The 67,444-nt window shown below is 40.8% G+C and overlaps 1 long non-coding RNA gene across 2 annotated transcripts; it reads left to right on the forward strand.

Annotated features, from left to right (window-relative positions):
- Nucleotides 1-17,179: 17,179 nt before the first annotated feature.
- Nucleotides 17,180-21,480, forward strand: LOC111224742. 2 transcript variants are annotated; one of them, XR_002665239.1, is made up of 7 exons: nucleotides 17,180-17,275; nucleotides 17,655-17,739; nucleotides 18,043-18,144; nucleotides 18,942-19,075; nucleotides 19,737-19,914; nucleotides 20,507-20,622; nucleotides 20,879-21,480. It is a non-coding gene; the product is annotated as an uncharacterized LOC111224742 (long non-coding RNA). The 2 variants fall into 2 exon arrangements; XR_002665240.1 differs by lacking the exon at nucleotides 17,655-17,739.
- The last annotated feature ends 45,964 nt before the right edge of the window (nucleotides 21,481-67,444 follow it).

Here is a 67,444-nt window from a genome sequence, read left to right on the forward strand (position 1 = left end):
CCCTTAATCCTATCCTTCACTCTTAGTTTAAAGACAATAGTTATAGTTGATGGTTGATGTTAACTATCGTTAGAAAAACAATCAACCAACACACACACAATTATTTGAAACAAGTTCAGCCTGTAAAAAGGGTGGATTGTCCCCTTTAAAGGATTATCAGAATGACAAAACTGCACAACCCCCAGACAAAGAATGTCACCTTTAATAAATCACAACCATGACACAGCAGGTGGTTCCTTTTAGTAATGCACTGGCTTGTGCGTTTCTTTCTGCGAGTTGTTAGTTTAGTTTTTTCATTTTCAGATGTAAGGTCTACAGGATATACGTAATTAGCATAAAAAAAACGCAGGCTGTCGAGTTAGAATCCCTGAATTGGGGGATGGTGGTTATTTTTGACCCCAGAGCACATGGAGCCAGCTAACAGCGCTGCATATAATTACTGGAGCAATGGAGAATGTAGGCAGGTCGACGTGTTTAGGGCACGGAGTAAATCGTGACAGTAGTGTCTTCAATGCTCTCGAGGCATGAAAAAAACAAACAGCTCAGCTCACATCAGTTAATGTCAGTTGTTCTTGCCTGAAACTGTGTTGCTTTATTGATGCTCAACATGTTGCTTATGGTTATCCAGGCTTCACAATTAATTTGAGAATATATACATAGATCACTGTGAGCACCTTTAACAGTTATCTATCCGACACATTTAGATCGCATGCCTGTTTGAAATGATCCAGTTTCACAAAGGACAAATACAAATAATAAATATAGTAGTAAAAACACTGACATGCTACATCTGATCACAGATCTTCAGAAACAAGCACCAAAGAGGAGAATATGATTAATTATGTGGATAGCAGACTGCATGCGGCTGAAACAGAAGAAATGAGGAAAAACAAAGAAGGACAAGATCAGATGATAACACAACTGGAAGAGGACATCGGACTCCTCCATGGCTGCTGTAAACTACCTCTCCACGGGACAAGTGGGTTCAAAACAGATAAAGGGAGAGAGGGAAGTTGTAGGGGATGAGAGAGAGCTGCAGTGAGGGAATAGAGGGGGAGGAGAAAGATGAGACGCTGGTGTCTGTGACCTGCTTTCATGTCACAATCCATCACAAATCAAATATGACGCAGAGACAAACAGGTGCAAGTCATTTCAGTCTCCGTGTACCCACCATACAGCTTTAACAAGTCTGTGATCATTCTGAGAAAATAGTCATGGATTCACCTTAAATCCATTACATCTATCAACAGGAAAAAAAAAAAAATAAGTCTGTCCGCTTCAACTTCTCAGTGGCTCAGTCTTCGTTTATCCCCTCTTTCTTATATATCGAAGCTGGTTTGTATATTGAGAAGGCTTCTCGGCGCCTCGATCTTCACCTTTGCGTGGATGTCTCGGTAGGCGGGGTTACTGTAAGGTCAGGTTGCTCACTCCCGGGTCATGCGAACTTTGACTTTTTATGTCTGTTGATGCAAAATCAGCAAACGTGGTTTACGCTTGAACTATTTCCCTGTGATATTGAATGGAAGTCTGTTCGGGGTCTGGTAAGAATCGTGGGGGTAAGAACAATGGAAAAGTGTCAGCAGACTGCCTGTAAATGGATCAAAAGCACGGCTGATGAGGATCAGAATAGCCAGATCGGATCAGAACTCCACCGGTCAGTAGCTGTGATATGAGGCCTTCACCCTGCGGAGATAGCAACAGATATTAAAGAGCGCCGTGCGGTTTACAGAGGCAAATCAGGGTGGCTCCTACCGGCACCTTACAGTCTGATCTTCTTGTCTGAAAGATTTATCAGTGTTCATCAACGAAACTCAAGATGATTGCTGCAGGTCTCCACTACTGTTCTCCTCAACACCTCCAACATGGATGAACTTTCTCAATCTCTGAAGTAACCAGTTTAATGCACTGCAGAGTTGGTCGTGTGAGGGTTAACAGTACTCCCATTTGTAAAGAAAAACATCAAAATAACAGCTTTTTTTTTATCGAAATTATTTTGTCTTGCCATATAGTTTTACCCTGTTTTCAAAACTTCTCTTATTATGAGGTGCAAACTTATGAGGCCTGTGTTTTATTGAAATGGCCTAGAGTAAACAAAGTTTTAATATTATATCTATTTCATCGGTCCAGTTTGAAATTTAATCACCTTGGTGCATGGAGTTTGGTGACTTCAGCACCCATATTTTGTTTTGCTTTATTTCAGGTACTTCCATGTTATTTTTTGCAAAGTCAGACATGTCGAGCTTTCCAGAAAAAAAAAACACTTTCCCCAGTCATAATTGCTTGGTGGTTGATGTGAATGATGTTTACAAGTTGGAAGAGTCAGTAATTACTTGTATACCTCCCACATGACGATAAAAACATCATTCTTGTAACGCCTCCAAAGCTGTTATGTATCGTTACTCTAGCAAGCTAGTACCAATCAGCTACAAACCGATTTATCACCTAAAACCCACATGGTGTTCTCAACTTTTATATGTTTGTGTTGCTTTTAATAAAAAAAAATAAAAAACTTTCCATAGAACCAGGGCTAACAGTCTCCCTCTTGCTTCCAGGTCTTTGAGGCTAAGCTAGGCTAAACAGACTGCTTCCACCTATATTCTGTACTTGGACACATGATAGCAAATGAATACATGGATTTTTTCTTTTTAGCTGTAGGTAAAGATTGTAAAGTGTCCAATTCCCGTAGATGAATTGTCAGATTTTTCCATGCAGTGTGATGAGAACTGTTTTGTATAGCTGACCATAGAGAGGGCCGTCACACTCCTTGCTCGAGCAGCCTTCTTGACACTCAGGTTGCTTGATCAAGTGCAGCTGAACAAAAAAAAAAAAAGACAGAAATGCAACAGACTGTAATCGTTAGGAGACTCTCTTAATATTAGCTGGAAAGCGCATATTAAGTCAAAAACCATTCTATAGTTTATGCCTGAAGATAACGCTCTGCAAGGCTTTTTGGGAAGAGTGTGTAAGTTGGTAGTATCCATTGCCGGCTGAAAAAGCCTCATTGTGTTCTTGTGTAAGGATGAACAGACATAATTAGTTCTCAGTGGAGTGAGAAAACCTCCAACCTCTTTAGGACTATGAAATAATTCAATGTTATATATTTGATACAAGGAACAAGCAAACTTCACTCTCCAATTACGTCTCACAAGGTAATGATGCTTCACAAATATGTCGATACTACTAAAAGAGTGACGGAAATCTGGAAACATCTCGTTCATCTTGTTCCTCAGAAAGCAACTGATCACTTTGAAACGGAGGCTTTTCCTGTTTAAACAAATATTCAAATGGACAAACGGACGTACTTGACCAGTGAGGGTCCTCCTGTGCGGAGCGTCTGTTTGGAGCTTTAGGGATCTTGTTGGGGAAAGGATGGCCTGCTGGTTCCTTTTGGCAGAAGAGACGGTAGGGAATGTAACCTGAAAGCTGATAAAACACAAACAGTTGGTCACTTATACATGTTACTTCGTCATGTCTATATCTTTTTTTTGTTTTTAACGGTGGCCAAGAATAAGTCCACTATGAACATTTCAAATTGCCCAATCCAATGACAGGATTTGTTCCTTATGGTCGAAACCATGAAAAACACAACTGTACAATCATCGGTGGTCTCTCACTGGTGGAGCAGGGTCGCTCGTCTGGTTCATCGGGCAGGCACACACAAAACTGTTGGGCTTTTGCGAAGCAGAGGTGAGTGCAGCCGCCATTTTCACGGCCGACAGAGGTTTGGTCCCTGATGATGACGAAGGGAACCATTCCCAACTGGCAGCAAGAGAGTCTGAATTTAATTTAAGGTGCATTTTTGAGGATGTAGTTTGTGGTGTTTTTTATTGGAATTATCCTTTTAAGAATCGCAAAAACTTTTTCATTACAGAAGCTGAAAAAAAAAAGAAAAAAGAGTCCAGTTCTCTAACCGTCAAAGTTGGTTAGTAACTGGCTTAGCGCAATGAGACTGAATGATTCGAACATTTTAGAACGACAACACAACACAACTAAAGGCTATAAAAATTCAGAATTTAATCACTGAGGATTGGCAGATGATCTTTTTGTGTTTTATTATTGATAGGTATCTTGTGTCTCTCATATGTGATGGCAGGTGCCAGGAGAAAAGCCTCCTTACCCGTCTGTCTGTGAGGCATACCAACTATAATGTCATGAGCGCCTCCAGTTGGCAGCACCGTTTCTTTGTACGGCGGTGTGTTTGTCCACCCCGCATTGGATGGACATTAGTCTGGCCAGTCCGTCCAGTAGATCCACGGTCTTGCTGCGAGATCGGGAGAAAGGGGTTAGATGAGGGAGGACACCGGCTTTCAACTGGGGAAACGACGGGAGAAGAAGAGAGGAGAGGAAAAAACACAAGCATAGGAGCCGGTCGGCACGGAGGAAAAATAGAGGGAGAAGGGAGGAGTGGAGGTGTGGGTAAGAGGAGGAAGAAAAAATTGAGGAGTCAGAAGTGGAAAGCAAGTAGAAGAAATGGTTAGTTCGAATGAGTTCAGTATGAGCTGGAGGACGGAGAGACGACCAGGTGAGAGTCACACGGTGGAGCGAGAGTGAAAGAGAGCAGGTGAGGGAGGAAGGAGGGTCAGCCACAGCGGAGGTGTGGAGGGTTGGGGGTGGGGGTACAAACACATGGGGACGCCGCAAAACCAAAACAGTACGTGAGGCGACGGGTGGGAACAGCCAGGGCTGACAAGACCTCGACGCAGTTTTCCCGTTTAGGTCCGAACTCTCGATCCTTGATCCAGTCTGCGGTTCAACCCAGAAGATCCTGCAAGAAAAACTCATGGATGTCATAAACACCTTGTATCTGGTGTCTGGAAGTGTCTGTGAACACACTCTGACTGCACTGAGGCTGTTACTATTACATACACACATGTGTATAACACACGTGTTAATGGTAGCTTGGAGTGGACCAATAACAACTAAGACACAGACAGAATAAATCCATTCGGTACACAATAGCTTTGTAATTTCATGCTGTCAATGTCCAAAACGTTTTTAATAGTCTTTTGCATTAGACTGTTTGATTCATAATGTTGTTGATGCATTCAATTACATTATCTTAGAATGTTTAGTGTATTCAACCTCTATTGCATGTGCTGGCGAATCAATGCATAATAATCCTTTCTATAATGTGTACCAAAAATGGAAAAGTTAAACAATGGGCGTTTTATACGCAGCCAGTTTGTCAAATACTGCAAATTCCTTTCATGAACTGCAGTTTAAATCTCAGTAGGTTCAGGTTCCACATAATTGGCTGTTGTATTAAATCAGGACTCTCCTCTCGTCTCGGAGATTAAATTGCTGATACCCACCAGGATTATACATCATGAACTTTCATTATTAGTAATCTCATTATTCTTCAGGCTCCTTTGTGGGAAAAAAAAATCCATACAGGTATTTCCCCCGAGGATTGCTTCTCTTCTGACCTTCGTGTGTCAGTAGATCTAGCGTGGACCATTGGGCCGCCTAGGTCCGAATTGATCAGGACCTTTCGGTTGCGAGCCGTCCAAGTGAGATCGTTCATCTCTTGCGATGTGACCCCAGGTCGGTCCAGACAGGAACTCAGGGACCAAAGGCCGAGCTGTGAGGAGACTGGCTATTGTCAAAAACAAACTGCAAAATCCCTTCAGTATCATTCATCTGGCTTTTAGACAGCCCCAATTACAGATAACAACGACTTCAGAATGTCTTTAACAGCTTTAACAGCTCGAGTCAAACCCAAATTTAATTTGTGGGTGAAAGCCTTCTCTCTCCCCCCCCATCACCCTTTGCTCCGGGAACACTCGATGGCTCTGGGTTCATCCAAACTGTTGTTCACCAAGACCATTGCGGGCTCGTTCCATCCCAGGCGGGCCACCTCGATGGTGTTGCGTTCCCGTGCGCCAGTACATTGTTTCTGGCCACCCAGTCTACAGCAGCCCATCCGTGGTCTTCAGGCCCTGACTGATTCAGCCGTCTTCCATGTCGGGTGCTCGTCTAGGTTTGCACGCCTATGTAAGAAGGATGGACATTAGATGCACTAGGGCGACGTGATTAGAGAAATAAAACTATGAATAATTAAATATGTGTATTCTGTGTCTTTTAATGTGGTTTAGTGGTTAAAGTACTTTTTTTTCTGATTTGTGTCTATTCGGTGGTATGTAACTATAATATACCATTTAAAATGTTTCACTCTGAAGGGAAGTCTTTTTTTTTTTCTCTGCACTCTCAAATAACATATGACACTTATTTCAACTATTATCCAGAATCTGTTATATACAGATATTACGCTTCCCAGACTTTTACTTACCGTATCTCAGACCTCCCTTAAATTACACTGTTCTTTGTTATTTGAATTTGCAGAGAAAAAAAAAAGACATTCCCTCAGAGTGACACATTTTAGGAATGTATATTATATTAAGTACAGAATACAAAACAAATCAGAAAAAAAGTACTTTAACCCTAACTCACATTAAGACAAACAGAATAAAAGTATTTAATTTATTCATATGTTTTATTTGCATCTTATCACTCGCCCTATGTATCTTGTATTCCTTTACATAGGCGTGCCAAACCTAGACGGCACCGACATGGAACGTGATCAGTCAGGGCCTGAAGACCATCGGATGGGTGGCTTGTGACTGGGTGGCCAGAACAGTGTCTGGACCGACACGGGGACGCAACCATCGAGGTGGCCCGCCTGGGATTGGAACCGAGGCCGCAATGTCCTGGTGAACAACAGTTTGGATGAACCAGACCATCGCAGTGTTGCCCGAGCAAGGGTGAGGGGGGGGAGAGAGAAGGCTTCCCACAAATTAAAATTTGGGTTTTTGATCGAGCTGTTAAAGCTGTTAAAAGACATTTCTTGAAGCGTTGTTATCTGTAATGGGGGTGTTAAAAGCCAGGATAATGAACTGAAGGATTTGCAGTTGTTTTGACCATAGCCAGTCTCTCACCAGCTCGGCCTCTGTCCTGCAGGTTCCTTGTTCTGGACCGACTGGGGTCACATCGAAAGATTGATAAACGATCTCACTTGGACGGCTCGGACCGAAGTCCTGATCAATACTGACCTAGGCTGGGCCAAGGTCTCACGCCTAGACTACGACACACGAAGGTTCAGAGAGAGAAGCACATCTCTCGGGAAATACCTGTATGGAGATTTTTTTTCCACAAAGGAGCCCTTGAAAAATTAAATGAGATTAGCTATAATGAAAGTTCATGAATGTAATAATTCCTGTGGCGGTATCAGCAATTTATCTCCGAGACGAGAGGAGAAGTCCTGATATATTTACAACAGCCAAGTTATTGTGGAACTACTGAAACATACTGAAGTAAGCAGTTCATGAAGGAATTTGCATATTTGACAGAACCTGGCCTTGTATAACTGCACAATGTTAACTTTTCATACTTTTAGGTACAATATAGAAAGGTATATGATGATTCGCCAGCAGCATGCAATAGCAGGTTGAAATACACTAAACAGTCTAAGATAATGTAAATTGATGCATCAACACATTATTGACATCAACAGTCTAACTCAAAAATGACTATTAAAAACTTTACTGACAAACAGTGACAGCTAATGAATTACAAAGCTATTGTACTAGAATGGATTTTCATTGTCTGTGTCTGTAGGTGTTATTGTCCACCTCCATAGCTCCATTAACACGCTTGTGTATTAATACACATGTGTGTACTTGTAATAGTAACAGGCCCTCACAAGTGCAGGGTCAGAGTGTGTTCACAGACACTTTCCAGACACCAGATACAAGTTGTTTATGAAGTCCATGAGTTTTCATGGCAGGATCTTCTGGGTTGACGCCCACATTGGACAGGATCGAGAGTTCGGAACCTAAACCGGGAAACTGCGTAGACGGGGTCCTGTCAGCCGGTGTCCCACCCGTTCGCCCTTCACGCAGGCTACCCCCACGACCCCCAACCTCCTCACCCTCTCGCTGTGGGCTGACCTCCTTCCTCCACTCACCTGCTCTCTTTCACTCATCGGCTCACCGTGTAGAACTCTCACTGGTCGTCTGCTCGATCCTCCAGCTCATACTGACTTTCATTCGACCTTACCATCATTCTTCTACTTCGCTTCCACTCTGACCCTCATTTTCTTCCTCCTCTCTCCCTCCCCTTCTCCCTTCCCTTTTTCTTCCTCCCGTCCTCGCTCCTTGTCTGGTTTTTTCTCTCCTCTCTTCTTCTCCCTCGTTCTCCCAGTTGAAGCGGTCTGTCCTGCCCCTCTAACCCCCTTTCTTCCCGACTCTCGCAAACAAGACCGACTGGAATCTACTGGGACGGACCGTTGCAGACTGAAGTCCATCCAGCGGGTGGACAAACACACCGGCCCGTAACAAGGAAACGGTTGCTGGCCAACGTGAGGGCCTCATGGAACATGTGATCAGTGGTTCGCCTCACCAGGACAGCGGGTAAGGAGGCTTTTCTCCTGGCACCTCCATCACCATATGAAAGGGACACCAAAGAATACCTTAATCAATATAGAACACAAGTGAAAAAGATCTTGCAATCTCAGCTGATAACATTCGAATTTTATAGCCTTTAGTTGTGTCTGTTTGTCGAGTTCGTTAAAATGTTCATATCAGTCTCAATTGCGCTAAGCAGTTATTAACCCACTATTGAACTGGTTAGAGAACTGGATCTTTTTTCTTTGTTTTTTTTCAGCCTATGTAATGAAAGTTTTCGCGATTCTTAAAAGGATATTTCCCATAAAAACACCACAAACTACATCCTCAAAATGCACCTTTAAAATTAAATCAGACTCTCTGCTGCAGTTGTGATGTTCCCCTTCGTCTCAATTCAGGACCAACCTCCTGTGGCGTGAATTAATGGCGGCTGCACTCACCTCTGCTTCGCAAAGACCAACAGTTTTGTGTGTGCCTGCCCGATGAACCAGACGAGCGACCCTGATCAACCCAGTGAGTGACCACCATGATTGTTACAAGGTTGTTGTTTTTCATGTTCGACCATAAGGAAACCAAAATCCTGTACTTGTTGGCCAATTTGGGGAAATGTTCTTAGTAGGATTATCTTGGCCACCGTTAAAAAAAAAAAAAAGATATAGAATTGAACGAAAAGTAACATGAGTAAAGTACAATGTTTGTTGTTTATCAGTTTCAGGTTACATCCACTACCTCTCCTGCCAAAGGAACCAGCAGCATGGTCCTTGTCCCCCAACAAGCATCCCTAAAGCTCCACACAGACGCTTCCGCACAGAGGACCGCACTGGTCAGTAGTCCGTTGTCCATTGTGAATTATTTGTTTACATTGAAAGCTCCTTTTCAAAGTGATCAGTTGCTTGTCTGAAGGAACAGAGAACGAGATGTTTCCAGATTTCCGTCACTCTTTTACGTAGTTCGACTAAATTTTTGAAGATTACGGTGTGAGAGGTAATGGAGGAGTGAAGTTGCTGTCCTTGATCAAAAAACATTGAATTATTTCAGTCCTAGAGGTTGGAGGGTTTTCTCACTCCCACTGAGAATAATTTATGTACTGTTCATCCCTTACACAAAACACAATGAAGGGGTTTTTTTTCAGCCCGGCAATGATTACTACACAAGCTTACACCACTCTTCCCAAAAGGCCTTGCAGAGCGTTATCTTCAGGGAAAACTATAGAATGGTTGTTACTTAATAAGCGTCTTTTCCAGCTAATAATTAAGAGAGTCTTCCTAACGTACAGTCCTGTTGCATTTCTGTCTTTTCTTTTTTTTTTTTCAGCTGCAACTGACAAGAACCTGAAGTGATTAGAGGCTGCGTCGAGCCAACTGGTGCGGCTCTCATGCGTCAGTATTACCAAACGTTCTCATCACACTGCATGGAAAACCATCTGCAATCAGTCTGACATTTGGGCAATTCACATTTACATCTTACCTACAGTAAAAAGAGAAAAATCCATGTATTTCATCTTCATTCCATGCTGTCAGATACAGAAATAGGTGGAGAGTCTGTTTAGCCGAGCGTCAGCTCAAAGACTGGAAGCGAGAGAGACTGTTAGCTGGTTCTTGGAAAGTTTTTTATTTTTTTATTAAACAACTACAAAACATAATAAAGTTGAAACATTGGTTTATTAGGTGAAATTTAGGTGTAGCTGTTGGTACTAGTGCTAGCAACATTAATAACAGCTCTTGGAGGCTTACAATAATTGATGTTTTTATCGTCACTGTGGGAGGTACAGTAAATTACTACGTTTCACAAAACTTAGTAAACATCATTTCACATCAACCACCAAGCATTAATGACTGGGAAAGTGTTTTTTTTTCTGAAAGCTCTGCACATGGCGCTGACTTTGGGCACAAATAACATGGAAGTTACCTGAAAAAGCAAACAAAAGTATGGGTGCTGAAGGTCAGCCAAACTTCCATCACCAAGGGGGATTAAATTCAAATGGACATGAATATATAATATTACTTTGTCTTACATAGACATTTCAAAAAACAGCCTCAAGTTGCCTTCATATAAAGAGAGTGAAAACAGGTAACTGAATGCAGACAACAAATAATCGATTAAAAAAAGCTTTATTTTGATGTTTTCTTTACAAAATGGGAGTATTTTAACCTCACACGACAATCTGCAAGTACATTAAACTCGTTACTCAGAGATTGCAGAAGTATCATCATATTAGAGGTTTGATGACGCCCGAGAAACACAGTGTAGACCTGCAGCAATCCCATCTTCGAGTTTCTGTCTGATGCTGAACACTGATAAATTCTTTCAGATCAGCAGTCACGACTGAAGTGGGTAGAGCCACTGCGCATTTTGCTCTCTGTAACACGACACCGCTCTTCAATATCTGTGTGCTATCTCGCAGTGAAGGCCTTCCATACTCCACTAGTTGACTCGGTTTGGATTCTGACCATCTTGGCTATTCTGATCCTCATGCGGCTGCTTTGATCATTTACACGCGTTAGTCTCGCCTTGACACTTTCCCATTGTTCGTTCCCCCCGATCTTACAGACCCCGAACCATACTTCCATTCATACCACACGGACATAGTTCAAGCGTCAAACTCACGTGCTGATTTTCAACAAACTTCACCGCTCGCTGACCCAGGAGTGAGCAACCTGACCTACAGTAACCCCTCCTACCGGACATCCACGCAAGAGGTGAAGATCGAGGCGTCGCAGAAGCCTCCAATATACAACCAGCTTCGATATAAGAAAGAGGTAACAGACAGACTGGACACTGAAGTGAGAGCGACAGACTTTTTTTTTTTTTTTCTGTTGAGTAGATGAATGGATTTAAGGTGAATCCATGATATTTTCTCAGAATGATCACAGACTGTGTAGCTGTATGGTGGGTAACCACGGAGACAAATGACTTCACTGTTTGTCTCTGGTCATATTGATTGTGATGGATTGTGACATGAGCAGGTCACAGACACCAGCGCTCATCTTCTCCTCCCCCTCTATCTCCCTCACTGCAGCTCTCTCATCCCTACAACTCCCTCTCTCCCTTTATCTTTTGACCCACTTGTCCCGTGGAGAGGTAGTTACACAGCATGGAGGAGTCGTGTCCTCTCCAGTTGTGTTTTCTCTGACTTGTCCTTCTTTGTTTTTCCTCATTTCTTCTGTCTTTCACCGCATGCAGTCTGCTATCCAATAATTAATCATTTCTCTCTTTGGTGCTGTTTCTGAGATCTGTGATCAGTAGCATGTCAGTGTTTTTACTACTATATTTATATTTTATTTTCCTTGTGAAACTGACATTTCAACAGGCAGGCGATCTAAATGTGTGGATAGATAATGTTAAAGGTGCTACATGTATTATATATCTCTCAAATTAATTGTGAAGCCTTGGAATAACCATAAGCAACATGTTGAGCATCATAAAGCCAACAGTTTCAGGCAAGAACACTGACATTGACTGATGTGAGCTGAGCTGTTGTTTTTTTTCATGCTGGAGATGAAGACACACTGTCCAAATTACTCCTGTGCAACAGTTGACTGAATCATCTCCATGAGTATTATATGCAGCGCTGTAGCCTGGCTCCATGTGCTCTGGAAAAATAACACCATCCCCCAATTCAGTGGATTTAAGCTGACAGCCTGGTGTTTTTGTTTATGCTAATTATATACCTGTAGCACCTTAATCTGAAAATGAAAAACTAACTAACTCCAGAAGAAAGCACAGCAGCATTACTAAAAGGAACCAACTTGCTGTGCATGGGTTGTGTTTAAAGGTGACATCTTGTTCTGGGGTGTTGTGCAGTTTGTCTCTGATTAATCCTTAAAGGGGAATCCACCTTTTTACAGGCTGAACTTTTCAAATTTTGGTGTTTGATGTTTTTCTAACGGATGTTAACATCAATCAACTATAACTATTCTTTAAATAAGAGTGAAGGGATAGGATTAAGGAAGCAAGAAATAGAGAAAAAGAAATGGGCATGTGAGAAAGAAATCAAGGAAAGACTCGCAAAATCATAATTCGACCCCTGGGAATTGTTTAGTTGAACAGTTTGAAGCTGAGGGTGGATTTTTCCTTTAAACTGCTGACATACGCAGAGGCCGTCACTCTGACTAGACTAACTGAGTCTCGTTGTCCAGGGGGGAGTGGACGGAGGCTACACCAAGGAAAAGATCCGCATTGTGGAAGGCGTGTGTCTCCTGTCCAATGAGGAGCTTTACTGGGACGACCTAAAACAGATCAAGCCGTCCAGAGGAGGCCTGCACACCTGCATGCGCACAGACACCGTGTCCCTGCAGGCCAGCAGTGCTTCGCTAGATGATGGCGAGACGGAGCAGCTCCTCCAGGAGGAGGCGTCCGAATGCTCTTCCATAACCACCCTGACTCCTTCAGCCATCACCCCGCAGCGTCACGCCCAGCACAGCCTGCCCGACACTGGCTGGACCTCCACACGCAAGCCCTCTACCGAGAGCGAAGTGTGAGGGAGGCCCCCCCCCTCCCCCGCCGCCGCCCTCTGTGCTTTATCTAAACCTCTGTTACCTAATACACACATACACACACATACCTGTATTTATAGCTGGTACAAAAACACAAAGGTAAATAGGTACAATCACAGTAACATTTGCATATGTAGAGTAACGGTACATATGAACCTGGTTAGACACAACTAAGCTCCCATAAACACAACTCCTGTCTCTGAAAATGGGGCTCCGTCCTACTTGTGCGCGCACACACACACACACACACACATACACACACACACACACACACAACCACACACACACACACACACACAGTACAGTCCTTCAACAGTACCCTCAGTGCTACTGCCTTTAGGCAAAAATGATAGACTAATGAGCATGCTGGAATAAGAAAGCAAATAACTCTGGGGAGGAAGTGAACAGAGAGACACGAGCGTTATCTGGAGCCTTTTTAAAGGATGCAGACTCTGAATGCGACGGACGCTTCTCTGTGTACAACTTCACCTTTATTTTTTGTGAATTTTTTTTTTTTTTTTTTGGACAAAGCTAAAATGACATACTCCCTGGATGATGTAACCATGATGCTCTCTCTAATACCACTCATGTCTTTATGAACTCTATTTATGAACGTTTTTGTACTTGTAGAGTGGGTTTGCTGACTTCCAGAGAACGGTGGGAGTGTTGTGTTAGAACTTTGTGCTGCAGGACCTGGGTTTTCAAGAGTTGTATTTATGACAGTGCCAAAGGGTGGGGCTTCACAGAGTCTCCATACTTGTTTCTGCATTTACACTACAGTAGAGATGTATCTTAATTACGGATCGTTGATTTTCCTCCACCTCAGTGACGACACCTGCTTCTGATTCCTTATTTTACAACCTCCAACGGGTCAAGCAAGGACTTGCTGTAGCTGGTGCTCTAAGCTGGTTGCAGAAGTCCATTCATCCTCAGCAAAAGTAAACTGAAAGGAGCCTTTTGTGTGTGTGTTTTTTTTTTTTTTTTTTTTTTTTTAAAGTTGTGACTCAACCATTGTTGATCCTCGGGCATAGAAGAGGAAGCCGCGATGAAGTAACAGCCTAAGTGCCAAACATTTCATTCTTTTTCCTCCTTCAACCTATATATTTATTTTTCTCAGAGGTTTTAAAAATGTACATTCTTTTTTTTTTTTTTTACTTGGGTTTGGTCACCCAAATCTTAAAAAAAACATATCTTCTCACTTACCACTGCTGCTGTTCAGCCATGCAGATAGTTGTGGTTTTATTTACCCAGCTGATAGATACTGTATATGTCTCTGGGATTTCTCCTGCCCACAAACACTGGGGTTTACTGTGGAACTACTTCCTCAGTGCAATCTCGCATTGGAAATTTCTCTCATTGGTCTTTCCAAAAAATATATATATATATATGGTTCAGGTTCCTGGGGTTTTCTATCCAGATAAATGATGATCTATGAGCACTTACTATTACAATTTGAACATGAACAATTGAACAACATTTGAACAATTTTGACATGTTTAAAAACAATTCATTTTTTAGCAACTAAAAAAAGTATTTCCTTGAGTGCAAGAGTGCATGTTGTACACTGTCGTCACCATTGTTCCCTCAGCCATGATATCCACCTTTAGCTTAGCTGTAATTCCAGCTGTATAACAAAAGTATATGCCATTCTGCCCTCCCTGTCCATTCTTATAGCTTGGTACTTTGACCCACAATGGTCTTAGGCATGCAGGTTGGTACTTTTTTTTTTTTGTTGAGGCTGCTACAAACAGAAATATTATAATAATGAACAACTACAGACAGGTAATGAATTAAAGGAAAAACCAACATAAATGTCTTGGTAAGGTGTTCGGCCACCACGTGTTGCCAGAACAGCATTGATTCTCTACGTCTCTGGAGTCTGGACTGTACAGGAGGGATGAACACCATTCTTCCAGAAGGTATTGCCCCATTTGGTGTTTTGATGATGATGATGATGATGATGATGATGATGATGATGGTGGAGAGCACTGTTGAACATGTCGGTCCAAAATCTCCCATAGCTCATAGCAAATGATGTGAGTCACATCATTTTCGTACTCGTGAAACCATTCAGTGACCCCTTGTGTCCTATGGATGGGGGTGTTGTTATCCTGTTTTTAGGTTTTTCCTTTAATTTGCCACCCATCTTTACTTTGTTAAAAAACAAAGAAAAAAAATACCTTTTTTAACAAATTGACTTAACTGAACAGGATAATATTAAGAAGGATTGTGGTTTAGAGTTAGATTGATAGATATCTGCATCACTACAAATTTCAATGTGATTTTTGAGTCAGATTTCCTTACTTCTGGAACATAATCACAGAAGTTTCAGTTCCACTTTGGCTCTCTACTGTTTTATTGGGGGAGTTGCAAGTTTCAGAGGCTAATCTATCAGGAAACTTGGCACGTACAACCAAAAGTATCTGCGTGACCAAACACTACTAGAGGTAAATGAGAACATTTGTTCTTTTCACGATTTGAGTTTTAATCCATCAACTCTAAATCTGTAATGTAGGTGCACTCGCAGTGTCTGCCACAGTACAGCATAACAAATGGGTAAATTAGGAACACTGTGCATGTCTGACCCCATCAGACAGTGAGGGTTATAGTTTAGAAATATATCACTGACAACTTAATGAAAAATGAATTTAATACAAGTAAAGATATTATGCATTGCTTTACCTTTAGAGTACAATTCTGTCTGTTGTTGAAATATGGTACAAGGAAATACTATATTGTTATATTGACAAATATATCAGTTAGACTTTATAGAACCATGTATTTTGAAGTATCTGCTACAAGCTCAGCAACTTGCTGATTTGCTGCTAGACGAAGCACTGAGGCCAATGAAAGAGGGTCTTGGCAGCTACATAACTACGGTCTCTGACGGTTGGTTGACAGTAGGCCTACAGAGCATCACAGCGACCCAGTAACCAATCATCCCGGCTCACAGTCCCTCCAACTCTGCTGCAGGAATGCTAAAACTGTACAGATTTTATCATGCTGATATAAGCAAAAACATTTCTGTTGAAGATATTGCGTTGATTCAGTTGTATAGTCTTTTGTACAAAGGGATTTCATGACCGTTTTTAGACTTGTATTAATTTTACTCACTGGAGAAGAACTTTTTTTGTTTTGTTTTGTTTTTGCTGGATTATTTTAACCACTGTGTTTCCAAGCCTTGTAAATGATAGGGAATATACCAGTTATTTAATAGTGCTCTTTTATCTTATGAAATACTGGTCGCGTATAGCTGTTGTAAAGTTAACAAAAAGAGGTATTTATGATTTCTGTTTGGTTGTCACTTGATGTGTAAATATGAAAAGACTGTATATGTATTTCCATGGCAGTACTAACAAGCTGTGTTGTGTGATATAGTGAATTATCCCTTTGCTATCTTTTAATATAAAATTGCATTTGCATTTCAATGAAACTTTTGGCTCACTCATCTGTGCACTTACTGCCCTTAAGACAAATGTCTTCCTTATCCGACACGATGATGATATATAGCAATAAATTAAATGCAGATGTTGTAGTATTTAGAGAACCAACGGAGCACAAAAGTACATAACTTCTACTATCAAATAAGTTTGTTTCAGGCAGAGTGTTACAATATCTGGAGGAAAGAACATGATTTAGAAGATGTAAAGCAAGTTGCAGGTTCAGCCCAAGAGTTGGCACAACCTGAACCACAACCTAGACTCAGCTGGTATCTTATGTAATAAAAGGTAAACAAATAAATATATAGACAAAAATACAGCAATGCTGCGAATCTTAATAGGGTTATACCATATAGACACTACTAATTCTGGACTACCTCACTCACCCCATGAGCCCCTGTTTATATGCCACATTCAGACTTAATTAAGAATACGATAACATATATTTTAATGTCATTGTGAGGAAATGAGGAAGTGAGGAAGTTTGGCCAGTTATGGTGAGTAGTGAGAACCATAGATGTCTCTGATAACCTGCCAGACTACTACATCCAGGGGTTAAAGTTTACTCACAGCTTTTACACACAAGCACACAGAGAAAATATAACAAAATATATACAAAATATTATATGTATGTATATATTCTGCAAAAGACAAAGACTGCAGGGCTTCTATCACTTTTGTTGCTCTTGTGAAGCGACTGTGTGCACGTGACGGATATAGAACTTGTCATTGGCGGAAATAGCTATCAATTGTCCAATAAACGTCCACCATCCTGGCGTTGATTCAGCCAATCAGCGATCAGCTTTACCCGACGCACTTGTTTAAAACCAGAAAAGAAAAAAGCTTGTCATGAGGACACAACGGTGTGCTAAGAAGAACAAGAAATTCAAGAAAGAATGTTTATTAGAAGAGTGACACTGATACCTGCTCGGTTTTTGTAAGTATCATTCAGGTGCTTTTGGTTTACCTTTTTGTTTTAGGAAGAACTTTATAACATTTTAAAAACTGAAGCGAATGTAAGATGCTAGCATAGCTAACAGCTAACAATTTCGCTAACTCGGCTAGCGCTCGTTAGTTGGCCTTTTGCTTTAACCAACGTAACTGTTTGTATGTGACGCCGAAGGAAAAAACATTATCAGCCAACCATTCCTGTTTCTTCCACTGCCACATAGGCCTGTTTTAGTTTCTTTACGATAGATTTCAAAAACCGAGATTGGCCACGTTTTATGCGCATGGCCGTGGCTAACATGCCTGCCTTGCATGGGCCGTCGTTTTACGCAGGTGTTGCTAATTGTGACCAACTTCCCACATTGCAGTGATTTAACAGACTCCGGACTAGCAGTCACGGCAGATGATACAGACTGGATGAAGCTACCTGCGAACCAGACATGTGCACGCAAGGTATACACAAACAAAACAGGCATGTCGGTGTCTCCGACAGGGCGTTGCATGTAAGAGTCGGGGGGGTGTTGGCGGGTGAGGGTGATGAGTTGCACTAATCAGTTGGGGTGTCTGCTGCAGTGGCATCAGCACCCCAATCCGACCCAACCTGAGGACACAGAGTGTGCACAGGGGCCATCTGACTCAACCCACTCCCCCCCTTTGTTTGGTCAAAAGAGTTTGTGTTATGCATATTTATTTTATTTTTTTTAGAACATGTATTAATGCCTTCTGTTTTGTTTCTTTCTCGTTTTTGTGTGGAAGGATGCTGTACTGTGGAGTTTCTCAAGCTCCACTTCCCCCTCCCTCAAGCAGAACTTAACTATCAGCTTACTGACCTGAAGCCCAGCTCTTTCATTTCTCAAGGTTTGTTTTTAAATGTGCTGTCTAACTAGGATAATTATTTCTTTTGCTTTTACCAAAGGGTTTTCTTACTTTGTTTTTAGTCACCCACAGTGCTATTGACGAGTGTCCCTGAATGACTCTGGTTTTCCAAGGAAAGCATCTGCTTCAGATAATAAAGAATATCTGTCATGTACCCTAATCAGTTTATTGGCTTCTGTCCACTAGTTTGTTTTTTTTTTTTTTGGATGCATTTTATTTGACAAACGATGTGTCGCGGTAACATTTCTTCATGCAAAATAGTTACTTGTATTGGAAGTTGGACAGCTGAGTGAATTCGTTATGGCAGTCACTATAGCTGCTCGTCTTTTAGATTGATAAATTAAGCTGAATCACTTTCATTGTATCGGAAGGTATTTTGATGACTCTGATCTACATTGTAAGCTGTATGGACCTTCATCCAGACTGTTTAACAGGAACCTTTTTCTAAAAAGTGGGGGACTCAACTGGGGAAACTAGGGTCACACAGGGTTGCAATTGAAATGCCTTTCCTTTTTTTGTTGTGCAATACCTTAATAGTGTTTTAGAGAGCCACTAGGGTGTGGCAGTGATGAGTTGCACTTTTAGTCAGGTTGCTGATTGCAGTGGCACAGCAAACCTGTCCTTGACAACCTGTGATGACACCCATTGTGCACAGGGGCCATCTGAGTCACTCAAAAACTGAAAGGGGGGAAAAAAGTGGGCCAGTGTTTAAAGGTTTTTCTTTTGTCATGTCTTGACCTACTATTCTGTGCTTTTGTTCTGCTCTCTTCCTTTCCAAGCCTGCAGATGGGAGACTTCAAAGATGTGGTTAGGAAAGATGTTGGAGCCATTGTGAACAAAATGTATCCTGCCAGCAAAAGCTTTGCCTTCATACTGTGTGGAATAAAGTCTGCCTACTCAAACCTGAGAGCTGGTGAGCAAAAACAACCTAGTTCAACTAACTCTTGTTTTTTTTTTTTTTTTTTTTTTTTTTTTTTTTAAATTATGAAAAGCAAATCCTTTCTCTTACCTGTTTGTCCTCTTTTGTGGATTGTCTCATCTTTGTAAAAGGTCACAGCAAAAAGACACAAAATAAAGATGAGAAATGCAAAAACATAGCTAAACCTGTCATATTTTACATGGTGTAACTTCCATGTGAAGTTGGACAACAGTGAATTTTTGAGTGCATAAAACAGATTGTTGGTTATTGGTGAAAATGAATGATGGCTTTTATTCACACCAATCATGTTTTCAGTCTGCTTGATGTCAGAGATGCTCAGTGACCTCTTGGCAATGGTAACATACAGTGAGAAGCTGTTTTTACTTTTTGTCTAGCACATTAATTTCTTACTGTGTTAATGACTTGATACATTTCTATTCTATCATTTAACAGCTTCCATGAGCCAGCAGCTGCTCTGTTGGTCAATGATCCAGTTAAAACTTAGGCCACTTGATAGTTGGCTTCTTTGGGGAAACAAAAACTGCCCACAATAGTGTTTTTCATACTTTTGTCCTTATTACTTCCTTAACTTTGTCATAGTCTGCTTTTAAATTTCTTTTGTCCTCTTTCTGTCTCCCTCCTTTTGTCCCTGCAGGTGTTCTCACACCCAGAAAACTACCAGCCCGGTAGCAGCAGCCACTGGTGCAGTCGCAACTCACAACCCAAGTTCAGCCTGGACCTCTGCCTGCTGCACACGTCTCCTGCTGTTGGTCCCTGAGCTGCTGCAATACAACCTGAGCTGATCTTGTCTGATGCAGAACGACATAGTTCCTGTATGTGAATTTCCACTAAAAGCTTTTATAAGGTCCTAAACCTTTTATGTTAACTAATAAGGAGGGCTTGCTGTTAGCACTGAACTCCCAACTTTAAAAAATGTAAGATTTTAAATTGGCACTTTCATAGATTCAGAAGAAATACAAATGGCTTTTAAGTGTCCTTCGGCTATATATTGAGATGGGTCTGATTTCTGTCGTAGTTCAGTGACTCGATGTCAAACCAGAAGCATCTGCAGGGCAGGAGCACCTCATTCACTGTGAAGAGGCACAAACTGAGTCATTCTGATAAGAATCAATATTGGACAGTCCAACTAGAAGTCACAATTGCACTTTTAAGTCATGGAAACAGGATATTGATATTGTAACTTGAATGTTGGAATAACAAATATGCAGTTCCTTAACAGAATTTTTGTTGTGTGCCCCCCTCTATTTTTCAGTGTAAAAATTCTGTGATATTAACATCAGATTGTGGTTTTGGTAAACTACAAGCAATGATGCTATGAGGTTTACCTGTAATGTCAAAATGACCATCAGAGATGACATACATTTTTGTCTGGCCCATTGATGACATTGATGATTCTCTTTGTAGGCTCTGTCTGCCTCCCACTGCTTATCATCGTGACCCAAATCCTGCCTGTGTTAATGCTGGTCACAGCCCAGATTCTGTCTGGGGACCTGAATGTCAGCAGGCAGGTTTTTACACAGGTGAGGACATATTTTCTTTTTTAATCAATTTGATGCATTTTTATTCTGAGTGAAAAATTTAGTCTGACTCTGTAAAAGAGGAGTTAAAACAAATGATAGAAAAAAATATCTGTTGAGCTGTTTTTTCTGTTTTTATAAACATTTTTGCTTTAAATTACTGAAGACAATTTTCCAAGACTAAAACTTTTCCATTTTTGCTCAGTCTTGTCTGTTACTCTGAAGACAGACCCATCTCTTCTGTTTTTTTGCTGTGCAGATGGACGAGGTGTTGGACCAGAGTAGGATGTCAGAAGCTAACGGCATCAGCAGTGCTGCACAGCATCTTCAGTATCAACACTGACCATTGTGTGCCTTGGGAAGACATCTCACAGTTCTATATGCTGTATTGTGAGCTTATTGCTGGTGAGGAACACAGGAGGAAATCCAGTTTAGCTAATTCAGACCGCCTTCATTTTTCCATCTGTTTTATTTAATTTACAGAATTCAATCAAATCAAAAATGTACTGCTTAAATTACAATCTTAAAAACTAGAGAAATGGGGTGTTCCTAAACTTTTGACCGGTAGCGTATTTCTAACACTGTTGTCATGGCATCCAACTTTTCAGTAATCCTTTTGAGTCTGGCAGTTTTTTACAGTGGTGACTGGAAGGGGTTCACAGTGTCAGTGGATTCCTCTGAAGGTGTTGCAGTTTTTGTGGTTTTCTTGCATCATCAGAGGCCGCAGCTCATCATAAATATCTGCAATATTCTCAGAGGTTTTGTCAGCCAGCAGCAGCTTCTCAGACTTGATAATGTGTGCATTTTGAAGCTGGGTCTGGGCAACATGACATAAAATCCATATGCTTTTCATTGACCTCAGTAATAATAAAGGCAACAATTTTAAAAAAACATAATTTTCCTTTTTTTTGGGGGGGGGCAACCAATTCTGACTTTATTAAACAGACTGGGGACAAACCAAACATGACTGGAACATAAAGAGTCTATCAACCTTTTAAAACAACCTTTTGTGCTTTTGTCATTTCATTGAACAAAATTTTAATATGGTTTTTATTTTGTGTTGGAGGTAATTGGGGAAAAATTGGAACTGCATTTTTATTAAGTGCAACAAGACAACACCGTTAGCCACAGCTGTCAAATACTGGTATATTTATATGGGTTTTCCAACTTTCACATGGATTGAGTTCTAGTCGTTGACTTGATTGGGTGGGGGGGCCATAGTTACTATACTTCATTTAAATCCAACTTCAGCTGTAGAATTGCTTTTTCATTTTAGCTATATTTTTAATTTTAATATGCATACTATTGGTAAGTCAGACCAGTTGAAGACAAAGAAGTGACGGCCTGGTGCCTTCCATAGCGCTCCAATCTCTGCTGTACAGCATGTCTTTAACCACCAGGTGGCAGTTGAACATCAGTGTTCCTCCAGTCTGGGGAAAAAATGCATCTGTCCTGGTGCTGCCTCAGTCCCATGTGAAATAAGGAAACACATTTCACTGGTTTGTTTCTGTTACAGGCTCCACACAAAAAATGTCTGCAGTTCCTGCAGGGAGAAAACTCAGTGGCCAAAGCTACAACTGTGAATAAAACCTTTGTCTTGGAGGCAGGTTCCCACAAATCTTTTGATTCTGTAATTCCTTCACCAAACTCGCAAATCCCCATTTTGAATATTCACATTGCTTTAGTAGTTAAGAGGTTCTTTTACCAAAGTCTGTTTGCCAAGAAAAGTGTTTCTGCTTGACAATCCTTTCAGGATATTTAGGCTTCTTGATGGGGAAAAAAGGTGTATGCAGTTAGGTTTGACACACACACACTCACAATGTTTAAGAATGGACTGCAGCTATGTTACAGCACTTAGAATCTGTTCAGACGTCAGTATAAAAACGTATAACAAGGGATCACATATAAACAATATTTTACTCAATTCAATTATTGTATATAAATTTTAAAAAGTTCATGTTCCGTCAGACTTTCCATACCTGTAAGTTAGGTTATTTGATGCCAGTGTAATGCTTTAATGTACAACCTGTGTGATGACAGGTCAAAAATATAGTGATCCTCAGTTAACTCGGGGTTTAGATCCTGTACTTCTTGACTCTGATACAGACTGACACTGAATGGAGAGTGTATGATAGATGAACCTCTGATTTTAATGACTGGCAGTTTTGCCTGGAGTCAGAAGCAACGTTACCTTTGACCTCAAAGGTCTGAGTGCTGTGGAAGAGCTTACCTGTTATTGATCTGTGTGCATATGTTCGCCCCAAAGTTTGGCATGAAAGGTGCTATTCAAATGTCAAAAATTGAAACGCCTGCAGTAAATTAGTGTAAATGATTTCATTATTCACAGTGCCTTTAATCTTTTTTTAAACTGCTGGGAACACTGATTAATAACTTCACCGCATTCTACAAAGATTATTTTTGCATTCAAGTCAAAGTCCGCTGTGAAGGGCGCTCGGTGACTTCACTCGATGTAGAACAAGAGACAAATCAATTATTCATCTCTTTAATTGTGAACCGACACCAGATTTCTTCTTAGAGCAGCGCCTCAAAGGTTGCGTGGTCTTGTTTATGGCAGACCACTGTCATTAACTTAAAGACATCTCAGAGCACCATGGGAGTCATCTTTAGTGCCGGCTATTGTCAATCCAGTTGTTGCTTCTTTTTGTTTTTCCCCCCTCAACCCTCCCAAAGCCGTCAACATCAGCCGAGCTGTCTGTCAGGCTGTGTCACAGAGCTGAACAGAGCCCTCCGTCTGGGCACTTTTCCTGTCAGACTGAACCTGACTGTACTAGTCTGTAGCCTGACACCACTGCTATAGCAACCAGAGAGCAGCAGGCTGCTCAGTGTGTGTGCACTGACAGGAGGAGGTGGTTATGTTGGCCGTGGTGGAACATTTCGTTCAAAGATGTTGTTTTATAGTCTCTTGTACGGAGTGAAATTTGGGCTGTGATGTGCTTTATGGTTTGTTCACTGACATGTTATCTTTCAGTCCTGTTCTCCCTCTGGCTGTCTGAGGATAGCAGTCCTCTCTTCCCTCCTGCCCTTCTACCTTCTTCATTCTCTCTGCTGCAGTTGAGACAGATGTTCTCATTCACTTTGCAGAGTGTTTGATTCTCTGGGAGCAACAAACTAATTATTTGCAGTTTTCATCATCTTGTTTTCAGATGTGCTCTGGTTCAGGAACAGACATCATGATGCTTGGCAAACTTATGGACTGTGGTGTATTTTATTGCAGGACAAAGTTCACAAATCATTTAAAATTGAGGTATAGTATTGCAAAAATATGTTTGTTTTTTTTTCATTATTGGTCAACGGCACAGTTTCAAATGTAAAAGTTAAGTATTTGAAGTTGACAGAAAAGCTTCCCTTCAATGACATTTTTGCCACTGAAATGAGCTGAATTCAGTGCAAATGTTTTTGTCCTTAGACCGAGCTGAAAGGCTTTGCAGGTGTTCACTCTTGAGATTTCCTTAATTTGGCTTTGTATTATTTATACTGGCTGTTGGCGGAGTTGCTCATCGTGCTGCATATGTCCTTTTACAGGTAGAAAAACATTCAGAGTTGCTTTCACACGTCCACAAGGGATTTTAAAGAGGGTTTTTTTTTTCTCTGTCTCTCGTCTCATTTCCCTCTCTGTCCCTGCAGAAAGCTGTGACTCAGGGCTGTGATTGACAGGAGTGCAGAGAGCGATCATAGAGGACTGACTGACTAGACTTTGTGACCGCAGGCAGCTCTTGTTTTGCTTTTAACTGATCTCCGAGGGGAGTTGAGGAACATCCAGCTGTCCACAGATGTTTCCCGAGTATTGCAGGGGAAAAAAATATGTCCAGCACCTGTGAAGAGTGAAGCAGAGTCGGGGCATCTCTTAAAAGAGATAAATATGTTTGTGCAGCCTGAGGAGGCCGTCCTGCGAGTGTGCAGGTCCAGAGGGAGCTGCACCTTTCACGGTGCTCTGAACACACTTGTTCAGGTTGCTGTGCAGATGGCGATCAAAGGAAGGTTTCATATCAACAGCTACAACAGCTTCTCTGCTAACCAGGTCATGTTGATTTGTTCATCTCCTGAAAATGACCCATCAGGGACGTAACCCTCGGCCCCCAGTGAGCTGCGTACATGAATGAACATGCTGGTCACATGTTTGGCCAACACATGTTAATAGTAAGAGGCAGCTCGGTGTCAGTTAATTAAGAGCTATGCAGAAAAATGTGCCTTTGTAGAATTTTGCCTTAAAGGGCCTCATCAATCCATGATGAACGTGATGTTAATGGCTGCATTTCAGATTTACTAGATGGTATCACTGACACATTTGTGCGCTGGGTTTAATCAGATCAAATTCACATAAACTCGCATCTTTGCTTTGACTTTATAGGCAGTCGTGCCTCTAACATTGGTCATCTGCTAGATAACCTGTTTGCAAAAATTCCAATTCCTATTTGCCCCGTTCAGATCATATTCATATCAACACATCTGACGTATTCCTTTAATGTTTTTTGTTTAGTTTTTTCTGTCAGATTGAAATGGCCAATGACTCAAAATACAATATAATGAGTTTTAAACCATGAATTTCCCCTAGGGGATAAATAAAGTATATATCTATCTACCTATCTATCTATCCATCTATGAGTATATGAGCTTGAGCTGGTATTGCTGGGGAGAAGACGTGAATCAGAGCTGCAGCTAAATTTGGTTGATGTGTTGCAGATCTGCACTTGCTGAATTCATTTAACAATGAACTTCTGACTTCTGTTTTATCAGATAACTACAAAGTCTAAATTTTAGTGTCGACACGCTTTGAACTGTTGTATGTGGCAGTGAGTGACTCAGTGTTTCTAACTGTACTGTTTCTTGGGGTTTCTACTCTACTATTTTATGTACACAGCCTCTTACACTGGAATTTTATCAAAGAACTAAATATTTTCTAACACAGTTGCTCGTCCTTTGCTCCAATCATACAATTTAAACTTTAAAGGAGCTATTTGTAAGTTTTTCCTATTGCTACATTGCCACGTCAGTTTTAACAGCTGTTTATTTACCAGTCTAGAAGAAACATTGTGAGACTTCTTCAAACTTCATTCCTTTACTCACCAATAGTTGTCTTCAGTGGTGGAAAGCAATTCCGATGTTAACTCTTGTCCCTATCACTTCTTTTATTCGACTGAAGTTAGCACGCTAACTAGTTAGCCACGGCCCATCTCGTCACTTTCCAATAGCAACTCACTGCAGCCTCCAATCTGCCCTGAAGACGCTCAGAGGACGCATTATAACCTCCTGTCTTGTAAACGCGACAATGTCTGAAGCGTTTGTCAAGCAACAATCACCGCCACCTGCTCCTGTCAAGAAACCAAGTTTGGCAACAGAGAAAATTTAAAAATTGTCAGTCACCTAACTTTCATCTGTGCAGAAGGTGGAACCCTAGACACCCCCCAAAAAAATAGCTTCTTACTTCCAACCAATTCGAAAAAATGTTCAGAATTCAATTTGCTGCTGATCTTTAAGCTGCTGCATCTTTGTGTGATACTGTGGATTTAGATTAAGGTGCAGTTTCAAACTTGTCATTGTCACTGAAAGTGTCTTGTTCCTAGTTTCACCTTGTATCTTATATAATACCTCTGTGGTTGTGCAGATAGTGAGGGAGGCTCCAACAGGAGTGCATACCCACCAACATTTATCTATACACACGTAAATGTCCAAAAACAGATAAAAGATTGAAATGATAATACGCCAGAATGTTCTTCACCGTTTCAACCCTGTGTGCTTTATTTGTATTTGCTTGGGAATGAAAAGGAACACGTACATAAAAATACAGTGAGGGATTTAATTGTTAGGCTGTTTTGTAGCCGCAGTAAAGTGTGGTTGACACAAATTAAATATTCCTGTATTTTCCCCACTGAAGGTGGGGAGTTCTTCTTCTTTAAAAGAGGCAGAGTCACACACATACAGGTCGCAGAGTAGACGCTTCTATTACTGCTGTTTAGTGTAATATGAGTCATCATAAGGTTAAGTGGAAAACGGTTAAAACTGGAAACAGTTTATAATAATTAGTAACAGCTAATGCCTTTGGCTGAAGTTTATGCTTGCCTAATGAAAGCAGTGTGCAGCACATTGGTGTCTAGCTCCGTGCCAGTGTAGGTGTTCAGAAAAAACCACAAGGGAGCACACAAATGAATAGCGTGTTTTTGTTTATTCCACCTCAGGAAAACGTAACTAAAATAGGCTGCCGTTCAATAGACTTGGTTCTGCCGTGATTCTGGTTCAAAGACACGCCATTTATTTTCATAAAGCTTGTGTCTTTGGGCAAATCAAAGCAATGAGTGCACATTCTGATATCATATAGAAGGCTTTCAGAAATATTGCAACACCTCTCTGCTCTGAAATTGTGTCATGCAGATTGCATTTTTGCGGTGAGATCTGTCAAAGAATGTTTTTTTTCCCCCCCTCAGATTTTCATATTCATGTGGAGCTCATGAATACATCATGACTTCTCTGTATCCTGTGCACCAGTGGAGGCAGACAGTGATGGAAGAGTCGGGAGGTGTGAAGTTACAGATTTTCTGTTGGAATAGTGAAGCGTTTGTGCCTGAGTAGACCTCCACCAGAAACCTCTGGAAAAGTGTACTGGGGGTGGAGGGGGATTAAAACATAGATGATTATTCTCTTATAACTCTCATTTTTACTCTTTTACTCTTACAGCCAGTCTCACTTATCAAAGCCAGAATGGGGAGTTGACCTTTTCGCAAGCTATCAGAAAGAGAGCAGGAACTTGTCTGGTTAAATATGCAACAGGCTGCACATGTAGGAGACATGGAGATACCGAAATGTTTCAAATGAAAATTCAAAATCTGTTCAAAATTTCTCCTTCAGTATGAAATCTGTGCGTGTGTGCCAGTCAAGGCCATCGGTTTCCCCACCTCACCCACAACTCAGATTTTTCTTGTGGGTGTAAGTAGAATATGTGTGTATTAGCACTCCAAACAGGACCACCAGGTACAGGAGGTGAGAGCACCTGAGAAATTTGAGCATTTCTTGCCAATGCAAATAGGTAGCTGGTTTGTTGAGATGTTGTCTTAGGAATTAAAGAATTTCCAGAAAGTAGAGCCAGTGGGTAGTTCAGTGAACATGGGAACTCGGAGTATTCCTGGTAAAGAAAAGAAGTGGAACTACCAGGAAGTAGGTAGTTGAGGTGGTCTTAACATTACAGAACCTTCTAAGCAAATACAGAATCCCAGAGTAGTTTGGGGGGGGGGCTGCCAGCATGACGTGTGCACTGACAATACACAGAGTCGTAGGGTAGTTTAGGGAACCTAGGAAATGAGAACTTCCCAGTATATACACAGAGGCAGTAGGTAGTTGAGGTGGCCTGGGAGATTAGGGTGCATCCAGAAAATAAACAGCCAGTGGGTAGCGCAGGGGCCTTTAAGTAGTCGCAGCAAGTACACTTAGCCAGTGGGTCGCTGACAGTGCGATGGAAATAGGGGGAACACACAGCAAATACACTGAGCCAGGCCAGCTCTGCCTGTTTAAAAAACCATGGAGTCTCAGTAATGATTGACATAAGAAAAGAGACACTTGCAAACCCTTATGTGATTTAAATGAAATATAATAGATTTCACCTTTAAATCATTCCTACAGCAGATGCAGTTGCATCCAAAGGTGGAATTTCAGTTTTTGGGGAATAAAATGATATTGTGCAATGATATTGTTGTGCAGTGTGTCAGGTGGCTGACCTGTTCTTATCTGGCATAAGTATCACAGATGTAGACGAGCAGAAGAGGAAAGCGGCTAAATCGCTCGGCATTGTCACCGGAGATTTCGACACTGAATAGATGTGAGCTTCAGTCAGATCCAGGCTGAGATTAACCTTCCCCGCTGTCCTCTCGCCTCCTCAGAGGTCCGGCCATGATGGACGACCTTTCCTTCGCACACACAATACACACAGCTCTCACTTCTCGTGCCCATTAAGAACGTATCCTTATAAACGGATTAGGAGGCCGGTAATGGAAACTCAGGGAACTTGCTCCCATAATCTCCTGCTTGATACCTTTTGCTCTGATCAATCTTTGTTTGGGTGCCTCGGAGGTAGCTGTGAAATGTCACTGGCTCCAATCTGAGAGGTGAGGGCGTGTGTATGTGTGTGGTTGAGGGTATTCAATGTCAGATGTCGGATTCATTTGTCTAACTTGTTGGGTGCAGATTCATATTGTGCACTGGCTTGGGGTGTCGAGAGGAGCCATTAGTTATTATCTGTGAAGGGTGTTGCATTTTTGATTTATTCGGTGCTGCAGCAGAGATTGTGCTGGTGTATTATACCATCATTATGGCTTCAAGCGTGACCCAAATTTCCTCTGCCCCTCTTAACTCACCCTCCTCCTTCCTTCCTTCCTCTCGTCCTCTGCCTTCCACTGTGGCATCTGAATCCAGACGGAGAGCAGACTGTATGTATGGTGTGACCACAGCTTATTATGAGCCTCAGCTGCACTGTTACACCAGGCCAGGGCTGGAGATGGAGAAAGAGGAGAGGCAGAGGATATAAGGGGAAACTGGGAGAGAGGAGAGCAGTTAAATGTAATACTATCAAAGAAAGAACGCAGAATTTTGACAGATCATGTAGGAAGGTTTCAATAGACGCACATAACGTAAGGGTATGAGTAAGATTTTTCTAAATGGCTCCTCCAATTAAGGTTTTATACTGTGGCTGTTTTGCTTCTACCTGCAGCATGCACACATGATGAGGACATTTCTGCTCATCCTCGGCTATGATTTATTTGAAAGTCATGAATACTCACTAATAGGCAATTTTAAGACACATACAGATGTTAATGCACCACAACCACTACCTTCAATCCACCTGCTCATAGATTCTACAAGTGTGTAGAACTCTACTGGGGGATGAACACCATTCATCCAAAAGAAATACCCTCATTCTGTGTTTTGATGATGATGATAGTGGTGGTGGAAAGCGCTTCAGCCGGATCGAGATCCGGTGGCTGTTAAGGCCATAGCAAATGATTCACATGGTTTTCTTACACATCAGACCATTTAGTGACGCCTGTGAGGAACTGCATCTGCATTTGTTGAGTCTCTCCGTTCAGTTATTCAGGTTTTTTTATTTACTGTATTTCCCATGTGTATCTCATATCATCACCTATGATCAGAAAGTTCATACTGACATGGTCTTGGACGAACGGCGTCCTTGAAGTTCAGTCAGTCAGTTGCACTGTTGGATTCAGCCATTTGAGTATTGAAGGGCAGGAAATGTTGTTCAAGGGAAAGTATTGGTATTGTCTGGTCTTATTTAACCAACTGCCCCCCTCCCTTCTCCTTGTCCCCAATCACTGCTCATGTGAGTGAACCCCATGCAGGGACACACTGTGTCATACTGTCAAATCCCTACACTGCCTAATGTTACGCCGCGCCACAGTCCTGTTGTGATGCTTATTTGACACTCCACCGTGCTCTTTTGGTCTATTTCTTTCTCTGACTCACTGCTCTGCTTTCTGTCCTCGACTCATTTTTTTTTTTTGTCCTTGCTGTCTCAAGGTGAGTCCTGACACAATCAGCAGCAGTGGGAGCCCTCAGCTCAGTCTGCTCGCCGTCTCGCAGGCCTCTCATGCCAGAACGGTGACCTGGGAAACATCCAACTGGGTAAGTCAAACATAGCAAAGAAGCATGTGGTCCGGATCAAGGTTGAGCGCTGGGATAAACTCTGCTCTGTTTGATGAAAAAGTTTATTGTATAGATTCAGCAAGTCATACAAATTTCATTTTAGGATTTTATTTCTGTTGGTAAGCATTTGTTTCTGTGATGGTGCTGCACTGCACCTCACAGATGTCACCTGCATGATGAGATTAGCATTTTCTATCAATTAAAGCTAGAGTCAGGTTTCCCACGATTCACATGGGGGCAACACGAGACGGTGTTTCAGGATAGTATCTGTTCCAATGAATGCGGCTCACCCAGCGCACGTCGTCATATCATCTGTGTCTACCTAGTTGTTGGTTTCTGATAATATGAACAATTCCACAGTTGAGCTTTTTTAACATGACTTTTATTTTTGAGAGCTGCTGTAGACAAAGGCTGGCTTGTAAGGGAAGGTTAAGGGGAAGAGTGGAGACAAGAACAACAGTCTAGAACAGCAATGTAATATTGACTATAAATCCCAGATTCATTAAATCAACTGACAATATACTGTCTGCACTCCTCTAACTAGGTTAATCTATTCTCTGTATGAGTTATGTTGAAAAATGTTTTTCCTCTGAGCTAAACATTTAAATGTGCCTTATTATCTGTACATCTTATGTTTGGGGATTTCCTGTATCTGTAGCTTGGGAGGTCTAACCATGTGGGTGTAATGCTATGGTGCAGCCATCAATTAGTGCAGAGACTCGGTCTATGATGATATCAGTATGAAATAAAAAAATGTAATTATTAATGAAATAAATTAAAAAAAGTAAAATTAATAGATGCTCTAGTCTTCTCTCATATCGTGAGCTGTAATTAAAATTGCAGCCATAAGGTATGTGTCTTTCTGCAGCAACAGATCGCTGCCAGGCCAGCTGAACCGCACAAAAATGACAGGTTCAACAATACATTTTCAATCTTTACCAGGGAATACTCACCAGAATGACATGAAAATGAAATAAACATGGTGTGGTAAGGGATAAGTCAGAGCTCAAGCTTTTGATTGCCATACTTTACTGCTCTTGGCAAATGAAGTCAAGCAAACTACAGACAAAAGATCAAGGATTCATTTTTGGCTAAGAGCTAATGATGGCTTTTGTCCTATAATCATATCTCTAGTTTATAAGCCTTCGTATACTGAAACATTCATCAACAGATCTCCATTTGCAGGCAGCACAACAATTTGTAAACACAACATTGACATATTATCTATCTCCTAAGCAGGTAGTGCAGTGCACAGTAGAGCTGTTTGCTGAAAACAGCTGCCTGCTGCTGCTGAAAATGATGAGTGATTTGTGAGGTTAGAGTAAATCAGAACAGTTAATTTGAAGCCCTAATAGCCACAAGTCTTTGTTTAGAAAGAGGCAGGTAAATTTACCAATCACATTTTGATTTATAGTGGGTGGGGCCTAGGCCTTCCAGAAGGCTCAAGGCCAGGGCTATTGCATGGGGTTTACCTTTTCCTGTCCAGGGGTTTAAGCTAGCAGTGACTTCAGTCAGTCAGTCAGAAAGCAGCCACAGCAGAGATGGCAGAGTGAGAGGACATCTGCAATGGACTCCACATGACAATATTCACAACTTGGAATACTTTTATGAAAACCCCTTTTGATTTTTTTTCAGTGGACTCTTGCAAACCAAAGGAATATGAATAATCTAGGAATAGACAGACAATCAGACTTCAACACTGCTCGCTTCAAAGGTAGGGAGTTGCCACCATTTTGCCATCTTGCTGGTTTACAATGCCAGTAAATCTGAATTAATTAGACTTTTGCACTCACGGTTTCTGAATAATGAACTGAACTGTTGAATTGTGGAGAATCTATCTGTGCCAACCATGTGTAGCTTGTCAATATTGGCAAAAGATAAAGCATTTATATCTTTGCTAACTCGTCGCCAGCAACCAAGATTCAAAGAGTCAGCTGTTGGCTGCTCTGGAGAATGGCGAAATGGATCTGTCATGTCTCATCCCCAGGTTGGTGCTTCTGTAAAAGTGCAGCTCACTCTCAGCAGAAGGTGTAGTCGCTGTGTTTCTGGTTTAAACAGCACAGTGCCGGGCAGGCGACAAGTCAGGCCTGTGACTGAATGCTGTATTCTTTCATGTTAATGTGTTTTTTTGACCAGTGTAAATAGAGCTGTGGTTTTAAGGGGGTCAGTCAGTATTTTCTGCCCTATCATGTAACGACTGCAGCCAACGCCCTCCTCGCATGTGGAGCCCTCTTGTGGAACTGCGGTGTGTGGTTTCTGAGGCAGGATTGCCTGCAGCTGCTGGAGGTCTCCTCTCTCTCCTCGCTGGCTGAGTCTTGATTGGTGCGGTACCTGGTCCATCCCACCAATCAACCCGATGCAATTGGGCACTGAGAGTACAAAAGCCTAGCCAGCCTGATGATTGGCATGGCTGATACTCAGTTTGCCAACTCATCTGCATATCTCCTGTAGTTGTTGAGCTTTTGTTGAGCCTGTGTTGGTTGTTGATTTAACTTGTAAACTTTGTGTATTAGTATGGAGGCATGCGTTGGACTTTTTGGGGACTGGGCCAGGCATAGAGAAAAAGTAGAACTGACCACACACTCCCAAAGAAAAATCTTTTTTTAGATCCACTAGGAACAAGGGTGTTGTGTGGGCAGTTTTTTTGAGGGCAGAGTAGTTAAAGAGGTTTTATTTTCATCTGTTTTCATTTAGAAAGCTAGTTACAACTCTTGTTTATCTAGGTCATTTTTAGTTCTTTGTTTTAACAGCATCCGTTTGCCCTTTTTCTCCTTTTTAGTTAACCTCATTTATTGTTTATATCAATTTCCCTAATCCCCTTACAGATAAATAACTTTGCTTAACCAGCTATGTCCGGTTTTATGTTGCTTTCCTTTTCCCAAAACAAGCTGAGTTGTAACACTGTTTAAGCTCTATGTAGAAAAATAGCAAATACCACAAAATCATTGGCCGAGATACACACAAGAAGTTATAGGGAAGTGAAGGTAGAGTCAACGGGGCTGGATGAAGGCCTAGCTCTGATACTCAATGTTCGCCACTGCGTTAGAGGGAAGTACAAGCTCTCTGCTGTGGACACGTTGGACTGTTCAACTGTTTCTGACAAAGTAACACATATGAGACTGAGTGAATTTCTGCCCAGGTGGAATATTAATATTCCCCATATTTGTGAGCATGAAACGGATATTACATAAAGGATTTAATTTGAGATTCAATCGCTTTGTTCAATTGTTTTTTTTATTTGAAGTCTGCAGGTGCATATAGTGAGTGATTAGAAAGTAGTGAAGTTTAAATTGCTGGTGTGTTTGGTTTCTCTTCTTACTAGTTTAAAACCCTTTGGGGACCCTGCAGCCCCCTCTCTCTCTTCTTTAAGCCACCACACCTAGATGAATCATCACTTCATAGTGAGGATTATCTCCTTGAGTCACTCATTCTGCTCATACCACACCTTCATGGGGCACCTATACCTCACACAAGGCATTGTAAGAAAGTGCACACCATATTTTTTCTGAACAAAAGCTGTGTTTTAATGACAAAAGTCAAGATTGAGATAATGTATACATTTTTCTAAAGGTATCAGTGTTGAGGATGTGTATTTTTTTCTTGCTAGCAGAAGCCTGCCTAGTAAAAGATGAAATAAGCACTGTGGACCAAAGAAAAGGTCTGGAGGATTTTCACTGAAAACAGCCATTGTGAGGCTCTAAAAAGGGGCACGACAGCCCTCGGTGGGTACATTGTTATTTCTGCTGACCATATAGTATGCTGATAACTTACAGAATTGCCTAGTATAAAGTCTACTCTCCTTTGTTGAATTTGGAGGTGAGAGGGGAGCATCTCTGCCCTTCACCTCTGGTCGAGAATATAGAGCAAGTTGTTGTGAGTCAGCAGGGGGATACAGGTAAATTTTTAGTGTCCAGAGAAAGACGGAAAGAGGGAGAGCTGCAGCTTTCCGCCGGCCAGGCAGCTGCAACATTAAAGTGAATGATGACTTTAAACAGTATATTTGACGCCATCTGCTGCACTGCTGATCTTGGTGGTGAGATGTGCTCAGATGCAGCCTCTCCGACTGTCAATGAGAAAGCTTGGTGGGCTCTCCAGCTTGAGATGCCAGGTCTTCAAAGAAGATTTGAAGTGTGCTGAGTGAGATAAGGCAAAAACAGGCATTTACAATTGACTCAGGTGTAATGCAGTGAATTGTACACTCTGTCCTCACATTTAAGATTCAATAATTTGTTGAAGTTGTCACATAAACAGTTTTTCCATAAACAGGATTTTTTTTGTACTGTGCTCCATATAAACAAAAGTATACAACCATATAGGACATGGCACAGGACAACACACCAGACTACACTTCAGATATAAGAGCAGTTAATAAAATCTACCGTAAAGCGTTTTTATTGTTAGAGGAAAGGCTCGCCATTGTTGTGCCATTGACAAAATTAAGTACACTACACATCCAAAATAATGTGGACACCCGAGCGTTGCAGCCATACAGTATGTGATTGTTGAACCAAAGCCATGGGCATTACTATGGTGCTATAACAGCCCCCTCTCCTTTCCACAACACTTTTGAACCTGGCTGCGGGGATGTGCTCCCATTCAGCTATAAGAGCTCTAATGAGGTCCGACTCTGATGTTGGGTGATGAGGCCTTTCTCAAAGTCTGCGTTCAGGCTCATCCCACAGGTGTTGGATGGGGTTGAGGTCAAGGCACTGTGCAGGTTGCTCAAAATCCTCCACACCAAACTGAGAACATAATTTCTTCATGGACCTGGCTTTGTGCATGGGTGCATTGTCATGTTGAAAGAGAAAATGGCCTTCACCAGGTTGTTGTTAATTTGGAAATTAAAATATTATTGTATGGCCCCACAACAAGCACAGTTGGTGGCTTTGCCACTATGTTGTGATCTTTCTTGTAAAAAAAAAAAAAAAAAAAAAATGATATTATAATTATATATATAAATATGTTACACACATATATAAAAATATATATATATATATATGTGTATGTTCTTGAGGCCTAACGAACATGTTGATCTGCCAATCAGCCAATTTCTTTGTTTGGTTGTTGAATTGAACATTGTTTACATTCACATCTGCTAGCTGTCATCTTCTTCCCCACCTCTAATCAATGAGCAAAACAAAGGCAGCTGACTCAAGATGCTGTAGGACAGAGCTATTCAATTAAAAGTCAAAGTGGTCCAGTTAGACAAAATTTCCTCAAAGGTCCAAAATATATAATGTTATAATAATTATTATAAAATAATCATAATGCCCTCTCTGTGTTATAATAATAACTATGTTCTTTTAGCATTTTGAAGATAATGAGTAACAACTAAATAAAAGAGGAAGAATTTTACAAAATTAAATGGAGAGTGTCGCTTCACCTTCCATTTTTCTTCTTATGGTTAACAACAGTTAAACAACAGTCTCAACCATTTTGAAAATAAACAATCTCAACACATCTTAACAACTTAACAGCTTTAACACATTTTTCTTTAATCATATTCACTCCTGGGATCTGCACATCCTGATAATAACACATTAGAGTTTTTAGTTTTTGTCTTATGGAAAATTACTACATAAAAAAAACAAAGTTCTTTGTTGACACTCTAACACTCATTTTCAGAGTGACATGTTAAAGCAGTGAGACTCCACAGGATGTGACAAATGGGTATGTGGCCACAGGGTTTATTTTAATTGGCTAGAAAAATCTTAAAGGAGAGGAAAATAAGCAGTGGGACTATAACAGATTTACAGCTAGCGAAGTTTAGAGAGACGACAAACCTCTTAAACGATCTGTAAAATAGGTGAAAGCAGTTAAAGTTGCTTTGATCGAAAAATCAACAGATTCAACATTTCCCACACATTTTAGCTGAGGTGTTGTGAATAAATGAACCCCATTTCTCATGAAGCGACTGAACATTATAAGAAAAATTAACCCTGGCTTGCACTTCGCCGCTCTGTGAAAAGAGACAGGAATGTCATTTCTCCTCCGCACGCCGTCCCCGGTTCAGTCTCTCAATCCAGCTTCACAGTGAAATAAATTATGAGCGAGAGAGTGAACTGAAAGTGAACCCTCCGTGTTTCGTAACTTGTAAAAGTCATCTGACAGGAATGTAATAATTGTGGCCAATTTCTGTACCTCCCTATTTTAGCGTTCCCATGTGATTAGAATTGCATAAAATATATCCTCAACTTCTGCAGCTGTTGCTTTGAGAGAGGTGCCGGAAACAGTTTAGCAATGGGCCTATTCTCTTCTTCTTCTCTTCTTTCTTGCCTGTCACATTCAGATGAATACACTGGGAAAAGGCTCTACTGTAAAATCGCAAGTTGCCCTGAATTGTCCCTCGCAGGTGTGCAGTGAGTAGGTAAAAATCCACTGACGTCTGAACCGACAGCAGCCTCATTAACATTAATACAATTATTGCTGTGGCGACAATTTGTGCATTAACGCTCGAGTGCAAAGCTGCAAATGCAGAAAGTTTAGTCTCTAATCCTCCCTTTGGTAGACAGGTGGTGTATTTGAAAAAAGGAGGTTGACTTTCACCATTGTCAGACTTTATTTTAAGAGGGAGGAATTTATCTGGCAGAAACGGCTGATAATAACATCACCTGTGTGCTATTTCCATGTAATGTGATCATTTTTGAGCCGCCGTGGCTGCAGTATGAAGGTTTGATGCATGATGGTCTGGAACTAAAAAAACTTACTGAACTAAACTTAACACACTGACAGTGTGTGTGTGTGTGTGTGTCTACTGTTTTCTTTGCATAACTTTAAATAAGAAACATAATTTTTCCCCTCACGGCTATTTCTCTTAAAAATCGTTTCAGTGGTATCTGAAATATCATGTCTGTTGACATTTATTATTACAGATTTTTGCGAATTCCTCATGCTATGGAGACTGTGGGGATTATACTGTGTATAGTTGCCACCTATACTAGTGATGTACGTCAATTACGTAAATTACCTATAAATCCCAGAGCCATTTCCCAAGCCTCTTGTGTTTTCTTGCATTACGGCGGTTGCCTGCACAGAAGTCACAGACGATAAAGTGCTATCAACATGTACAGCTTGTGACTGCCTGTAATTATGTTACCAACTTGCAACGAAGTAAAGAAGTTGAACTCCACCTTGGTGCTCTCTGATAGGAGTCCTGCAGCAGCCAATACACTTATTATGCAGCTCCTTCAGGGTTAGAACCCAACACAAATTAAAGCACCTCTTCATGTATAGTCACTGGAAGTTAATCATTGGTAATTCCCGGATGGATCTGATGCCTCCTGGCTAGATTTGCCCCAAAATATGGATGCTGGCCTTTGGCTGCCTGTGGTGACCTCCTGCAGTGATACACAGCAAGGTCCACTCAGGTGTCAGGCTAATGCATTTAAATGGACTCTATTAACCACAGCTCCTGTGAAACCATTCAGCAAAGGCACAGTGTCTGTAACATCGAAACAGGGCTTGTAACGTACAATGTTGTGCAAGCACTGAAGGCAGTAAAACATTTAAATGATGAATGCGTATAAACAGAAAACACATATTCAAGAAAACTGCATATTGCGCATAATTTGAATCCATTTTTCTACACTTCTAGCTGGTGATGATAAATTGCATTGGTTTTCTGGTGTAAAGCCTCATCATATACAGGCTACCCCCCCCCCCCCCCCCCCCCGTTAGACTGTCTGAGGGGTCTGCAGGAACTGCTCGATTTAATTTCAGTTTATTGGAAGAAACTATAATGTCCAGTTTTCTATTTTATTGATATGTAAGAGTTTAACAGTCTTAGAGATGGTTTGAGTACATATATTTGATGATGTGTATATACTGTATATATATATACTGAAAACATTTTTATAATGGTATGTCATTCCCTTAAGATCAGAATTGATGTGTGTTAATTTCAGCTGATGCTCTTAACAATACAGTGAGGTACAGAGTGACACATGAAGGCAGTTCGTCTCCGTTGGTGCACATGACACTGCCAGTGTTTTCTTTCAGTCTGGAGGGAGGGAGGAGGGAAGTCTGCACGAGCTACATGCTAGCAGCTCTGTGAGGCTAATGCTCATTGTAAAACCAAAAAAAGAAATTGAAGATGGATGGTGGAGTTTATTTGTGAACCTTAGCAGATGTGGTGAAGCGTCGTGCCAATGTGCCTGCCATAGCAATGTTAACATGTTTAGCAGGTAACGTTTGTAATGATCACGATCTTAATTTGACGCCAACTTAACCTCCGAGTACGTATGAGTGTACACAGAGAGAGCTTTCAGAATTAGTTTTAGTTAGTGATTTCATTCGTTTTCAGAAGTATGGATGAACTCGAATTACAGATGGACTTGTCTTCCAGCGGGTGTAATAGCTACTCCCATGACCTTTTACATGAACTTTAGGTGACGAATAGCTGTGGCTTTGTTATTCACAGATCCTGGCTGTTTGAATTATAATATTCGAGCACTACAGTACATGTGGTTCTTGAGGAAAATAAGAAGCTTCCTTTTGGAGTGATGGGCCAGCATCTGGGTTCAGCAGATACTGTGATCAGACAGAAACAACACTTTCTACACCTGCATGTTAAACTGCTGTGTAGGTGTGAGTGGAACTCTGTGTGACACTGTAAATTTTGCATATCGCAGTGCTGATTGTCAAACCTGTTATCACTGAAAAATGCTGGAAAAGAGCTTTCTGTCTGCTATAAACTGCCTTTGAGCCAAAACCACACTGGTGAGAAAGAAAGAAGAATACTCTTTTATTCCCTTTCTATTGTGGATTTTTGTCAAAATTGACACTTTATGTTCGTAAGAAGTTGGATATATTCATATTTATATACTCTGCTGTCGTCAATTGAGATTCTTCATCCTGAGTCTTTTTTTAATCAGGCTGAACAATTAATTGCAATATGGCCAAGTGCAATATCCAAATCGCAAGAGCTGCAATTTCTTTTTAAAGGTAGAATGTGTCACAACAGACCATAGATGAAGCATTGCAGTACAACAGTTTTTCCCTGGCCTACAAATTATATTCTCCAGATTTAAAGGAGTGTTTGTTTGGTACGAGGACCAGCGATAATCACTTCATCATCCTTTTTTTTATTTTCTCAGTGAAAATGAAAAGAAATGAAAAATGACCGTTCCAACTGAATGTGACAATGATTTTTTTGTTTTTTGCATATCATCAGCCCTATTATCAGGTTATCCTGTTTTTGTGCATGGAAAAACAAAAGTCATGTTAAAGACCACATTCTCAAATGGGAGGTTAACCTTTCATTTCCATTTTTTTTCTCTCTACCACATTACCAAAGGCTTTACCTCATCCAAAGTTCAACTGGCCCTAAACTAACTCTTAACTAATCTTTTACATGGAGAGGTGATTTGACACTTCCTGTTATGTAATGTGTAGAATGTAATATAATCTTATTTTAGTGTTTGGATTCACACTGACCAAATGAATGGGCGGTGAAGAAGTAGCTTTTGCTGCAGTGGTGGGTGGAGAATTTTCAATGAGCTTTTTGATCCTTTTATTTTTCAGTAAAACCGAATCCAAAGGCAGCCGCTGTCTCCTGCAAAGATGCAAACAAGAGAAGAGAAATGTGTATTTTTTGGTGAAGTATTCCTTAAACATTCCCTCTTTATACTTGCTGAGACACCAGGGGAGGGAGGGAGGTTGGGGATTGAGAGAGCGGGCAAAGTAGGTCACCCCCAAAGTGCTCGGGCCTGCACTATAGCTCGTGTCTTGTTATTGAGCAGGCCTGTCACAAAGATAACCTTGTATCATCTTATGGCAATCAGTTCTAGGCCTCTGTGATAATTACGACAGCTGACAGCTGTGATAGCCGTGACAGTTAACTTGAAGATTGTACTTTTCCCTCTTGAGCTCTCTGAGCAGATGAACTCTTCTTTCATCTGAATCTCAGACAGAAGGAGAGCGTCACCTTCATCTATGAAGACAGTTCGGTTTTGGCTGCGGGCCACGACTCGGTTTCTCTTCCCATCATCTCCTCCTTCACCAAACTTAAGTCCTGAGGTTTCTTCTTTTTCTTTCTGAATCTAGTTGGACAGTTTGTTGGTCTAGATATTTCACCGCAGTCTGAGCTCACCTGACATTCACCTATAGCGAATGTCAAATATTCACTCTTCTTTTAGTTCCTCCCCTTTTAGAAATTCTTTTCTTTTAGAAATATCTCAGTGCAGCTCATCTTGGTTGAAGAACAGCACAGACAATGTTAATAATCTTTATTTAAGGAAATAAACAAGAAAACAATCAGTACGTTTTGTATTGTCTCACCAAACTTGCAGAGTGTTTTGTTTTCAGAGAAACGGGAGCTTACATGCTAGATTAACTTCTTTTTTTTCCTTTTTTTTTTTACATGTCTGCCTTTATAAAACCATGTCCAGCAGTCAGAACAGCATTTTCTAAATAAATTAAAGGAATGGATAGTTCAAATAACTTGAAGACCACATAAACCTTGCAGCCTCAGTTCTTAATTAAAAATCTACATTTTACTTGCCCCGCCGAAGCCCCGGGAGTTTAATTAATTAGCATGGAATTACAGTTAAGCACGATGAGTATTGTTTATCTTGATTGCCTCAGAGAGAATAAGGGTTCTGTAACAAAGTTGTGGTGAATAGCCCACAGTGTCTCATCAATCATCCTTTCCGTGTCCGCTGATGACGAAAGCAAAGCTGTGAATTATCACTTGCTTCTGCTGTCAATTATGTGCTGTCTCTTCCACTGCCACAGTGTACCCTTCATCTCGTCTAACCTCTCCCCAAATGACTGCATCCATGCAAATGTGGCCGACATGATTAGCTGTACATCTTGCGTCCTGGTCATACACTAAGAATGAAGTGATGTCCAAATGACAGTGCTTTGCTCCCTCTGTCAGCTTGAGCCAACTGGAGAGAGCTCGCTGTACTGTAAATGATCAAATAAGCGCATTACACTACAAATGTAATGGCTTGCATGGTAACTTCATCCTAATGCACATGTCTGCAACATAAATCCCACCTTTACCTCACCTAAAAGTATGTTCACACCAAATGTGAAGCAAATTGCAGAGGAGGTACAAATACATTCAGTGACAAAGATGCAACTGGAAGCAATCAGACATCTATGCAGAGCAGCTCATGTCAGAGAGACGTGTCTGCAGGATTTGAATGCACTGAAAAGGTTACAGCCCAGGGCATCGGTCCAGACTTGGGTCAGACATGAGTTTCAAGAAAATTCAAAAGACTTCCAACTTCATTTTCACTTCACTTGAACCTGAAATCCCCTTTCCAAAACTCAGAGGCAGCACATTGTCTCGACCAGCAGTTTCTGCAGAGATAGAGCGAACTGAAGGCCCAGCAGCTTTTGTTCCGACGAGCTCCTGAATAAATTACTCTCACAAAGCAAATTGATACAGTGTCTGCTGTGATGGATGTGTTGTACCAGATTGTGTTTGTCAATTGAGACCTCTAGCTCAATTTTCCAGTCTACAATCCTGTCCTCATCTGGGGCCACAAGCTCTGGGTATTAACCAAGGGATTGAAATTGAAAATGCAAGAGACCAAAATGGGTTTCCTTTGCACGTTGTGCGGGCTCACCCTGAGGGAGAGGATAAGGAGCTGGAGTGGACCTGCTGCTCAGTCGCACTGAATTGACCTGATTGAGGTGGTTTGGCCGTCTGATCATGTCTCCTGGACATCTTCCCGATGTGTTCCAGGCACTAGTTGGAGACCCTGGGGCAGAACCTAAACACAATGGGATTATGTATAACCATCTGGCCTGGGAATGCCTCAGGATCCCCTGGGAGAATTGTGGAGGTTGTGACTTAAATAAAGAACATCTGGGCCGCTCCGCTGAACCTGCTGCCACTGCTATCTGGAGGCAGCTATGTGGAGAAAAGTGAACAGATGGGTGAATTGTAAGTCGATAGCACGGGTTTCTTTTAGGTGTCCATGACCATTATCAGCCATCATTAGAGAGAGAGAGAGGGGTGGAGATGAAAGAGTTATTGGATACAGTGAAATGAGCTTGCAGGGATACCCCTTTGTATGACAAGACACTTAAAGAAAAATACATTCTGGATTCTTATTCTATTGTGAAGTGGCACCTGCTTTTGCTATTTTAAATGTTGGTGTTGGAATGTGGAGAGTGAACATTCAGAGAGCGGGTTTTGGCCTTAGTTAGCTGTGTGAGCCAGATGTTCACAGAGCAGAAGGTTCAAAATCAAATGATTTGAACGTGCGCAGGACCTCCGCTTGAAAGCGCCCGACAGCATCTCATACTATCTCACCTCATCCATTACTGCCTGAGCTGTCGGCTGCGCCTGTGGTTTTGCCTAAAAGCGCAGCAGATTGGGCTGATGACTTCAGACCACCTGAGGCTACAGAGCCAACAGTCGTCTCCCACCTCCAGTTTCATTTAGCAGAAAATAGCGACAAGCGTCAGTGCTGTGACCTTCTGTGACCAACAAAGTAATATACCAGAGTATTATTGGTAAGGGACTTATGTAGATATTTGACATCACCACAGTCTGAGACTCCGTAGATCACGATTTCCTCTGAGAGTCTGCAAACTCCTAGAAAGGCTTTATTAAAAGGAATGATTTATCTAATCTGGAGCGAGGAGTGATGATGTGTGAAACCAAGAGAGATGATTAAACCTCTCTAGTGTCAGGGAGATGGTCCCTGTCACATCCTGCTGCTCGTCAGAATTTAAGACCCCACCGCCGTGACATGTTGTCCTCTAAACTCTGCACTGTTCGCTCATTTTATTTCATTCCTCCCTTTGTTCTTTAATCCCCAGTCGATGTGGCAGAAACAGATTCATGAATTTAATTGCTGTGACGATTCACCTTGCAGTGGGTGAAAGTGTCAGCTCAGTTAACTTTCCTCAAAACTTTATCATATCCGGTGGCACCGTCTACAAAATATTACAACAAACAAATTCGTTGATCAATTATTATGCGGCTTTTGTTTGCCATTTGTCAGAAATTCAAGTCAGGAAGTCAGTAAACAAAGATGTATGTCCTGCAGCTGAACAAACTTCCATGCAGATAGTTTTGGTTTTATTTTGTCTAGATTTTGAAATGAAAGCGTACATTTTTGAAAAATTCAATAAAGCAGCATGTCTGTGCAGAAACACTGCCCTGGTTACTCCGGATAATCCAGTGTGACTTTGCTTTCAATGGTTTTCATTGAAAGTACTTTTACTTTACTTTGTACTGGTGAAGGTAGAAAAGACTCGACAAATAAAACCAGAGCTATCTGCTTTTTTTTTTTTTTTTTTGTGTGTGTGGAATAATTTTCTCAACTTTTGCTTTTATCATCCAGTTGGATGGTATCAACATTAAATGTTGTGGGACTTCATCAGTGTACTCAGGGTATAGTCTCTTAGCTGCCATGCTCATTCTGTAAATTTTGGCAAAACAAATGCCACTTCAACATTTTAACTAATCCAAACAAAGCAGGTTACTTTCAACTGTTTTGTGTGTTTTTTTTTTTTTTTAATAATGGACTCCATAAGCCTTTTAAAAGCCAACTGGCTGATATGAAAAATGCATTTTCACAAAGCTGGAACAGGACTATAGCTCATGAAAAGATGATGTGTTAGAGAGATACGTGGTTTTCACACGGTGGAGACAATATTGGAGAGGATATACTCTAGTAGGAGTATGGTAGAAAACCCTGTCTGCCATATATCCAATAGCATGTGAATGCAAAATGAGTGTGTGTGTGTGTGTGTGTGTGTGTGTGTGTGTGTGTGTGTGTGTGTGTGTGTGTGTGTGACTGTGTGTGTGTGAGACTGTGACTGTGTGTGTGTGTGACTGTGTGTGACTGTGTGTGTGTGTGACTGTGTGTGTGTGTGTGTGTGTGTGTGTGTGTGTGTGTGTGTGTGTGTGTGTGTGTGTGTGTGTGTGTGTGTGTGTGTGTGTGCATAATGAGGACAGAATGCTGATCACAGCATGAAGTAGGGTCTGTGTATAAATAATACAGCCCAGTGAGATTTTCATTTTCTCCCTGATTGACTCTGAATTGGAAAAGCATCCTTTGGACACTGATGGTGAGGACTGACATCACACTGTAAGGCAGAGAGCGCAGCGAGGAGATATATTAAAGATATCTAGCCATTCATTTTCTAAACTGCTTGTACTGTTCGGTGTTGTTGGAGGCTGGAGTCTAACCCAGCATGCATTGGATGAGAGGTGGAATACTGTCTGTGCAGGCCAACAGTCTGTAACAGGGGTGCAACACAAATAGACAGACACATTCACCCCGTGGGCAAAGGCAGGCACCAAAACACTGGCAGTTTCATCCAAATCTGGGAACAGTTTGCCAAGATATTTGGTAATACGACCCGACACTCCACCTGAATGAGGTGGAGATTGGTTCCAGTTGAACTGCAGTACACTGCATCTGCATTATTAATGGAGTTCTTGCACTGTTAGCAAGAGAACTGTGGAGATAAAATGATAATGGTCCATGATATGTGAGCAAGAGATAATATTAAAGCCCAACGTGATGCTATAATATTTTTTTGTCAAGTTAGCGCTTTATTTAGGAACTGATTATTCATGCATTTATCTAATTGCATGAATCCAATTGTTGTTACGTAGTGACTTGGTGTGACCAACGACATAAACGTTTGCATTTATTTAATGTTCCTCAGTGACATATTGCTCTTACCACACTGGGACCCGCTGCTTCTGCCTCTCCCTCAGCTGTCTCATTACCTGTGCCGGCAGCTTCGCTGACCACCGACTGGAACTCAGAACTGACTTGTCCCTTCAATATCTACCGTGTCCGCATCTTCTAGCGCCATGTCACAAAACAAAAGTCGTCTCAAACTGGTTTCATTAGTTCAGTGAACTTCAGTGACCGCCCCGGTCACCAGATCTGAATCCAGTAAACACCTTCGGCATGTCGGTAGAACTGGAGTTTGGCAGCATGAATGTTGCAGCTAAACCAATCTGCACTAATGACGTGATGCAGTCATCTCAACATGGAGCAGAATGTCTGAAAGTGTTTTCAACATCTTGTGGAATCCATGACATGTAGGACTGAAGCTGTTTGAGAGCAAAGGGGAGACCGGACCCAGTATTAGCACGGTGTTCCTGATGAAGTGTTCGGTGAGTCGGCTTCTTCGTAGCTTGGTTGCGGTAGATGTAGTTGAGCTCTCCTCAGTTTTGCATGTTCACTGCTCCACTTGATTCCTAGTGACTAAGACCCAACCTCGAGCCTGAGTTTATCTGAGCGAAATCACCAGAGTCATGATTATCCCAGAGGGAAAAAAATGTTTCTTGAGATGAGATGGAGAGTGTAAATTGTTTTATGCACGACAGGTTTGGTTTGGTTTTCTGCAGCCCCATTTCATAATGTCCAAAAATCATGGACACATGAAGACCTCTAGTCTGTACATCAAAATCACACATGACAGAGACAAAGGTTACTGACAACAGGTGTTAACATCTTCCCTTTGCTGATAAAAACATTACACAAACTTGGCAGGCATCGGAACAATAAGTGAATGTGAAAGCACAGCAGCAGGATCAGCAGGAGCAGAGACCAAAATTGATCCCATGTTTGGACTCATCAGTTTTGTTCACTTCACTTGCCTGTCTTTTGACTCTGGGAGGATCCTTAAAAAAAAATAGGAAACCCACATAGGCATGGAGAGAATATGGAAACTCTGGCTGTCCATAAAAGTAATGGTTGGAAAACAAGAGTTTTATCACAGACAAGCAACAGCAGTGCCACAGAGACAACAAACATCTAGTAAAAGAAACGCTGTGATCCTTTCAACAGTATTAGTATCTGTCAGTCAGGCCCCTGGTCAATCAGCACAAAGCCTGCAGTCAATAAGTGACCTATCAGATGGCCCACAAGAGCACTGGCACTACATCCAATCAATTTCTTTGCTTGAAAGTCAGTGTTTGTGTTTTTCTTTGTGGCTTTAATTGATGGCAATTTTTTCCGTTCTGCAGTGAAGAATACACCACACAGTGTGTCCGCTTGCCTCATGCGCCACGCAGCTGCAGGAGTCACTCTCCTGTTTCACCTCTTACCCATTTAGGTGGTTTTTAAAGCTTGTGCAAACACTGGATAAATTGGCCCTAAAACAAATAAATCACAAACGTACCAATACAAACTACTCACAATTATTTCCTTTTTAAATAGTCACTACATGTGCACGACTGTGGTTTGTCCTGTGGCTGTCGTCTTTGTGGTATCATACCAAGCTTTGGACAAGAAAGTTTTTGTAAGTTCTGTTCTTTGTATTCAGGCACATGAAATTGTTTAATTAAATTTCTTTTTGGTACAGCTGATTCCTGACAGGGTAAACTCAGTGGACAGACAGACAAAATGAATTTTCTAAATGGGTTCTAGTTGTGTTGGTAATGGATGTCTGATTTCACGAAATGAAAGAGTAAATTTTGAGGTTTTTTTTAAGCATTATCTAATTGGAATTCTTACTGTTATAATTCTGTATTAAAAGTATAAACAAAAGCCATTTTTAAATGTTTCATGTCAGCATATGCAAAGGATGTGAGATGTCCTACATTTAGAGAATCACTCTTCTAAATTAGATTTTATAATAATCACTGAAGCCAAATACTGTTGTCTGCTGATCAAAGGGATGTGAATTTCTTAGTCTTCCCATGAGAAGCCACAGTGATAAAAACGAATCTCCCTCTCCCTCAGATTGTATCACTGTGAATGTATTTAGAGGACGTGCTGTCGTAATTGACAAGGATATAGTGTGCTTTTGCATGGAGGGATATGAGGTAAATGCAACCGTGTGCAGACCCTCGGCCTCACGGGGAAATACAACGTGTCCCATCCATCTTAGTATCTTTTGCATCAGAGCTGTGGGCTGCTGGTGGCGGGGCCTTTTGTGTGTTATTAAAAGCTGTGTAGCCTCTCTTTGTCAGAACATGGCGGGCCGTGGAGAGAGTCAGAGGAGTGAAACCAGCGAGAACACAGCCTCTGGTCTTCACAAACAACAAACTGCACTTATTGACTGTGCTTTCTTAGTGGAAGAACTTAACATTTTGAACTCATTTAATTCAACAGCAACAGCTTTATCACTGTACACTACCAGACTCTGACATTTCGGCTTCAAGTTCTATTTCACTTGAGTCCTGGCTATTTGACACTGTGTGAGAACTCCAAGGCTTTGCATGCAAAGACACACACACACACACACACACACACACACACACACACACACACACACACACACACACACACACACACAAAACACAAAATGCATTGCTTACATAAAACCACACACAACGCTGTTCAGATTAACCTCTTCCTAGAGACAAGACAATGGGCCTAGTAAACTCCCTCTTATTTTCTTTCTAAAGCGTATTCTCATCAAGTAAAAATAACAAAACTCTACATAATATTTGTTTATCTTATAGATAATTTATTTGTTTTACCTACGCAAAAGTCTTGATGAAAATCATCTACCTGTGGAGAAAAAAACATCAGAACAAATGAGACAGATGATGATAATAATACACAGGATGATTTACATGAAAAACTGTATGGAAGTAGAAAGCGAAGTTAATGATTAAATGCACTGATGAGAAATTAAACATATTAAAGTAAAATGAAACATGTACATATTTACCATGGTAAGCAAATAACTAGAAAATTGAATTAATAAACATTCTAAATCGGTATCCACTGAAATAGATTCATCGCTTTCATTTGAAAACTCCATTCCAGCTTTATTAAATCATTGCAGTGGTTATACTAATTTTACCATTTACAATTAATTTTCAAGAGCTGTTTGTAATTGTTCCTTATATATTTTCTAATGATTTCTGAAAAGCAATTTGTAGACAAGCTTTTTAAAAAGGTTATTTGACATCAGTTTTTTTTTTTTTTTTTCATGTGACATTTTGGCAAAGGGCTATTTTATATGTTTCATTGTGTTGTTATTTTGGCAGTCTTGTCTGTCAAGCCTGTGGGTTTAAGGTCAATGATGGCGATTGTTTCCCCTGATAGGATTGGCAAACACAGAGCCTTCAGTATAATTGGCCCAACCATGACCCTAATCTGGAAAAGGAGAGGCTCAGTTGTGGGTTGGATTAAAAAATAGAGAGAGAGAAAGAAAACAATTCTCTGATTAATTGCCATTTTTATTTGGATGATCCAATATTGATTTTTAAAGCCCTAAGATCGATCATTGCATTTGCACCTTTTCCCAGTAAACATGCATCTGCACCAAATGTTAAGCGTAGGTGTAACATTGCGTAGGAGTGCATGATGTGTAAAATGTGGGAGGACCGGGACAGTTCATGTGACTCTTTGACACAGGATGGTTAGCTGACTCCTGCTATCTCGTAGAAGATGTGGTTTGATGATTTCACTTTACTGAGTCTGTCCCTGCTGGAGAGCTAATGCTAGCTAGACTGATGACACAACCAGTGAGCAGACTTCCAGTTTCTACTCTCTGTGCTCGAAGTGATCATTAAAGTGAATGCCTGTACTTAGTTGAAACATGAGCTACAGTCCATGCGTAGATGTATGGGTTAGCATTTATTTATTTTAAATATGAATAATCATGACACCCTTATAAGTTGTGAAGGTTTTTTATTATTCTTTTCTCAACTATATTGCACATGCAGGTGTACAAACTACAGATGTGTTTTAGTTTGCATAGTTTGGTTTGTAATTTCCAAGGAAAATAAATCTCCAGAGTTCCATAACCAGGAAACATATTTACATTTAAGCCTATAACGTGCACTTCACATAATTCTATATTCAAGGAACAGGATCAGTGAATCACTTGAATGTAGAAGAAATTTAAGTTACAAGATAAAAACACTGGTATTTATCTGATGTAATAACTGAATCATCAAGAATTAAACCGAATCAACATGAATCAACTCTGGATGTATTGACTCTCTAGCCCTGGTTGTTCTCTTGGCAGCTGTTGGGCGTATATTTCTATTAATGCACTTCTTTTTGGTCAAAATACCTTAATTCAAGGCGTCATTTACAACCTATAAACTGTTGTCTCCTCCGTTGTCATAGAGATCATGGCTCACTTGTGTTGCCTTAAGCATGTGTCTTGCAGAGATTTTTCAGTTTTTTAATGGTTTGTGTTAAGTGCACAGACTCTTCAAGTGGTTGAAGAGCCAGATGTTCCAACAGTCCAGCCATGTAAGGGAAACCCACTGGGATTCTTCTGGAGCTTCCTGTGGAGTGAGAAGTGTCCGTCCTGGTCCAAAACTTGCAATTCTTTTGGCTCTTGGTGGCAAAGCAACAGGCTGTGAACACAGTAGCGGCAGATTATCACCATATAGACAATGCCAGTGTGCGAGCACATAGTTTTCTACTTACACATCCAGCAGACACAGAGCAACATTGACCTGAGGACTATAAATCCAATACTCACTTTCTTTTCAGCTGTGTTTTGGTCTTCACCAACTCTTGAGGGAAATTCCGGTTCTTTAGCTGCTAGCTTTAGATGGTCCACTACTTTCTCCCACTAGTTGTTAGTAGTCTGTTGTTTGATTTTCATTGAAATCAGCGGCCTGCTGCATCTGTAAATGTCTTTGATGAGAGCAGTGAGAATGAACCAAAACAGGAGATTCGCAGATTATAAAACCAAAGCGATGAGTTCAAAGATGCAAAACGGTCTGTTGAGCTGTGGAGTTGCTGCAAAGTTAGGGGATAATTTCTGTGGGTTCAGCACCAGCAGCCCCTTTCACATTATACATTATCATCTGATTCTTTAACACTGCACCACCCCCTCTCCATCATCCTCTCCTCTAACAGGCAGTCTGCTCCCTGTAGGAGGGTCCTCACAGCAGATGTTTTATGTTAGAGTGAAATCCTGAATCATTGCTCTGAAACACGTGCTTGCATCAGCTTTTCATGTGAACATATGTGTTTAGGAACAGTAGCGTACCATCAAATATGACGTATGAAACTGTTGACTCTGGAGCAGTTTGATGAAAGTGTTTCCTACGTCCCGGTGCCAGATGCTATGTGGGCACATTTTTTTTTTGACAGATTGTTGTAGAGCAAAAATTTTAATCTGTGCACCGTGGTCGAGGTGACGTCAGAGTTTCTATACGGTTTCCTGCATTGAATATTCGTGGACGACTTTCTGCAAATACTCACAGTTTTTGCTTTACTGGTTTCATATTTCATTTTAGATGCAACACACTGCGCTGCCCATTCCTAGTTACAAATATCAGCTGCTGCAAATGGGCTCCCATAAATATACAACAGCCTGCACACCAGGCTTGGTCGTATTTTTCATTGGCGAATAGGCAGCCTCAATGTTTTTTTTTTTTGTCTCTAGTAACGTATGCGCCTCTCACTTTCTGGTTGGTAATGCTCTTGAACTTTTCAGCAAAATTGCATCATCACATGGTGAGATATTCATCAAGAGGAGAGTGCCTCAGTGGAGAGGAGAGAACTTTACAGTGGGTGGCAGGTTTTAAAGCGTCGGTTGCCTGCTCCTGTTTGTCCAGTTCAGTGCAGTTATTGGGATTTGGAGACCTCAGATGTTCAGCAAACAGCACTGAGGGAACGAGTGGGTCAGAGATTAAGAGGATGGGGGCTGAGGTAAAAGGTGTGAGGGGTTAAGAGATCATTAATGCGTGCATGTGTCCTGGATTAGGAAGCATTGATCTCAGATAAAGATGTTGGCTTTGGCTGTCTCTATTACTCTTTTCTTGGGGCTGAAGGGGGTTTGGACATTTCACCTTCAGTTTCCTATTAGACACCCAGCAGATTAATCACTCTCGCTCTCCTGCTTCTATGTCTTCTCTTCTCCTTTTAATCAATGTCAACAATTAGATCTATTTGGTGTCTTGCTGCTTCTCTTTCTTTGTGTCTTTTTCTTCTTCCTGTCGGCAGCAGAGCGGCGCAGTTTGTTATTCCGGTCCAGTTATATGTCAGTTATCTCAGTCTGCTGTGCATGCAAAAATATGTGTGTATATATGTCATTGCACAGAAGCTGCTGTTGACGTGCGTGAGCTGCCTCCCGCACAGCAATGTATCCTGGGTGCTACATTAGAGTTCATGTTTATGTTTTCTTCTGCAGGGACTAACATATGGTTCAGATTGCACTGTGCATCTACAAAGTCCTGGTATACTCATGTATTTTAAACAAGGTGTGTTTCAGCTCATAGTTCCTGTTTGTCTGTCATGCAAAACAGATATAACCTCTTTTTACTTCTGTTGCAAGATGTCGCCAAATCAACCAGGACTGAAATTTAATTACATTTTGGGGACATTCTTATATATTGTTATATTGTTCAAATGAAGGTACTGAAAAAAGAGTAACTTTAATATTTGTACAGAAACTGTACAGCATAAGTTGTGCTATAGGCATTTCAACACACTTTCTGTGTTCCTTTTGGATGATACCAGCAGAATGAGAAAAGAGAGAACAAAAAAACACTTTCACAAACACACACAAAATGAGCATCCACATATTCACCCACACACAAAGACACAGTGGCAACAACATTTAAGTGTTAAGCAATGTGATAATACCTCCCTTAAAGCAAAGTACATGCTCTTTGCCTTGAGTCGTGCAGACTCCCTGCAACACTGTCAGGAAGAAAGATGCACACTTGTTGTTCTGTAATTATGCAAAGCTCTGCACTCAAGCAGAAAGCTGTGACACCGTCCAGAGCACCACGGCCCTCTCTCCACCCGTATCCTCCCTCCCGGTGATGCCCGAAATGTCACCATTGTATCAGGAGGAGAGTCATATTGCGTGTCCTGCACACATAGTTGCACACAGTCAGGCATCTTTTCTTTTCTTTTTTTTCTTCCCTCCATCATGAATATGGATATTTTCCAGATTTCACACAAATGGGGTGAATTTGTTTTCTGCTCTCGCCCTCAGGCAGGTTTAGCAATGACTTGTCGGTGAACAGGCCGAGCTCGGTTTTTCATAAGATTGTTTCTTTCCTGCTTCATTTCCCACTCTCTCTGTTCTTGTTTTCACCATCTGCAGTCATGACGGTGACCAATCACGGAGCTGTAACTTCTCTCTTTAACTTCTTTCTTTTTCCACTTTTGCTCCTGTTATACATCATTGGTGATTTACATCATCATTGGCTCGAGGCTTTTGGCTGTTCTGGCTTTTTAAACTCCTGACACAGCCCTTTGTCTTGGTTAGTAAACATCCCTGTGATTTGATTTCAGTTTTTGAGTTATTTTTCTCTTCTTGCGCCTAAGAGAAGAAAACATTAAGAAGCTATTCACTAAGCAAAATGGCTGAAAGGGATGTGTGTTGTCGATCTGGTGAGATTTGGGATTTAAGTTTTTCTTTCAAAGAAGATTTCTTTATGTCCATGTGTAGCAGTGCCTGGGTCATATCCATAGACAGGAGCCTGGGATTAGACAAACCTATTTGACACACTTTTAATTGGGCTTCAGCCTCACATCAGGAAGCCCCATGCTTTGTACGACTTACAGTAACATCAAATTCCATATTCTGAGTCATGGTCCTACAGAGAGAAAATACGGGAAGAACTGGGGAGATGACATTTATAGATGGCATGCATGAATGCAAATAGAATGAAGAAATGGCTCCCGGTCTCAAGATGTTTGGCAGGAGAGGAATTTTCCAACATGACAGTAATCCCAAAAACTGCCGAAATCACAGGGGAGTTTGTAAAGAAGAAACGAGTGAAACTATGACTTGGTTTAATACGCCCCCCCTGATCCGATTCAAGCACCTCCTGGAGTATTTTAAAGCAGAGGGTAGAGCAATAAACCTCCTCCAACAAAGAACATTGGTATCATCCAGGCCCAGGAGGATGATACCAGAATCCCTCATCGAAAGTAAAGGCGGACAAGAATGGAGTCTCACTCATGAAGGGTGTACAGTTTTGATATTCAGTAAATCACTCAGTCAGTCAATCATTTAAGCCATTTATCCACCTAAAACTTTAAAAACTTGTTTGGTTTTCAACCACCAGCTGGACGAAGTCATTTAAAGATGTCTTAAAGATGGAAAATTATGCCGGGTGTTTTTAATTTTCTGAAAAATTGAAAGGTGAAATCAACCTCAATGATTAATGAGCAGAATTTTTTTTAATTATACTTAACAGTGGATTACTTTCTCTTACTTCCTGAGTAACTTCCCCCAACCTCAGTAACTGCTCTTATAATTTAGTAGCATAACCTTTTCTAAATAGACCATATATGGTCTAAGGTGTTATATTTGTAATATTAGCGAGCTAGAAAATCTGTAAATACTCCAGTGTTTGAGTTATTTGGAAGCTTTTCTTCAGACCTGCATGTCTTATTTTGATCCCTTTCAACAGTACAGCAGTAAGTCTCCACGTTGCAGGAATGTTGGCTGAGGATAAACAGGTTTTATATTAATCCCAGAGTAGTTTCTGTACAACAGCCTCCTCTGTTTCATCTTGTTTGGCTTTTATCTTGATTCAGTGTGAGAAAAAGTATCCTAATTGGCATTGATTTTTGTAACTTTCCATCTCACAACCTTCCCCCCTTCTGCCTCATTCTGACTGTCTCCTCTCTGATCATCACTCGGATCCTTTAAATGCTGTTTAGTTAGATCACTGAACAGACACCAGAAGTGAAACATGAGACGTGTGCATGCATTTTTTGAGAAGTTTGGATGTGTGTGGTGATTGATGATGTGTTCACTGACACCACAGAAAGGTGTTTGTGTTGAAGCTGACTAGTAAGGTGGAAATATGGAAATATTGAAAGTAAAAGTTGAACTGCAAAGGAAAGAGAACAGAGAACCAAGACGTGACCTCGAGCAGCTGCATTGTTGCATCTAATCAATTATTATATTTACTCACGTGTAGTGTTGTTTTTCTTTGTTTGCATTGTATTATTTTCCGTTCCTGTAACTGCTCAGCACAGTGAATCCTGAGGCAGGTGAACATGGCAGTATCCAGCAACATGCTACATTTAACCCCTTAGTATCAGCGAAGACCTTTCTGTTGGACTGTGAACCATGGTTCACATCAGCAGCAGGGGCTGGCATTTCCTGGAAAAGGTCATTTATGTTGCTTAGGATACGTAGAGATTTAGGTCAAATTGTCATCAATTTTTTATATTTATAAAACATATTAGTAGATATCTGTTTTTCATAATTCTGCTTATGGTTTGATTTATAGTAAAACAAAGGTGTTTTGAGATTATAAAGATAATGATAATATTAATTATTATTATTTTGACCCATTACTCTAATTGGCTGACAGTGGTGTTCATCCTGTTTCACTCCCTGAACACTAACACCAACGCTGTTGGAGCAGAACCCTTTCACAATGCACTGACGCTGCATCTACTGCCAATAATTTAATGGGAACGTCACGAATTGGCAGCAACATAATTTTAGTGAATTTGTTTCCATTACCTTTATAGCATAATTTCCACCTCTGACTAAATGAAAAACATTTTCAGTTTTACTCAAAATGCACAGAAAAGCAGAGGGTTTGACAGGTATCATTAGGCTTGTTTGTGCTTGTTTTGCTTCGATTTTATTGGGTCATGGTCAGAATATTCACGTCTTTGAGTGAAATTTGTTAAAACATCAAATCCTGTCATTTAAATGGTCATGCGGGTGACGCTTGTTGATTTATCCAACACAACCTTCACCTTTTTCTGTGCAGATTCTCAGTAATCCATGTCATGGTTATCCAAGAAGGGTTGAATTGAGCACAGCTGGACTCTGGTGTGCGTCTGTGTTGTTGGCATATGAGGTTGAATTATAGGTGGTCTAAAATCGCATGTCCTTTCATACTCCTGCACCATTCTGAGCGTGTTCAAGTCTGGCCTTGGTGAAGCATTTTCAAGTCCACTTGCCCTCGATTCAACCCTTCTTAGTTAACTTTCACCAGTCTGTGCTTCCCAGATATTAATTACAGTCCCTACATGTTGTGTGGATTACTTCAACTGAGAAGATGTAAAAGACAAAGACTGACTCCTTCCTCTCCTCTCTGTACTTAAAAGACGAGGATATGACAGCCATCTTTTAATGGGCAGGCCTCGGTCTGGCTCCATATTCTTTGTAAAGATGGCCAACGTAATCTGTGGCTGCTCTGGCACCCCATGAAGCATCATCCCTTCCAAATAGAGGGTCAATCTTCTGTCCGTGCCTCTCTGTCCAGTGCTGTTAAGGATTGCAGGGTATTAAGAGGGATTCAGCCCACAGAAGGGGCCACGGTATTTACCGAGTGAGTGCTGAGGGCAGAGATGGAAATGGCTCAAATCTGAACCACATGCCGACAGGGAAGCAAAACATGAGAACAAGAATTACCCGACTCTGTGGGGCGACATGCTGCAGAGCTGCAAGGAGGGAAAGATTGTGTGGCTTTGTGTACATGCAGAGAAAAGCGAGATGCTTTTATTGTTGAGACACCTAAGTAGAACCAGGGAGTCGCCTGACACTGAAATAACATTAAAGCAAGGCAAAACCATTATGCAGCTGACAAATGCATCGGCATTCTCACTGTCATACCAAGGGATGATATTTTGTATTGACCTCATGTGTTGAAAGTAGATGAGAAGAGAAGAGTCAGGCACTAAAAGCCCTTCATCTTTTAAGGAGCTGCACCACTGATTTAGCTGTTGGACAGTGCCAACAGAGACTAGTGGCTATAGCGCAGGAATCATTTAGCAAGGTACCGCAAACTGTGCTGTGAGGAGGTTGGAAATGGTAAAACATCAGTGGTACATGTGACAAAGGTTTATAATTGCTGTAACTTTCTAAAACATTGCAGGTAATTAAGAGGGCTAGCTGAAATTGCTGTATATATATACTGTATGTATCAATGATATTTATATTTTTGATCTTGCTGTGTGAATAATAGCTTGTTTTTGTACAAAGAATCCATTAACTGTTACTGTTAATGATAAGTGATTGATCAGTTGTTGATTATCTAACCTGACATGTGAAAATACAATTTTCAAAAGACATGTTGTTCGTCCACTCCATGTTGAGCTTAACCTAAGGTTAAGAAATACTCTTAAATCTGTGCTGCATGTTCTGTCTTCAGTGGTCCCTCCCGCAGTGTGTCTGATAATACAGTCAAAAGGCCAGTAAATGTCAAATGCTGTGGTCTGACTCCCCCTCCTCCTTTCTTCACGCAGAACCTCCTCCCCCTGCAGCCACCTCTGCAGGTTTCATACTGACTGAAGTCGTGCAACGATCACACCGCATCCAACCAGCGCTGCACAGTGGGAGTGTAAGACATACTGTGAGTAAAGAGTCTGATTCACACATACATACTGTACAGAGTGGGACGAAACAGCAAGCACCAACAGTACCTCAGCCCGTCACACATTGCTGTAGTGGTTAATGCTTACGTACACCTGTACAGCTCCACCCAAGGTCATCAGTATCTCCCAGATTACAATTTTCCGCCTCTGGTTACTAAATCCAGTTTCATCGTGCCCCTTCATCCACCTGTGCCTGATGCCACAGATGCTATATTTTGGTTTTAGCTAAGTTAACGGCTCAAACTGTGGTGGCTGTTGTTTGGTTTAGGCTTTGGTGAATTATCTTATTGGAAATAACTATTGGCTACACCACCGTTAAATTTGGTACGTTCTGTCATCATCCAGTGTTGATTTCATCCAACAATTCAGCACATGAATACCTTAAACTAATGATGTTATTCATGTTAACCTTTGGAATTATGCTGAAATAGCTAAACATGCTACATACATACTAAAACATTGCTATTCTCAGAGCCTCTCTTCAGGTGACCACACTTTCGTGGTCCTCCAGGGACCATGAATATGTTACAGTAGATTTTTTTTTAAATCTGGCCATTAGATGTTGGATTGTCTTGATCTGCTTGAAAGTGTTTAATGGACAAAGCCACTGAACCTAATGAGGTCTCAGTGTGGGTTGGACAGAGTCTTTTTTAATATAATTGACTGACTACTTAGTTAAATGACATGAGCCCCACCTTCTTTTTCACTGATTTGTAGAATTACTTATAAAATTAGGACGTGTTGGCCCACTTTTTGTAACTATGACAACCATGTAGATATGAGAGCGGGCTGGAAATCAGCCTGAGAGCTGCAGAGTTTGTTCCCTGTGGGTCAGCCTCCTGGGGACTGCAGCGCTCTTCATATTGCCTCCCTCTCCTCTCCCACTGGGCAGCAGATTGTCTGTAAACCAGGCCAAAGCTTTTGGCACCAGGGTGGAGGGGAGGCAGCCCCAGATTGTTGTGGGTGTGTGTGTGCGGCTAGATGCCAGGAATACCGGTACAGACGGGTTATTGAACAGTGCGGGGCGGCTCGAAGAGTTCCAGTGTCGACCTACATGTCTCATTAGGAACAGGAGAGAGCTGAGAAACTGAAAGGATAACATGACACGACACGACGGTGCTTCCTCTGCAGTTTGTGACTGACTGCACTCAAGCATGACACAGCACATGTTATGGGTTATGATAGAAGAGTCTGTCAAATTTGAGAAGGCAGTTTGTCAACATATACAGTGACACAGCAAGGCTCAAAAGTATTTACTTTCTCTACTTTTCCTCCTGCTATCATTTTTATTCTTAACTCCAACACATCTGAGGCATTTTAAATTCAGAAATTCCCTGCTTATTTCATATAATTGAAATTATCTTAGGGAAATGCATGCCAGCCTTTAGCTGATGACGGAGAGCCGTCATTCTTCCTCAGGCTTCCTTTGCGTGAGATCCAAAATTCAAGACTGGCGTCTGGAAGCAAGTGCATTGTAACCTCCATCTATCCGGGGTTAATTGACTCTTAGAATCCATTTCCAGTACTCCTATTTCTCTGTTGCCTGAGCCGTATCAATATCACTTCATTATTCCGGCAAACAAAACAGCAGTTCCAAACATAACAAACCACATATTAATTTCTGAACCTTCGCTTGCTGGTAGGAACTCTGTCTAGACTACAGTGTTCACTGAGGTGCCATCACTTTCTAGGGGGTGTTCTCCATCTGCTCACCCAGATAAAACATTCAATTTCATTTGTGTTGCAAGTCGAGCCGCATATCCCATTCTGCTGTGCCTGCGTGAGAGCTACAAGAAGCAAAGACTAGAGCAGGACATTGGAAACAAAAGCCTATAGGGAGTTTTACCAGTCTGCCTTGGCTAACTCACTCGCCAAATAATTAACTACCCGCATCAAATACACCTCCAGAACACCAGTAAAGTACAGGAGCTGCTGTAAATATTGCAGAGACAGTGCACTAATCTTTTGGCAAACAGAAACTGTCAGAGGATAATGAAAAGGAAGAGAAATCATTCAGCCATCTAAGCAGTGCTGCTACCGCAAAATTTCTAAGCTACCATAACATTTTTTCTGGAGGGCGTCCATATGTAACGGTTTCCACTCAAATCCCCCGGCTCTCCTCTTATGAAAATGTGTCTTTTAATTAAAGTAGTTGATGGGATGCATCGGGCTCAGGGGTTGATGCCGGTGATGATCAATGTTGGCTGAGAAGCAGAGCTGGCACAATGAGGACGACACATTGTTTTCAAACCTCTTCTCCTCTTCAGGCCTCCCTGTTATCTTCCAGCCCCACTTTAAGGAACATCCATCCGTCTGTGTGTGTGTGAGGGCGATGATGACGGCAGAGTTTGGTGCACAGGCGCTGCGGTTCCATTTCTGCGGTCCATTGTCCTCTATCAGGCACGACGGGATGTTATCAGCCTCAGCCAGGCTCAACCTCCTACAATGCTTCATTACCTGTGTGTGTGTGTGTGTGTGTGTGTGTGTGTGTGTGTGTGTGTGTGCGCGCGTGTGTCTGTGTGTCTGTGCGTGTGTCTGTGTGTGTGTGTTCTCATCCTGCAAACAATGCTTCATTACATGTCTCTCCCAGGGCTCCCTTAACATTTCTTCCTGTCTCATTACCCAGTGAGCGTCGTGTTATCTGTTCCAGTCATATTTACCGAGCAGACCTTTGCCTTCTCAGACGCTCACAAACACACACACACACACACACACACACACACACACACACACACACCTGTCATATTTGTTAGCAGCATAATCCTGATATCAGTGCTTGTAATGAATAATCACTCAGTGTTTAATCAGTGTATGTGTGTGTGTGTGTGTGTTGCTCATGAGACATAAATACTTTATGTAAACACAGTGATATCTACAAAGAGTTGTATTTTAAAGAATCAAAATCACATACCTAAAATTTAAACAATAGATATGCCAATAGTGGCTAATTACTCTAACGTCATTCAACGTGCATAATCACAGGTGTCTCTAAAGATTTTTTAAGAATACACTTAATATGAAAACGGACTATAGCGAAATTTTAATATATAATGCTTATGAAACAAAACACTTAATATTCAGGTTTATTTTGAAGTTTCCAAGGCCTACTTTTAGATGATGCAAATTTCACAACAGAGTTGAAGAGAAAAAAAAACAAGGTAAACCCAGTATGTTTCTGCTTTACAGCAAGACAAATGAAAGAAACCCTCTAATACAAAAATGCAGTATGGAGGAGAGGCTTGTGTCATCCAGTTGCATACAGCAGTTACTGTGCTATGTGTTAATTACTGAGCTTTTGAGATGCTGGTAAAGGTGGATTTTACTGCCTTTCAGACGGAGCCATAGTAACTGCTTCACCTTGTTTCCAGTCGTTATGCTAAGCTAAACTTATCAGCTGTAGGCCATGGCTTCAGACCAGCTTCTGTACAGACATGAGAGTGGTATTGGTCATCTCAGTTCATTGACAGTTTTCATTGGAACTTCCAATACCTACTGTTGATAGTGAGATCTGGAGATAATCATGAGTAACAAGAACATTGTAGTGGGATGGACACTGAAATGTCAAAGACAGTGAAGATTATATATTTGTAAAGTCATCTGTAGTCCTTAACATCTGTTTCTTTTGTCACCTGCAGGTCGTAAGCTCTCTTCTCTCTAATGCCGACACATGGTAGAAACCTTAGTCTCTCCAGGAAATGAAGACTTCAGCAGTGAGGTGGTTCAGGCTCGATGCCGTCACGGTCTGCTCTGCTCACATCCAAATATTCAGAGTCAGTCAGTGTGAGTGCAGATGAATATGATGGCAGAGCTGGAGGCTGCAGCCCGTCACGTCTAATAAGAGACTGTCAGGTTATCATAGAAAGTCTATTGATCATCCACATCTGGCCCAGTTTCTCTCCTCGGCCCAGATTAAGGATTTCACAGCAACGTTGATAGAAAATGAATCACAAAAACACAGAGAAATAGTGGGACACAGGGAGTTGGGGGAATGTATAATTAGATGTAATTATTCAGCCTTATGCAATCTTTTTTATTTTTTTATTTAAATTTTTTCAGTTATTTCAAGGAGCTGTGTGTCATACTGGTGTAACATAAGCTTAATGTTTAAATGAGAAACAGCATCCCTTTAGGTCTGCTTTTACATAACACGGAATATTTTAACTTTCTGCAGCTTTCCACTCAAACCTAAACATCAACTCAGCAACTAGAAATTTAAAGACCTCTACTTATTATAGGCTACATCCACACTAATACGTTTTAGTTTTAAAATGCGTCATCTTTGCCACGTTTACGCCTGGTGATAAAACTCAGACTCCAGAGACTTATCGATCACAACCGCTAGTTCTGAATGCAACATGGGTAACAAATTACAAGCATTGTTGAGCTTGTTGTCTTTGGTAGCAGCTGTTGTGTAACTAAATTATGCAATTTAATGCTACTCCTCGTTTTTTATTTTCTGCAACTAACCAACTGCAGAGTAGATAATCTGCTTCCTGTTTACACCGGCATGCACAAACCTGGCCCAGTGTATGTGAATGGTCATGTGATATGTGTTTTCAGGTGTGATAGTAAGGACAGAGATCATACTCTGATACGGAGGTAAAACGGTCATCTGTCAGAGATGGTTTTTGTTTTAAAATTAGTTTTAGTGAAAACGTTGTAGTGTGCACGTATCCATAGTCTATATTCCTGGGGGAAGATGTACGATGTGTTATTTTCAAATGAAGCTCTTTCTGTTTCTTCAGAGGGAGTTTTCTGTTAGAACCTGTCTTTTCTCATAACCAGCCTCTGAGGGGATAATGGCATCTCAAGCTGTTGAACAGCTGATTGTGGATGCATGTTTTTTTAATAAAGGCCAGCTGCCTGCTCAACTTATTATCTACATTCTCTATACGCAGTGATAAACAAGCACATTAGAGACCAGCGCATCTGCTGACACCTCCTGATATACAAGGTCTTTTCAAGAATTCATTTATGTTGAGTATTTTTTCTAAATGGGCCTGGCACTTGTGTATGGCTGTGCCTCTGGGCTGCGTGCCCTCTCCAATTAAAATCTGTTTGCCTAATTGATAAATGTTATCGCTTAATAAGTTGTGACAGAAAATTAATGGCGCTGGTCAGAGCGGGTGTGTGAAGGTCGTGGTGGACGGCTGATGGTTTAATTGGTTTTTACTCGGCTCTCAAGTTGTTTCTTGCCAGGCGCAGCATCCTAAAACAGCCCTGATGTCCAATTCTAGCACACTTACTGCCATTTGAATCAGGATCCAGTCCACCAAATTACCCAAGTCTGGCCTGCTGCCATTAGATTTACTATATTAAAGAGGAAAGCCCTCCCTGGATACTCTTATAGTGTTATGTAGTATCAGTTATCTGACGTTCAAGGGTTGCAAGGGTTACTTTGTGATGTGCTACAATTCGGTCAATGTTATTGATTTCCCACATTACAGAGAATGCCTTTTAGCAAGCCCTGGAGAAGGGCCGTGAACTCAGGTGTGTGTTTTTCACATGTAGAAGTGCATGTGGAGACAGTGATGCAAATAGCGTGGGAAACTGCAGCTAAAGAACCAGAATGTGTATTTTACTCACAAGCTGGAGACCAGACCAGAACTAAGAGAGTGAGGGAGACTTACATGTGAGAAACACAACTCTAAATTAATGCTGCTCTGTGTGTGCAGAATGCATAAATAGACTATAGTAGTGAATAGTAACTGTTTGCTAACAAGTTAGCTATAGCTTATGTGAGTGATGTAGTGTTGGTTGTGTATTTTTTTTTTTTTTTTGCTCCCTAGTCTCCATAAATCATTCAGTCGAGCTTCACGCTTTGAACAATCACATATTAAACAGCTAATGGCCTGGCTTCAGGACACATTTAAGACCTGCTTTGTACCTCCTCTTTAGATGAGCTCTGATATTGCTAGGACAGTTAGCTTAGCTTAACACAAAGAACTTGGAAAACAGCTGGCCTGAACATGCCAAACAGAGTGTAGAAATGACTAGTTGTGGTTGTACAGGGGATTATTGCTTTAAGACGGCCTTTAAAACATTTAAAACACAAAGTACTATGTACACACAGTATGGTTATTATGGTTATTACAATCAGCCATCGAGCAGGAAATATCCTGACATGACACAGTGACAGGATTTGCCTCTTCATTTATCCATTTAGCCAGTGGAGAAATGAAAATACACAGCAAACAATAAATCGATTTTAGCCTGGCTCAAACATTCTCACTTGTCTGTAAATGCACACGCTGCATTACATCCCTCTATGTATCTTTATTACATCTCCTGCCGCTGCATCTTATTTTTCTCCACCTTATTCGTTCTTTCAGGAGCTCTATGAAAAATTCATACTTGGGGATAGTGAACTGCCCACTCTTATTTTAAAAAAAAAAAAAAAAAAAAAACATTTATTTTTACATCTATTGGTATATTGAGACTTCCTCTTTAGATCTGAATCTGCAATTTACAGAGAGGAGGGGAAAGTTATATAAGTGGTGGGCTAAAAGGGGCACATAGGCAGTTCATTTGCATGCTGGTGCAGGCTTCTCCTACAGCAGACATCAGTACATTAAACACCTTTAGCTATGCTAACTAGCTTTGGCCATTAGCAGAAAACAATATTCCTGTTTGTGTTATTCTCTCGACATAATTTCCAAATTAATCAATTACTTGAACATAAAGTGAGGTAATTTGAATTTGTAACTGTTATCACTGACTTCTGTCAGTAGGGAAGGTCACCAGGTCATTTAAATACATTAAATATACACACATATGTTTACACACACACACGCACCATGACACAGGGTTAAATAAACACTTAGCTGCTCCATCTGACCACAGGTCAACAGTGGCGTTGCCGTTTGCCTTGTCACTGGCTCAGCTGCACTCTTTAATTATACATCTATTGATTGGTCAGGATGTCGATAAAGCATTTAAGCAGCTTAATCCATGCTATATTAACATGAACAACATGCACATAGTTTATGTATTAATTCTCAGCCTGTGTCGGAGCACTTGTATTTGTTGCCTCTTGCATTTCAATCAGGCTGCCTTGGGTTTTCCTGAAATGTCGATAGAAAGAGGAGAAATTGATCGATTTGACTGCTGGTGGCAGGAAGGGGAGGAGGAGGTGGTGGTGGCGGAGGAGGAGGTGGCTGGGGACTGCTGAAGTTACTTTCTGTTTTGCTGAACTGATGCCAAACCACTATCTCTCTTCTGCTGCTCTAAACCAACAAATCTATCAGCAAGACTAAGACATCTCTTTAAGTTAAATTAGAGCTGATTGGAAAAGCAATTTACAATTGTGTGCTGTTAAGTCCGTCCATTAATGCATAGACATTTGCTGTATCCGCCCTCTCTCCCCTCCTCTCCTCCCCCTCTTCATCTATACAGTAGATGAGAGCTGTTGCTGAGGGAGTCACTCCATCACTTCTCTGGCGACCTGCGCGGTGCCAGGCTATGAATGGTAAGCACCTTTGGGTGGAGCCGTCCCTGGCTGAGGGGAGCGGGAGCCCGGTTGGACAGAGAGCACAGGGCCACCACTCACCATGACTGCGACAGACAGAGTGGAGAGAAAAAAAAGCACTTGCTTTACAGCTAACTGACAGCAGGTTAATTGACTGAACCCTCCAAAGTGCAGCTCACTAGAGAGTGCCCCCCATCCGCCACCCACCACCCATCCAGTGGCATCTCAATTCACCATCTAAGATAGAGATGTTCTTACTGATCTGTGGCAGGCAGATGCTTATGGAAACCCACTGGGTCTGATTGCATAATAGTTCCTGTATAATGTTAAAAATGTGTACTTCCTGGTGTGTTTGTACTAAGATTAATTGGGGAATCAGTCTATTATTTCACCAACAACAAACCTGTAGTAGAGAGTATTATTAAAACTGTGCAGTCAGTTTTAGGCATGTGGCCTCATACCTTTCCCTGTCAGATCTCCCGACCCTTTTTAAAAAAAAAACTAATCGCTGAAGTGCAATTTATGTCACAAACTATGTTGTGGAATGACATCCTAACTGACGACTTGCCTTGATGAGAGGACTGACAGATTGCATTTTCATTTTCATTTTGACCCCAAAAGAGCGTAGTGACATATAAATGTAATGTGTGTGGGTGCTGTTTGCTTATTGTATTGAATATTGAAAATTGTCACTGTAGAGCAGGTTAAGTCTTTGAAAATTAATTGTCAATAAATTGGGCTTCTCAATTTTGATTTTAACATGCTCATAGAATGCCCATGAGTATGTGAAATACAAATTGAATTACAGCATTTTCTTTTTAATTTTTCTTTTTTTTACTTAGCTTGGCTGAAGAGCAGCACGAGAACAGGTGTCCTAATTGGGTAGCTCACACAGGTTGCGGTCTGCTGGGGCAACAGCATGTCAGACATGAACACAAGGAGACTGAACAAGCTGCTCAAAAAGGCAGGGTCTGTGCTCTGGACTCACTTGTGGAGAGACACGTGCAATGTAAGATTCAGGACATCTTGGACAATGCTAACACGCCTCTCCAATACATTCTGGCAGGATGGAGAAGCAGCTGTATAACACCTCAATTTTTGCATTACATTCATTAATTGTGTTTTTGTGTTAATCTGTTTAACAACAGGTGATGTGATTGTCCAGCAATTTGGAAACTTCTTGTCTCTGGAGCAATGAGAACTCAACTCATAAAAACATCATAGTATAGGAAAGCATAAAACGTCATAGTATAGTAAGGCATGAAAATGTTAAAAGAAAACATCATACTATACTAAATGTCACGAAACTTCATACTATATTAATGCATAAAAATATAAAAAAAGTGTCATACTATAGAAAGGCATAAAATTGTCAAAAAACATTATAGTACAGTAAAGCAGAAAATAATATAGTAGGCATAAAAAAGTCATTGTATAGTAAGGAACAAAAATGTAAAAAATGCCATAGTATAGTGAGACATAAAAATGTCAAAGCACCTCATGATACAGTAAGGCATAAAATGTCATAGTATAGTAAGGCACAAAATGTCGAAAAATGTCGTAGTATAGTAAGGCATAAAAAAGTAATTGTATAGTGTGGCATGAAAATGTCACATTATAATAAGGCATAAAAATGTCAAAAAACATCAAAGTATAGCAAAGCATAAACACGTCATAGTATCATAAGGCATAAAATGTTATAGCATGGTAAGGCATTAAACGTCAAAAAACGTCATAGTAGGGCGTAAAACGTATAGTAAGGCATATAAATGTTTAAAAAAAATGTCATAGTATTGTGAGGCATAAAATGTCGAAAAACGTCAAAGTATAATAAGGCATAAAAATGTCATAAAAAAAAAAAAAAAAGTCATAGTATAGTAAGGCATAAATATGTCATTGTATAATAAGGCATAAAAATGTTTAAAAAAAACATCACTGTATAGTAAGGTATTAAAATGTCAAAAGACGTCAGAGTATAGTAAGGCATAAAAAATGTTTAAAAAAAACATCACTGTATAGTAAGGTATTAAAATGTCAAAAGACGTCAGAGTATAGTAAGGCATAAAAAATGTTTAAAAAAAACATCACTGTATAGTAAGGCATAAAAAATGTTTAAAAAAAACATCATAGTATAGTAAGGCATTAATATGTCATTATATAATAAGGTATAAAAATGTTTAAAAAAAACATCACTGTATAGTAAGGCATAAAAAATGTTAAAAAAAAACCTCATAGTATAGTAAGGCATTAATATGTCATTATATAATAAGGTATAAAAATGTTTAAAAAAAAATGCCATAGTAAAGTAAGGCATAAAAATGTCAAAAAAAAAAAAAAACACAGAATAATAAGACACAAAAATGTCAAAATACATCATTATATAGTAATGCATAAAAATGTGAAAATAAAACGTCATTATATAGTAAGGCATTAAACGTCATAGTATGTGATAAGGGATAAAAAAATAAATAAATAAAAAAAAGTCGTATAGTAAGGCATAAAAAAGTAATAGTATAGTAAGGTATAAAACATCATAATATAGTAAGGCATAAAAACGTCATCGTTGTTAGGATTAGGACCTTGTGGTCCTTTTCTTTCTTTTTTCCTTGTGTTCCGCTGTGTTCCCTTCCTTCTTTTGGTTGTTTGTCCCCAGTTTGCATCTGTTTGTCTGTGTGTGTTTAGCTTGGTGTGGCTTCCTAGATCCTGCTCCCTCCAGTCTCCATCCGTACCTGCTGTTCATCACACAATCAACTCCACAATCACCTGCGGCTCAACTCTTCACTCATCGCAAGATTGTTCTGTATTATGCTATTGCCAGGCTTTGCCTTTTTGGAAAACTTTTTTGCTCTGTGTCTTGTTGAATTGTTCATTAACAGTGAGAATCCTGTGCCTTAGGTTCATTCTCCTGCCACCCTGCCGCCTGCCACGCTCGGCTTCAATCTCATCTTGTCAGTTTGGATTTTGGTTCACTAATTCAACTTAGAAGATTCCTGCCTCTTCATCACACCTGCCTGCACTGCTCCACAACTCCCAACAATATAAAATAAAAAGAATTCTTCAATGTGTTCTGCTTTGTGGGTTCACATCCTCACTAAAACCTTACAATAGTTTAGTGAAAAATAAAAATGTCAAAAAAGGTCATAGTATAGTAAGGCATAGAAATTCATAAAAACGTCATATTATAGAAAGTCATGAAAAGTCATAGTATATTAAGTCATAAAAAGTCATAAAAACATCATAGTATAGTAAGGCATAAAAAGTAAAAAAAAAGTCATGGTATAGTAGGGCATAAAAAGTCAAAAAAGTCATTGTGTAGTGAGGCATAAAAAGTTATAAAAAAGTCATAGTATAGTAAGGCATAAAAAGTCATAAAAACGTCATAGTATAGTAAGGCATGAAAAGTCATAAAAACGTCATAGTATAAAAAGGCAAAAAAAAGTCATATTATAGTAGGGCATAAAAA

This window comes from Seriola dumerili, unplaced genomic scaffold, assembly GCF_002260705.1.
Source record: "Seriola dumerili isolate Sdu_G_001 unplaced genomic scaffold, Sdu_1.0 BDQW01000011.1, whole genome shotgun sequence".
In the NCBI taxonomy this organism is placed as follows: Eukaryota; Metazoa; Chordata; class Actinopteri; order Carangiformes; family Carangidae; genus Seriola; species Seriola dumerili.